General features: G+C 46.1%; 2 protein-coding genes across 2 annotated transcripts in view; one reads left to right on the top strand and one right to left on the bottom strand.

Moving 5' to 3' along the window:
* The window catches only part of dmrt1 (doublesex and mab-3 related transcription factor 1), a 60348-nt gene extending 59874 nt beyond the window's left edge, over positions 1 to 474 (bottom strand). The window contains exon 1 of the mRNA XM_029718118.1: positions 42 to 474. Coding sequence (XP_029573978.1) covers positions 42 to 257 — 216 coding nt within the window. The 5' untranslated portion in view covers positions 258 to 474. The remainder of the gene's footprint in view (positions 1 to 41) is intronic.
* A 29740-nt stretch (positions 475 to 30214) lies between these two features.
* Positions 30215 to 56474, top strand: LOC115165078 (fructose-1,6-bisphosphatase isozyme 2). Its single transcript, XM_029718117.1, has 8 exons — positions 30215 to 30546; positions 38878 to 39040; positions 40433 to 40525; positions 41379 to 41387; positions 44268 to 44408; positions 44924 to 45061; positions 53532 to 53651; positions 56238 to 56474. Exons 1-8 carry the CDS (start codon positions 30371 to 30373, stop codon positions 56421 to 56423), a joined length of 1026 nt encoding a protein of 341 aa, XP_029573977.1. The 5' UTR covers positions 30215 to 30370; the 3' UTR covers positions 56424 to 56474.
* Positions 56475 to 61461: the final 4987 nt, after the last annotated feature.

The raw sequence follows: 61461 nt of genomic DNA, 5'->3' as shown, positions 1-61461 counted from the left end.
TTTCCACAATGCACTATTGCAAACTGTAGTATTTTCCCTACCTGGGCCGCCATAACTCTCTGCCGCTCGGCGATCAGTTTGCATTTCTGGCACTGACAGTCTCTCCAGTTGCAGAAGCGCTTGTGTCCCTTCAGCGGCGACACGTAGCCGTGGTTCCTGCACCGGGAACACTTGGGCATCCGCGGGGGTTTCTTCCCGGGCGACGCGGACATGGGACCGGCACACTCCAGCAGTTTGGTCTGCTCGTCGTCGCTCATTGTTGAGGTGGTGGTAGCTAGTGATGATGGTGACAGTGGTTTCTGACCAGCTGCAGGAAAATCTTCAGCTACAAAAAAACAACACTGATGCTCGGCGACCAACGGCTCTTCTCTCGCGACACAAGTGACATCTAGTACGGTGAGTTTATAGTATTGAAGTTTTTAATGTCGCGAGAAGTTGAAGCAAGATTGAGAACCTACAAGGTTACTGTCCCACGTGTAGTCTCACCCATCAACGTCACCGTGGACCGTTTGGCCCAGATCAACCTCAACATTCCGGTCCGTGGGGGGGATGGTTAGGCCGACCCAGCCCGGTCCTGGCGGGTCCTCCTCTCCTCTACCCACTCGCTGACCAGATGAATCCTGGCATTGTACTATGAAGATCTAAGTTGTTTTAACATAATGCTTTCCCTCAGAGTTAATGTAGGCAACAGGGCCCCAGGTCTATCAAATGTGGCCTTGCGAAGCCCTCTGAACGCTACCCAGTGGACATAAGACAGTATTTTTCAGAAGACATATTTTTCTGGTTGAAATTTGATCGGGACATCTAACCAGATCACAACCAGATTAACATATATTTTTCATGACGTCTTTCTGGCATCTTATTTTGGTTAATATATGGGTTTTGGTTGAAATCTGATTATATAAATGATCTAAATGCTACTCAATAGACACCAATCTACAGTATACAAACATGTGCATAGTGTTTATGGGCCATGCACCCATTGCATATAATACACTACAACTATTCCAATTGGAGTAATGTTATTTTTCAGGAGGGTGATTCAGTTTAGCACATTTGGCAAACAAACAGTTGGCAGAGCGCACCAAAGCGGGTTAAGGTCTGGTGGCATATTGTACCCAGTCAACACACTGGGCTCGGGCATATTCCATTTGAGACTCTGTGGGCTAATGCATTTCTTGCATTTTTCGTTGGACTGCATTTTTTGGACATGGTTCATTTAGGAGATCCATTTGTACTATCAATGACTGTGAAGAAAACAGTGAATTCAATCTAGAAACGGCCTTGTTTTGGTTAGTTGTGTCGATGAAGAACAGAGGTAACATGTATTGATCTGGCTGAATTCGTCCACGTCAGAAGTAACCTGTATTGATCTGGCTGAATTCGTCCACGTCAGAAGTAACCTGTATTGATCTGGCTGAATTCGTCCACGTCAGAGGTAACCTGTATTGATCTGGCTGAATTCGTCCACATCAGAAGTAACCTGTATTGATCTTGGAGCAGGGCGCCCGCCAAAGGAGTTACAGCTGGAGTGTCATTGGATATAGATGATGAGTCCCTCAGTCAGAAAATCCCAGGAGTAGTCAGTGCCCGTCACCTGACCCGTATGGTAAATGAAAGGAAGGAGAAAAGCCTGTTAATATTATTGTTGTAGGAGACTCTACCTGAACATTTATTTATTGAATTTAACCAGGCAAGTCAGTTAAGAACAAATTCTTATTTTTCAATGACAGCCTAGGAACAGTGGGTTAACTGCCTTGTTCAGGGGCAGAACGACAGATTTTTACCTTGTCAGCTCAGGGATTCAATCCAGCAACCTTTCGGTTACTGGCCCAATGCTCTAACCACTAGGCTACCTGCTGCCCCAACATTTGAAGCTTTGATTTGTGAGGTATGCGGTGAGAGCATTTGCGTCCAAACCACTACATTTTGGGAATTGTAAAAGATATGGCCATGTGCCCTGTTAGGGTGAAAGAGGTCAAGGTGTCAAGGATCAGGGCTGTACAGCAGATCTCCTAAGTGGCGGCGGTGAAGAAAGTCGAAGGGTCAAGAGGCTGAAGAAGATATGGAGGTGGATGCACCGCAACCAGATGCAAATGTTTTTAAGTCAATCGAGTGATCTGGAGACACTCGTTGTGAAGAAGGTGGATGTTTTTAGCCATTTATAGCCACAGTAATTAATTGTACAGCACAAGTGTTTAAGAAGTCCAAGAAGCTGGACATTGTTATATTTGTAGCTAAAAAGTTTTGGGGCCTCCAAGACTTCACTGCAGAAGCACTGCAAGGACTTCTGACGCCAGAAAATGACCCGATTTAGAATTTGAGAATTGAATATTAAAGCAGGTTTATTTTGTTTAGATAAAGTTAATTTTTTTGTTAGTTTGTATGATTTTTACCCCACATCCGTATTATCCACCGGCGCAGTAGGCGGCGGAATGCACATTCAACTGTTGCGAATGTCATTATTACCAGAGAAGATGAAGAAGTTCCAGTTGAAACTGGGATTCGAATCTGTAGCCCTACAGCGCCCCTTAAGGGTCATGGTGGAGAACAGAAATCAGCCATTCCTCAGATGTGTTATCCATCCCTCAGATGTGTTATCCAATCCCTCAGATGTGTTATCCATTCCTCAGATGTGTTATTCATCCCTCAGATGTGTTATCCATTCCTCAGATTTGTTATCCATTACCTCAGATTTGTTATCCATCCCTCAGATGTGTTATCCATCCCTCAGATGTGTTATCCATTCCTCAGATTTGTTATCCATCCCTCAGATTTGTTATCCATCCCTCAGATTTGTTATCCATTCCTCAGATGTTTTATCCATCCCTCAGATGTGTTATCCATCCCTCAGATGTGTTATCCATCCCTCAGATTTGTTATCAATGCCTCAGATTTGTTATCCATCCCTCAGATGTGTTATCCATTCCTCAGATTTGTTATCCATTCCTCAGATTTGTTATCAATCCCTCAGATTTGTTATCCATCCCTCAGATTTGTTATCCATTCCTCAGATTTGTTATCCATTCCTCAGATTTGTTATCCATTACTCAGATTTGTTATCAATCCCTCAGATTTGTTATCCATCCCTCAGATTTGTTATCCATACCTCAGATTTGTTATCCAGTACCTCAGATTTGTTATCCATTACTCAGATTTGTTATCCATTCCTCAGATGTGTTATCCATCCCTCAGATTTGTTATCCATACCTCAGATTTGTTATCCAGTACCTCAGATTTGTTATCCATTCCTCAGATTTGTTATCCATTCCTCAGATGTGTTATCATTCCCTCAGATGTGTTATCCATCCCTCAGATGTGTTATCCATTCCTCAGATGTGTTATCCATTCCTCAGATGTGTTATCATTCCCTCAGATGTGTTATCCATTCCTCAGATGTGTTATTCATCCCTCAGATGTGTTATCCATTCCTCAGATGTGTTATCCATTCCTCAGATGTGTTATCATTCCCTCAGATGTGTTATCCATTCCTCAGATGTGTTATCCATCCCTCAGATGTGTTATCCATCCCTCAGATGTGTTATCCATCCCTCAGATGTGTTATCCATCCCTCATATGTGTTATCCATCCCTCAGATGTGTTATCCATCCCTCAGATGTGTTATCCATCCCTCAGATGTGTTATCCAGTACCTCAGATGTGTTATCCAGTACCTCAGATGTGTTATCCATCCCTCAGATTTGTTATCCATTCGTCAGATGTGTTATCCATTCCTCAGATTTGTTATCCAATCCTCAGATTTTTAATCTATTCCATCATTTGTATTAGTTGTTCCCTATTCTTCTTATGTAGGCTCCCATGATGGCCCCTCTTGGCCATAACATATTGCAGCCTAAATGTCATTCTGTTTAGTTAATAAAAAATGTATTGTTGCCGTAGCCTTATGTTATTATGGACATGTTAAGTTCATTAAGTTGTAAGGTATCAAAGCTCTATCTCAATTGCCGATCATGTGTTAAAACGCATTAGATTGACAAGTCAATCTCACAAACGGGCCATTTATAACGGTTTATAGTCTTGAAATCTGGCACATAATAACAGCACAATTGCCAGATTTTTTTCATGTACCCTTTATTTAACTAGTCAAGAACACATTCTTATTTACAATGACGGTCTACCCCGGCCAAACCCTAACCCGGACGATGCTGGCCAATTGTGCGCTGCCCTATGGGACTCCCAATCACAGCCGGGTTGTGATACAGCCTGGAATTGAACCAGGGTCTGGTTCAACGATAAAAAGTATTTTTTTGGTCAAACCTGTGGTATATGGTCTGATATACCACGGCTTTCAGCCAATCTGCATTCATGGATCAAACCAGGTATATAATTGTAAATAAATCCCCTTTACGCATGTGCATAACTATAGATAAATCCGACAGGAGAGTTTGTTGCTCAGAGATTTCAGGGTCTGGTTCAACCAGACAGGGTCTGGTTCAACACCTACAGCACTGAGATGCAGTGCCTTAGACCACTGTGCCACTCGGGAGCTAGAAAATAATTCAACATTTGTTTTTTCATGTTCATCCAAGTGTTTCTTGCTCAGAGATTTCGAGATCTCTGAGCAACAAACTCTCCTGTCGGATTTATCTATAGTTATGCACATGCGTAAAGGGGATTTATTTACAATTATATACCTGGTTTGATCCATGAATGCAGATTGGCTGAAAGCCGTGGTATATCAGACCATATACCACAGGTTTGACAAAAAAAATACTTTTTATCGTTCTAATCAACGTCAACAAAACAAAGGAGCTGATCGTGGACTTCAGGAAACAGCAGAGGGAGCACCCCCCTATCCACATCGACGGGACAGCAGTGGAGAAGGTGGAAAGTTTTAAGTTCCTCTGCGTATACATCACAGACAAACTGAAATGGTCCACCCACACAGACAGTGTGGTGAAGAAGGCGAAACAGCGCCTCTTCAACCTCAGGAGGCTGAAGAAATTTGGCTTGTCACCCAAAACCCTCACAAACTTTTACAAATGCACAATTGAGAGCATCCTGTCGGGCTGTATCACCGCCTGGTACGGCAACTGCTCCGCCCATAACCGGAAGGCTCTCCAGAGGGTGGTGAGGTCTGCACAACGCATCACCGGGTGCAAACTACCTGCCCTCCATGACACCTACAACACCTGATGTCACAGGAAGGCCAAAAAGATAATCAAGGACAACAACTATCCGAGCCACTGCCTGTTCACCCCGCCATCATCCAGAAGGTGAGGTCAGTACTGGTGCATCAAAGCTGGGACCGAGAGACTGAAAAACAGCTTCTATCTCAAGGCCATCAGACTGCTAAACAGCAATCACTAACTCAGAGAGGCTGCTGCCTACATTGAGACCCGATCACTGGACACTTTAATAAATGGATCACTAGTCACTTTAAACAATGCCACTTTAATATTGTTGACATATCTTACATTACTCATATCATATGTATATTCTGTACTCTATACCATCTACTGAACCTTGCCTATGCTGCTCGGCCATCGCTCATCCATATATTTATATGTACATATTCTCATTCACCCCTTTAGATGTGTGTATTAGGTAGTTGTTGGGGAATTGTTAGATTACTTGTTAGATATTACTGCACTAAAAAAACATGAGCTGGCGCACACCCAGAATAATAGTTTGTGTGGAGGTGCTGATTAACGGCGAATAAACTATAAACTATCAAAATAAAGAAAGTCGCACACTCCATGTATACTCCAGATATTACTGTCGGAACTAGAAGCACCAGCATTTCTCTACACTCGCATTAACATCTGATAACCATGTGTATGTGACCAATACAATTTCATTTGATTTGATTTGTTAACCAGTTTATAATAGAAATAAGACACACCGGGGGTTTGTGGTATATGGCCAATATACCACGGCTAACATCTGTATCCAGGTACTCCGTGTTGCGTCATGCTTAATAACTTAGCCGTGGTATATTGGCCATATACCACACCCCCTTGGGCCTTATTGCTTAATCATAGCAGTCACATATTTAACAGATGTTATTGGTCCATATTTAACAGATGTTATTGGTCCATATTTAACAGATGTTATTGGTCCATACACATATTTAACAGATGTTATTGGTCCATATTTAACAGATGTTATTGGTCCATATTTAACAGATGTTATTGGTCCATACACATATTTAACAGATGTTATTGGTCCATATTTAACAGATGTTATTGGTCCATACACATATTTAACAGATGTTATTGGTCCATATTTAACAGATGTTATTGGTCCATATTTAACAGATGTTATTGGTCCATATTTAACAGATTTTATTGGTCCATATTTAACAGATGTTATTGGTCCATATTTAACAGATGTTATTGGTCCATATTTAACAGATGTTATTGGTCCATATTTAACAGATGTTATTGGTCCATATTTAACAGATGTTATTGGTCCATACACATATTTAACAGATGTTATTGGTCCATATTTAACAGATTTTATTGGTCCATATTTAACAGATGTTATTGGTCCATATTTAACAGATGTTATTGGTCCATATTTAACAGATGTTATTGGTCCATATTTAACAGATGTTATTGGTCCATACACATATTTAACAGATGTTATTGGTCCATATTTAACAGATGTTATTGGTCCATATTTAACAGATGTTATTGGTCCATACACATATTTAACAGATGTTATTGGTCCATATTTAACAGATGTTATTGGTCCATATTTAACAGATGTTATTGGTCCATACACATATTTAACAGATGTTATTGGTCCATATTTAACAGATTTTATTGGTCCATATTTAACAGATGTTATTGGTCCATATTTAACAGATGTTATTGGTCCATATTTAACAGATGTTATTGGTCCATATTTAACAGATGTTATTGGTCCATACACATATTTAACAGATGTTATTGGTCCATATTTAACAGATTTTATTGGTCCATATTTAACAGATGTTATTGGTCCATATTTAACAGATGTTATTGGTCCATATTTAACAGATGTTATTGGTCCATATTTAACAGATGTTATTGGTCCATATTTAACAGATGTTATTGGTCCATATTTAACAGATATTATTGGTCCATACACATATTTAGCAGATGTTATTGCAGGTGTAGAGTCATTCTTGTGTTCCTAGCTCCAACAGTGCAGTTGTATCTAACAATTCACAACAATACACACATCTAAAAGTAAAATAATGGAATTAAGAAATATATAAATATTAGGACGAGTAATATCGGAGTGGCGTTGACTAAAATACAGTAGAATAGAATACAGTATATACATATGAGAGGAGTAAAGCAGTATGTAAACATGATTAAAATGACCAGTGTCATGACGTTGGCCTGTGGGTAAGGTTTATGACCCCCCCATAAATACCTTTCTCCCTTCCCCTCTCTCTCTGACCCTACTGAAGGACTTGAATAGCCTGTGTTAAATATAGAGAGTCTGGGAACATCAAACAAATGGGGAAAAGGAACCATATTTTGGTAATAAAACCAGTTGGAAATATGCTTGATAACGTAATGAGTATGGAGGTCAGTTCATTGTTATCTGGGACATTATGATTGATGACAGGACGACATAAACTGTACCTGAGAAAGTATACACCCTCTAGTTATCAGAGTCACATGGAATTGTTATGCAATTGAAATGTTTGATATTGAAATTGTTTGTTAGGAGATTAAATGTAATTTTAGCTTCCAAATGAGAGAATTGGGTTTTCATAAGGAAAGTGCCCTGCTCGATCAGTGGCCAACCCTGTGAAGAGACAGGGGGTTATAAACGATGAAACACCTCCTACCCCCCTCTCCACTATATAAGCCTTTGACGAAAAGACATTCAGGAGTTCCAGTACGGGAGGTCTGCAGCCTCTACGTCAGAAGGACACACATGTTAACTAAACCATATCAAGGACAGAACTAAGCCAACCTTGGCGTGAGCTATGGTATGAACTGGTATGAACTTTGAGCTTATTCACTACAGAAGTGATACTTCCTAGCCGTTGAGTTAGCCGCTGCTAACGTGGGCTAGGAAAGGACGGACGACGGATCCAGTCTAACAACCAGACGAAGATACCACCTCGTATCCAATTTACCACCATTGACATTCTTCCACTACAGGAAGATCTGTTGGCCAACCCGGCCAGCATCTACGACCAATCTACCGAAGCGCAGCTCAGAGTAAATATTTATTGCATTTTCCTTTTCCAAATGGGCGGTAATTTAGAATGCATAAGATAATGTATTTACGATAGCATAGCTGCTGTTTCTTTGTTCCTAAGTCTTCCCGCTATTTCATTCAAGCCCAACCCCCTTTCCTGTGTGTAACCAGGTTCCGTCCACCGGGACGTTTTCTGTATGACATCATTGGTGTTCTGTGTATTTGCAATTCTGTGTGATTAGTTAGGTATTTAGTAAATAAATAATTAAACCCAATTTTGTATTGCTGATTCAACTTGTTAGCCAGGGTTCGTGAAGATAACCAAGAATTTACAACTTTCATTATGAGACTGCAAATAAGATAAGGGTTAATATTGACTGCTATCGATGTAAAATATTACTAAGTATTTTAAGAGTTTATTCGGAAGATAACGGCTCTATAAACGTTCTTCCGTGGTGCCCCGACTTTCTAGTTAATTACATTTACATGATTAGCTTAATCAGGTAATATTAATTACAGAGAAAGAATTTTATAGGTTAGCATGTCATATCACTTAATCCGGCATAGCCAAAGACACGACACCAGTGATTCCATTATTAAAGTGACCAGTGATTCCATGTGTCTGTATATAGGGCAGCAGCCTCTAAGGTGCAGGGTTAAGTAACCGGGTGCTAGCCAGCTAGTGATGGCTATTTAACAGTCTGATGGCCTTGAGATAGAAGCTGTTTTTCAGTCTCTTGGTCCCAGCTTTGATGCACCTGTACTGACCTCACCTTCTGGATGATAGCGGGGTGAACAGGCAGTGGCTCGGATGGTTGTTGTCCTTGATTATCTTTTTGGCCTTCCTGTGACATCGGGTGCTGTAGGTGTCCTGGAGGGCAGGTAGTTTGCACAACGCAAACAGGAAAACGCTCATCCAGAGGCGGCACTCCTAGTGGCCGGGGACTTTAATGCAGGGAAACTTAAATCTGTTTTTCCAAATTTCTATCAGCATGTTAAATATGCAACCAGAGGAAAAAAACATTCTACATCACCTTCACCTTTACTTTTAGTACCAGCGACACGGTCAATAAAAAAGTGGTCAGATGAAGCAGATGCTAAGCTACATGACTGTTTTGCTAGCACAGACTGGAATATGTTCCAGGATTCCTCCGATGGCATTGAGGAGTACACCACATCAGTCATTGGCTTCATCAATTTATTTTTTATTTTATTTATTTATTTATTTAACCAGGCAAGTCAGTTAAGAACAAATTCTTATTGACAATGACATCCTAGGAACAGTGGGTTAACTGCCTTGTTCAGGGGCAGAACGACAGATTTTTACCTTGTCAGCTCAGGGATTCAATCCAGCAACCTTTCGGTTACTGGCCCAACACTCTAACCACAAGGCTACCTGTCGCCCCATCAATAAGTACATCGATGACGTCGTCCCATCCGCAGCCGATGTGAGTAAGACCTTTAAACAGGTCAACATTCACAAGGCCGCAGGGCCAGACGGATTACCAGGACGTGTACTGCGAGCATGCACTGACCAACTGGCAAGTGTCTTCACTGACATTTTCAACCTCTCCCTGTCCAAGTCTGTAATACCAACATGTTTCAAGCAGACCACCATAGTCCCTGAGCCCAAGACCACAAAGGCAACCTGCCAAAATGACTACAGACCCGTAGCACTCATGTCAGTAGCCATGAAGTGCTTTGAAAGGCTGGTCATGGCTCACATCAACACCATTATCCCAGAAACCCTAGACCCACTCCAATTTGCATACCGCCCCAATAGATCCACAGATGATGCAATCTCTATTGCACTCCACACTGCCCTTTCCCACCTGGACAAAGGAACACCTATGTGAGAATGCTATTCATTGACTACAGCTCAGCGTTCAGCACCATAGTACCCTCAAGCTCATCAATAAGCTAAGGACCCTGGGACTAAACACCTCCCTCTGCAACTGGATCCTGGACTTCCTGACGGGCCGCCCCCAGGTGGTGAAGGTAGGTAACAACCCATCCGCCACGCTGATCATCAACACAGGGGCCCCTCAGGGGTGCGTGCTCAGTCCCCTCCTGTACTCCCTGTTCACTCATGACTGCAGGGCCAAGCACGACTCCAACACCATCATTAAGTTTGCCGATGACACAACAGTGGTAGGTTTGATCACCGACAACAACGAGACAGCCTATAGGGAGGAGGTCAGAGACCTTGCTGTGTGGATCCAGGAAAACAACCTCTCCATCAACATGATCAAGACAAAGGAGATGGTTGTGGACTACAGGAAAAGGAGAACCGAGCACGCCCCCATTCTCATCGACGGGGCTGTAGTGGAGCAGGTTGAGAGCTTCAAGTTCCTTGGCGTCCATATCACCAACAAACTAACATGGTCCAAGCATGCTAAGGCAGTTGTGAAGAGGGCACAACAAAACCTATTCCCCCTCAGGAGACTGAAAAGATTTGGTATGGGTCCTCAGATCCTCAAAAGGTTCGACAGCTGGACCATCGAGAGCATCCTTACTGGTTGCATCACTGCCTGGTACGGCAACTGTTTGGTCTCCGACCACAAGGCACTACAGAGGGTAGTGCATACGGCCCAGTACATCACTGGGGCCAAGCTTCCTGCCATCCAGGACCTCACCACCAGGTGGTGTCAGAGGAAGGCCCTAAAAATTGTAAAAGACTCCAACCACCCTAATCATAGACTGTTCTCTCTGCTACCGCACGGCAAGTGGTATAAGTACTGCAGTGCATCTCCTCCTCATGGACTGCAACAGATTTGCCAGTTCTTGCTGTGAGATGTTACTCCACTCTTCCACCAAGGCACCTGCAAGTTCCCGGACATTTCTGGGCGGAATGGCCCTAGCCCTCACCCTTCGATCCAACAGGTCCCAGTCGTGCTCAATGGGATTGAGATCCGGGCTCTTCGCTGGTCATGGCAGAACACTGACATTCCAGTCTTGCAGGAAATCACGCACAGAACGAGCAGTATGGCTGGTGGCATTGTCATGCTGGAGAGTCATGTCAGGATGAGCCTGCCGGAAGGGTACCACATGAGGGTGGAGGATGTTCTCCCTGTAACGCACAGCGTTGAGATTGTCTGCAATGACAACAAGCTCAGTCCGATGATGCTGTGACACACCGCCCCAGACCATGACAGACCCTCCACCTCCAAATCGATCCCGCTCCAGAGTACAGGCCTCGGTGTAACGCTCATTCCTTCGACGATAAACACGAATTCGACCATCACCTCTGGTGACACAAAACCGCGACTCGCCAGTGAAGAGCACTTTTTGACATTCCTGTCTGGTCCAGCGACAGTGGGTTTGTGCCCATAGGCGACGTTGTTGCCGGTGATGTCTGGTGAGGACCTGCCTTACAACAGGCCTACAAGCCCCCAGTCCAGCCTCTCTCAGCCTTTTGCGGACAGTTTGAGCACTGATGGAGAGATTGTGCGTTCCTGGTGTAACTCGGGCAGTTGTTGTTGCCATCCTGTACCTGTCCCGCAGGTGTGATGTTCGGATGTACCGATCCTGTGCAGGTGTTGTTACACGTGGTCTGCCACTGCGAGGACGATCATCTGTCCATCCTGTCTCGCTGTAGCGCTGTCTTAGGCGTCTCACAGTACGGATATTGCAATTTATTGCCCTGGCTACATCTGCTGTCCTCATGCCTCCTTGCAGCATACCTAAGGCACGTTCACGCAGATAAGCAGGGACCCTGGGCATCTTTACTTCGGTGTTTTTCAGAATCAGTAGAAGGCCTCTTTAGTGTCCTAAGTTTTCATAACTGTGACCTTAATTGCCTACCGTCTGTAAGCTGTTAATGTCTTAACGACCGTTCAACAGGTGCATGTTTATTAAATGTTTATGGTTCATTGAACAAGCATGGGAAACAGTGTTTAACCCTTTACAATGAAGATCTGTGAAGTAGTTGGATTTTTACGAATTATCTTTGAATGACAGGGTCATGAAAAAGGGATGTTACTTTTTTTGCTGAGTTCATATATATATATTTTTACTTCTCTATTTTTTACTTAACACTTTTTTTCTTAACTTCTTAAAGCATTGTTGGTTAAGAGCTTGTAAGTCAGCATTTTACTGTAAGGTCTACACCTGTTGTATTTGACGCATGTGACAAATACAATTTAATTTAATTTGATTTAAAGACCATCAACCACTGGACTGAAGACCAAAGACACACACTCACCCTCACCACCCAGACCAAGCCCCACCACCCAGACCAAGCATTACCACCCAGACCAAGCATTACCACCCAGACCAAGCCTCACCACCCAGACCAAGCCTCACCACCCAGACCAAGCATTACCACCCAGATCAACCACTGGACTGAAGACCAAAGACACACACTCACCCTCACCACCCAGACCAAGCATTACCACCCAGACAAAGCATTACCACCCAGACCTAGTCTCCCTACCCAGACCTAGCCTCACCACCCAGACCAAGCATTACCACCCAGACCTAGCCTCACCACCCAGACCAAGCATTACCACCCAGAACTAGCCTCACCACCCAGACCAAGCCTCACCACGCAGACCTAGCCACCCTACCCAGACCTAGCCTCACAACCCAGACCTAGCCTCACAACCCAGACCTAGCCTCACCACCCAGACCTAGCCTCACCACCCAGACCTAGCCTCCCTACCCAGACCTAGCCTCACCACGCAGACCAAGCATTACCACCCAGACCTAGCCTCACCACCCAGACCAAGCCTCACCACCCAGACATATTCCCACCACCCAGACCTAGCCTCACCACCCAGACCAAGCATTACCACCCAGAACTAGCCTCACCAACCAGAACTAGCCTCACCACCCAGACCAAGCATTACCACCCAGACCAAGCATTACCACCCAGACCAAGCCTCACCACTCAGAACTAGCCTCACCACCCAGAACTAGCCTCACCAACCAGAACTCGCCTCACCACCTAGACCAATAATTACCACCCAGAACTAGCCTCACCACCCAGACCTAGCCTATCCACCCAGACAAAGCCTCACCACCCAGACCAAGTATTACCACCCAGACCTAGCCTCACCACTCAGACCAAGCCTCACCACCCAGACCAAGCATTACCACCCAGACCTAGCCTCACCACCCAGACCAAGCCTCACCACCCAGACCAAGCCTCACCACCCAGACATATTCCCACCACCCAGACCTAGCCTCACCACCCAGACCAAGTATTACCACCCAGAACTAGCCTCACCAACCAGAACTAGCCTCACCACCCAGACCAAGCCTCACCACCCAGACCAAGCATTACCACCCAGACCAAGCATTACCACCCAGAACTAGCCTCACCAACCAGAACTAGCCTCACCACCCAGACCAAGCATTACCACTCAGAACTAGCCTCACCACCCAGACCAAGCATTACCACCCAGACCAAGCCTCACTACCCAGAACTAGCCTCACCACCCAGAACTAGCCTCACCACCCAGACCAAGCATTACCACCCAGATCTAGCCTCACCACCCAGACCTAGCCTCTCCACCCAGACCAAGCGTCACCACCCAGACCAAGTATTACCACCCAGAACTAGTCTCACCAACCAGAACTAGCCTCACCACCCAGAACTAGCCTCACCACGCAGAACAAGCCTCACCACCCAGACCAAGCCTCACCACCCAGACATATTCCCACCACCCAGACCTAGCCTCACCACCCAGACCAAGTATTACCACCCAGAACTAGCCTCACCAACCAGAACTAGACTCACCACCCAGACCAAGCCTCACCACCCAGACCAAGCATTACCACCCAGACCAATTATTACCACCCAGAACTAGCCTTACCAACCAGAACTAGCCTCACCACCCAGACCAAGCCTCACCACCCAGACCAAGCATTACCACCCAGACCAAGCATTACCACCCAGAACTAGCCTCACCAACCAGAACTAGCCTCACCACCCAGACCAAGCATTACCACCCAGACCAAGCCTCACCACTCAGAACTAGCCTCACCACCCAGAACTAGCCTCACCATCCAGACCTAGCATCTCCACCCAGACCAAGCATCACCACCCAGACCAAGTATTACCACCCAGACCTAGCCTCACCACCCAGACCAAGCCTCACCACCCATACCAAGCATTACCACCCAGACCTAGCCTCACCACCCAGACCTAACCTCACCACCCAGAACTAGCCTCACCACCCAGAACTAGCCTCACCACCCAGACCAAGCCTCACCACCCAGACATATACACCCAGACATATTCCCACCACCCAGACCTAGCCTCACCACCCAGAACTAGCCTCACCATCCAGAACTAGCCTCACCACCCAGACCAAGCCTCACCAGCCAGGCCAAGCCTCACCACCCAGAACTAGCCTCACCACCCAGAACTAGCCTCACCTCCCAGAACTAGCCTCACCACCCAGACCTAGCCTCTCCACCCAGACCAAGCCTCACCACCCAGACCAAGTATTACCACCCAGACCTAGCCTCACCACCCAGACCAAGCCTCACCACCCAGACCAAGCATTACCACCCAGACCAAGCATTACCACCCAGAACTAGTGTCACCAACCAGAACTAGCCTCACCAACAAGACCAAGCATTACCACCCAGACCAAGCATTACCACCCAGACCAAGCCTCACCACTCAGAACTAGCCTCACTACCCAGACCAAGCATTACCACCCAGAACTAGACTCACCACCCAGACCTAACCTCACCACCCAGACCAAGCCTCACCACCCAGACCTAGCATTACCACCCAGAACTAGCCTCACCAACCAGAACTAGCCTCACCACCCAGACCAAGCATTACCACTCAGAACTAGCCTCACCACCCAGACCAAGCATTACCACCCAGAACTAGCCTCACCACCCAGAACTAGTCTCACCAACCAGAACTAGCCTCACCACCCAGACCAAGCCTCACCACCCAGACCAAGCCTCACCACCCAGACCAAGCCTCACCACCCAGAACTAGCCTCACCACCCAGAACTAGCCTCACCACCCAGAACTAGCCTTACCACCCAGAACTAGCCTCACCACCCAGACCAATTATTACCACCCAGAACTAGCCTCACCAACCAGAACTAGCCTCACCACCCAGACCAAGCATTACCACCCAGAACTAGCCTCACCAACCAGAACTAGCCAGACCAAGCATTACCACCCAGAACTAGCCTCACCAACCAGAACTAGCCTCACCACCCAGACCAAGCCTCACCACCCAGACCAAGCCTCACCACCCAGACATATTCCCACCACCCAGACCTAGCCTCACCACCCAGACCAAGTATTACCACCCAGAACTAGCCCCACCAACCAGAACTAGCCTCACCACCCAGACCAAGCCTCACCACCCAGACCAAGCATTACCACCCAGACCAAGCATTACCACCCAGAACTAGCCTCACCAACCAGAACTATCCTCACCACCCAGACCAAGCATTACCACCCAGACCAAGCATTACCACCCAGACCAAGCCTCACCACCCAGAACTAGCCTCACCACACAGACCAAGCATTACCACCCAGACCAAGCCTCACCACCCAGAACTAGCCTCACCACCCAGACCAAGCCTCACCACCCAGACATAATCCCACCACCCAGACCTAGTCTCACCACCCAGACCTAGCCTCACCACCCAGACCAAGTATTACCACCCAGAACTAGCCTCACCAACCAGAACTAGCCTCACCATCCAGACCAAGCCTCACCACCCAGACCAAGCATGACCACCCAGACCAAGCATTACCACCCAGAACTAGCCTCACCAACCAGAACTAGCCTCCCCACCCAGACCAAGCATTACCACCCAGACCAAGCCTCACCACTCAGAACTAGCCTCACTACCCAGACCAAGCATTACCACCCAGAACTAGCCTCACCACCCAGACCAAACCTCACCACCCAGACCTAGCCTCACCACCCAGACCAAGCCTCACCACCCAGACCAAGCATTACCACCCAGAACTAGCCTCACCAACCAGAACTAGCCTCACCACCCAGACCAAGCATTACCACTCAGAACTAGCCTCACCACCCAGACCAAGCATTACCACCCAGAACTAGCCTCACCACCCAGAACTAGTCTCACCAAACAGAACTAGCCTCACCACCCAGACCAAGCCTCACCACCCAGACCAAGCCTCACCACCCAGAACTAGCCTCACCACCCAGAACTAGCCTTACCACCCAGAACTAGCCTCACCACCCAGACCAAGCATTACCACCCAGATCTAGCCTCACCAACCAGAACTAGCCTCACCTCCCAGACCTAGCCTTTCCACCCAGACCAAGCCTCACCACCCAGACCAAGCATTACCACCCAGAACTAGCCTCACCACCCAGACCTAGCCTCACCACCCAGACCAAGCATTACCACCCAGAACTAGCCTCACCAACCAGAACTAGCCAGACCAAGTATTACCACCCAGAACTAGCCTCACCACGCAGAACAAGCCTCACCACCCAGACCAAGCCTCACCACCCAGACATATTCCCACCACCCAGACCTAGCCTCACCACCCAGACCAAGTATTACCACCCAGAACTAGCCTCACCAACCAGAACTAGCCTCGCCACCCAGACCAAGCATTACCACCCAGAACTAGCCTCACCAACCAGAACTAGCCTCACCACCCAGACCAAGCATTACCACCCAGACCAAGCATTACCACCCAGACCAAGCCTCACCACTCAGAACTAGCCTCACCACCCAGAACTAGCCTCACCATCCAGAACTAGCCTCACCACCCAGATCTAGCCTCACCACCCAGAACTAGCCTCACCACCCAGAACTAGCCTCACCACCCAGACCAAGCATTACCACCCAGAACTAGCCTCACCACCCAGACCTAGCCTCTCCACCCAGACCAAGCCTCACCACCCAGACCAAGTATTACCACCCAGACCTAGCCTCACCACCCAGACCAAGGCTCACCACCCAGACCAAGCATTACCACCCAGACCTAGCCTCACCACACAGACCTAACCTCACCACCCAGAAGTAGCCTCACCACCCAGAACTAGCCTCACTACCCAGACCAAGCCTCACCACCCAGACATATTCCCACCACCCAGACCTAGCCTCACCACCCAGACCTAGCCTCACCACCCAGACCAAGTATTACCACCCAGAACTAGCCTCACCAACCAGAACTAGCCTCACCACCCAGACCAAGCCTCACCACCCAGACCAAGCATTACCACCCAGACCAAGCATTACCACCCAGAACTAGCCTCACCAACCAGAACTAGCCTCACCACCCAGACCAAGCATTACCACCCAGACCAAGCATAACACCCAGACCAAGCCTCACCACTCAGAACTAGCCTCACCACCCAGACCAAGCATTACCACCCAGAACTAGACTCACCAACCAGAACTAGCCTCACCACCCAGACCAAGCCTCACCACCCAGACCAAGCCTCACCACCCAGACATATTCCCACCACCCAGACCTAGCCTCACCACCCAGACCAAGTATTACCACCCAGAACTAGCCCCACCAACCAGAACTAGCCTCACCACCCAGACCAAGCATTACCACCCAGACCAAGCTCTACCACCCAGACCAAGCCTCACCACTCAGAACTAGCCTCACCACCCAGAACTAGCCTCACCATCCAGAACTAGCCTCACCACCCAGAACTAGCCTCACCACCCAGAACTAGCCTCACCACCCAGAACTAGCCTCACCACCCAGAACTAGCCTCACCACCCAGAACTAGCCTCACCACCCAGAACTAGCCTCACCACCCAGACCAAGCATTACCACCCAGAACTAGCCTCACCACCCAGACCTAGCCTCTCCACCCAGACCTAGCCTCACCACCCAGACCAAGGTTTACCACCCAGACCAAGCATTACCACCCAGACCTAGCCTCACCACCCAGACCTAACCTCACCACCCAGAACTAGCCTCACCACCCAGACCAAGCCTCACCACCCAGACATATTCCCACCACCCAGACCTAGCCTCACCACCCAGACCTAGCCTCACCACGCAGACCAAGTATTACCACCCAGAACTAGCCTCACCAACCAGAACTAGCCTCACCACCCAGACCAAGCCTCACCACCCAGACCAAGCATTATCACCCAGACCAAGCATTACCACCCAGAACTAGCCTCACCAACCAGAACTAGCCTCACCACCCAGACCAAGCATTACCACCCAGACCAAGCATTACCACCCAGACCAAGCCTCACCACTCAGAACTAGCCTCACCACCCAGACCAAGCATTACCACCCAGAACTAGCCTCACCAACCAGAACTAGCCTCACCACCCAGACCAAGCCTCACCACCCAGACCAAGCCTCACCACCCAGACATATTCCCACCACCCAGACCTAGCCTCACCACCCAGACCAAGTATTACCACACAGAACTAGCCCCACCAACCAGAACTAGCCTCACCATCCAGACCAAGCCTCACCACCCAGACCAAGCATTACCACCCAGATCAAGCATTACCATCCAGAACTAGCCTCACCAACCAGAACTAGCCTCACCACCCAGACCAAGCATTACCACCCAGACCAAGCATTACCACCCAGACCAAGCCTCACCACTCAGAACTATCCTCACCACCCAGACCTAGCCTCACCAACCAGAACTAGCCTCACCACCCAGACCAAGCCTCACCACCCAGACCAAGCCTCACCACCCAGAACTAGCCTCACCACCCAGAACTAGCCTCACCACCCAGAACTAGCCTTACCACCCAGAACTAGCCTCACCACCTAGACTAAGCATTACCACCCAGAACTAGCCTCACCACCCAGACCTAGCCTCTCCACCCAGACCAAGCCTCACCACCCAGACCAAGTATTACCACCCAGACCTAGCCTCACCACCCAGACCAAGCCTCACCACCCAGACCAAGCATTACCACCCAGACCTAGCCTCACCACCCAGACCAAGCCTCACCACCCAGACCAAGCCACACCACCCAGACATATTCCCACCACCCAGACCTAGCCTCACCACCCAGACCAAGTTTTACCACCCAGAATTAGCCTCACCAACCAGAACTAGCCTCACCACCGAGAGCAAGCCTCACCACCCCGACCAAGCATTACCACCCAGACCAAGTCTCCCCACCCAGACATATTCCCACCACCCAGACCTAGCCTCACCACCCAGACCAAGTTTTACCACCCAGAACTAGCCTCACCAACCTGAACTAGCCTCACCACCCAGAACTAGCCTCACCACCCAGAACTAGCCTCACCACCCAGAACTAGCCTCACCACCCAGAACTAGCCTCACCACCCAGACCAAGCATTGCCACCCAGAACTAGCCTCACCACCCAGACCTAGCCTCTCCACCCAGACCAAGCCTCACCACCCAGACCAAGTATTACCACCCAGACCTAGCCTCACCACCCAGACCAAGGCTCACCACCCAGACCAAGCATTACCACCCAGACCAAGCATTACCACCCAGACCAAGCCTCACCACTCAGAACTAGCCTCACCACCCAGAACTAGCCTCACCATCCAGAACTAGCCTCACCACCCAGATCTAGCCTCACCACCCAGAACTAGCCTCACCACCCAGAACTAGCCTCACCACCCAGACCAAGCATTACCACCCAGAACTAGCCTCACCACCCAGACCTAGCCTCTCCACCCAGACCAAGCCTCACCACCCAGACCAAGTATTACCACCCAGACCTAGCCTCACCACCCAGACCAAGGCTCACCACCCAGACCAAGCATTACCACCCAGACCTAGCCTCACCACACAGACCTAACCTCACCACCCAGAAGTAGCCTCACCACCCAGAACTAGCCTCACTACCCAGACCAAGCCTCACCACCCAGACATATTCCCACCACCCAGACCTAGCCTCACCACCCAGACCTAGCCTCACCACCCAGACCAAGTATTACCACCCAGAACTAGCCTCACCAACCAGAACTAGCCTCACCACCCAGACCAAGCCTCACCACCCAGACCAAGCATTACCACCCAGACCAAGCATTACCACCCAGAACTAGCCTCACCAACCAGAACTAGCCTCACCACCCAGACCAAGCATTACCACCCAGACCAAGCATAACACCCAGACCAAGCCTCACCACTCAGAACTAGCCTCACCACCCAGACCAAGCATTACCACCCAGAACTAGACTCACCAACCAGAACTAGCCTCACCACCCAGACCAAGCCTCACCACCCAGACCAAGCCTCACCACCCAGACATATTCCCACCACCCAGACCTAGCCTCACCACCCAGACCAAGTATTACCACCCAGAACTAGCCCCACCAACCAGAACTAGCCTCACCACCCAGACCAAGCATTACCACCCAGACCAAGCATTACCACCCAGACCAAGCCTCACCACTCAGAACTAGCCTCACCACCCAGAACTAGCCTCACCATCCAGAACTAGCCTCACCACCCAGAACTAGCCTCACCACCCAGAACTAGCCTCACCACCCAGAACTAGCCTCACCACCCAGAACTAGCCTCACCACCCAGAACTAGCCTCACCACCCAGAACTAGCCTCACCACCCAGACCAAGCATTACCACCCAGAACTAGCCTCACCACCCAGACCTAGCCTCTCCACCCAGACCTAGCCTCACCACCCAGACCAAGCATTACCACCCAGACCTAGCCTCACCACCCAGACCTAACCTCACCACCCAGAACTAGCCTCACCACCCAGACCAAGCCTCACCACCCAGACATATTCCCACCACCCAGACCTAGCCTCACCACCCAGACCTAGCCTCACCACGCAGACCAAGTATTACCACCCAGAACTAGCCTCACCAACCAGAACTAGCCTCACCACCCAGACCAAGCCTCACCACCCAGACCAAGCATTATCACCCAGACCAAGCATTACCACCCAGAACTAGCCTCACCAACCAGAACTAGCCTCACCACCCAGACCAAGCATTACCACCCAGACCAAGCATTACCACCCAGACCAAGCCTCACCACTCAGAACTAGCCTCACCACCCAGACCAAGCATTACCACCCAGAACTAGCCTCACCAACCAGAACTAGCCTCACCACCCAGACCAAGCCTCACCACCCAGACCAAGCCTCACCACCCAGACATATTCCCACCACCCAGACCTAGCCTCACCACCCAGACCAAGTATTACCACACAGAACTAGCCCCACCAACCAGAACTAGCCTCACCATCCAGACCAAGCCTCACCACCCAGACCAAGCATTACCACCCAGACCAAGCATTACCACCCAGAACTAGCCTCACCAACCAGAACTAGCCTCACCACCCAGACCAAGCATTACCACCCAGACCAAGCATTACCACCCAGACCAAGCCTCACCACTCAGAACTATCCTCACCACCCAGACCTAGCCTCACCAACCAGAACTAGCCTCACCACCCAGACCAAGCCTCACCACCCAGACCAAGCCTCACCACCCAGAACTAGCCTCACCACCCAGAACTAGCCTCACCACCCAGAACTAGCCTTACCACCCAGAACTAGCCTCACCACCTAGACTAAGCATTACCACCCAGAACTAGCCTCACCACCCAGACCTAGCCTCTCCACCCAGACCAAGCCTCACCACCCAGACCAAGTATTACCACCCAGACCTAGCCTCACCACCCAGACCAAGCCTCACCACCCAGACCAAGCATTACCACCCAGACCTAGCCTCACCACCCAGACCAAGCCTCACCACCCAGACCAAGCCACACCACCCAGACATATTCCCACCACCCAGACCTAGCCTCACCACCCAGACCAAGTTTTACCACCCAGAATTAGCCTCACCAACCAGAACTAGCCTCACCACCGAGAGCAAGCCTCACCACCCCGACCAAGCATTACCACCCAGACCAAGTCTCCCCACCCAGACATATTCCCACCACCCAGACCTAGCCTCACCACCCAGACCAAGTTTTACCACCCAGAACTAGCCTCACCAACCTGAACTAGCCTCACCACCCAGAACTAGCCTCACCACCCAGAACTAGCCTCACCACCCAGAACTAGCCTCACCACCCAGAACTAGCCTCACCACCCAGACCAAGCATTGCCACCCAGAACTAGCCTCACCACCCAGACCTAGCCTCTCCACCCAGACCAAGCCTCACCACCCAGACCAAGTATTACCACCCAGACCTAGCCTCACCACCCAGACCAAGGCTCACCACCCAGACCAAGCATTACCACCCAGACCTAGCCTCACCACCCAGACCTAACCTCACCACCCAGAACTAGCCTCACCACCCAGAACTAGCCTCACCACCCAGACCAAGCCTCACCACCCAGACATATTCCACCACCCAGACCTAGCCTCACCACCCAGACCTAGCCTCACCACCCAGACCAAGTATTACCACCCAGAACTAGCCTCACCAACCAGAACTAGCCTCACCACCCAGACAAAGCCTCACCACCCAGACCAAGCATTACCACCCAGACCAAGCATTACCACCCAGAACTAGCCTCACCAACCAGAACTAGCCTCACCACCCAGACCAAGCATTACCACCCAGACCAAGCATTACCACCCAGACCAAGCCTCACCACTCAGAACTAGCCTCACCACCCAGACCAAGCATTACCACCCAGAACTAGCCTCACCAACCAGAACTAGCCTCACCACCCAGTCCAAGCCTCACCACCCAGACCAAGCCTCACCACCCAGACCTATTCCCACCACCCAGACCTAGCCTCACCACCCAGACCAAGTATTACCACCCAGAACTAGCCCCACCAACCAGAACTAGCCCCACCACCCAGACCAAGCCTCACCACCCAGACCAAGCATTACCACCCAGACCAAGCATTACCACCCAGAACTAGCCTCACCAACCAGAACTAGCCTCACCACCCAGACCAAGCATTACCACCCAGACCAAGCATTACCACCCAGACCAAGCCTCACCACTCAGAACTAGCCTCACCACCCAGACCTAGCCTCACCAACCAGACCAAGCATTACCACCCAGACCAAGCATTACCACCCAGACCAAGCATTACCACCCAGACCAAGTCTCACCACCCAGACATATTCCCACCACCCAGACCTAGCCTCACCACCCAGACCAAGTTTTACCACCCAGAACTAGCCTCGCCACCCAGAACTAGCCTCACCAACCAGAACTAGCCTCACCACCCAGACCAAGCATTACCACCCAGACCAAGCCTCACCACTCAGAACTAGCCTCACCACCCAGACCAAGCATTACCACCCAGAACTAGCCTCACCACCCAGAACTAGCCTCACCACCCAGAAGTAGCCTCACCAACCAGAACTAGCCTCACCACCCAGACCAAGCCTCACCACCCAGACCAAGCCTCACCACCCAGAACTAGCCTCACCACCCAGAACTAGCCTCACCAGCCAGAACTAGCCTCACCACCCAGAACTAGCCTCACCACCCAGAACTAGCCTCACCACCCAGACCAAGCATTACCACCCAGAACTAGCCTCACCACCCAGACCAAGCCCCACCACCCAGATCTAGCCTCACCACCCAGAACTAGCCTCACCACCCAGAACTAGCCTCACCACCCAGACCTAGCCTCTCCACCCAGACCAAGTTTCACCACCCAGACCAAGTATTACCACCCAGACCTAGCCTCACCACCCAGACCAAGCCTCACCACCCAGACCAAGCATTACCACCCAGACCTAGCCTCACCACCCAGACCAAGCCGCACCACCCAGACCAAGCCTCACCACCCAGACATATTCCCACCACCCAGACCTAGCCTCACCACCCAGACCAAGTATTACCACCCAGAACTAGCCTCACCAACCAGAACTAGCCTCACCACCCAGACCAAGCTTCACCACCAGACCAAGCATTACCACCCAGACCAAGCATTACCACCCAGAACTAGCCTCACCAACCAGAACTAGCCTCACCACCCAGACCAAGCATTACCACCCAGACCAAGCATTACCACCCAGACCAAGCCTCACCACTCAGAACTAGCCTCACCACCCAGACCAAGCATTACCACACAGAACTAGCCTCACCACCCAGAACTAGACTCACCAACCACAACTAGCCCCACCACCCAGACCAAGCCTCACCACCCAGACCAAGCATTACCACCCAGACCAAGCATTACCACCCAGACCAAGCCTCACCACTCAGAACTAGCCTCACCACCCAGAACTAGCCTCACCACCCAGAACTAGCCCCACCACCCAGAACTAGCCTCACCACCCAGACCAAGCCTCACCACCCAGACCAAGCATTACCACCCAGACCAAGCATTACCACCCAGAACTAGCCTCGCCAACCAGAACTAGCCTCACCACCCAGACCAAGCATTACCACCCAGACCAAGCATTACCACCCAGACCAAGCCTCACCACTCAGAACTAGCCTCACCACCCAGACCAAGCATTACCACCCAGAACTAGCCTCACCAACCAGAACTAGCCTCACCACCCAGAACTAGCCTCACCACCCAGACCAAGTATTACCACCCAGAACTAGCCTCACCAACCAGAACTAGCCTCACCACCCAGACCTAGCCTCTCCACCCAGACCAAGCCTCACCACCCAGACCAAGCATTACCACCCAGAACTAGCCTCACCAACCAGAACTAGCCTCACCACCCAGACCAAGTATTACCACCCAGAACTAGCCTCACCACCCAGAACTAGCCTCACCACCCAGACCAAGCCTCACCACCCAGACCAAGCGTCACCACTCAGAACTAGCCTCACCAACCAGAACTAGCCTCACCACCCAGACCAAGTATTACCACCCAGAACTAGCCTCACCACCCAGACCAAGCCACACCACCCAGACCAAGCCTCACCACCCAGAACTAGAGACCAAGCAGAAAACCAAGATGGCCACCTCCTATGACTTCCCATCCTGGACCAGGAACTGGAAGGGAAGAGACCATTTTCCCTCATTACATCATTGTCATTTATTTAAAAAGGAATTTGCAGACAACCTGCAGTACCCTCTTCGACCACTAGTGGCCCCTAGACCACAGGCCACTGCATTAAATATTACCATGATATTTATCAGTACTACTCAATATCAGACAGACCTAATGTCAGTGTAGGAAAAAGTAATCAATTGTCATACTTGAGTAAAAGTAAAGATCCCTTCATAGAAAATGACTCCAGTAAAAGTGAAAATCACCCTGTAAAATACTACTAGAGTAAAAGTCTAAAAGTATTTGGTTTTCAAGACTTAAGTATCAAAAATAAATGCAATTGCTAAAATATACTTAAATATCAAAAGTAAAAGTATAAATAATTTAAAATTCCTTATATTAAGCAAACAAGACGGCATCCTTGTATTGTTTTTTTTTTAAGTACGGATAGCCAGGGGCTTGCTCCAACATAATTTACAAACTAAGCATGTGTGTTTAGTGAGTCCACCAGATCAGAGGCAGTAGGGATGACCAGGGATGTTGTCTGTTTAGTGAGTCCTCCAGATCAGAGGCAGTAGGGATGACCAGGGATGTTGTCTGTTTAGTGAGTCCTCCAGATCAGAGGCAGTAGGGATGACCAGGGATGTTCTCTGTTTAGTGAGTCCTCCAGATCAGAGGCAGTAGGGATGACCAGGGATGTTGTCTGTTTAGTGAGTCCTCCAGATCAGAGGCAGTAGGGATGACCAGGGATGTTCTCTGTTTATTGAGTCCTCCAGATCAGAGGCAGTAGGGATGACCAGGGATGTTCTCTGTTTAGCGAGTCCTCCAGATCAGAGGCAGTAGGGATGACCAGGGATGTTCTCTGTTTAGTGAGTCCTCCAGATCAGAGGCAGTAGGGATGACCAGGGATGTTCTCTGTTTAGTGAGTCCTCCAGATCAGAGACAGTAGGGATGACCAGGGATGTTCTCTGTTTAGTGAGTCCTCCAGATCAGAGGCAGTAGGGATGACCAGGGATGTTCTCTGTTTAGCGAGTCCTCCAGATCAGAGGCAGTAGGGATGACCAGGGATGTTCTCTGTTTAGTGAGTCCTCCAGATCAGAGACAGTAGGGATGACCAGGGATGTTCTCTGTTTAGTGAGTCCTCCAGATCAGAGGCAGTAGGGATGACCAGGGATGTTCTCTGTTTAGTGAGTCCTCCAGATCAGAGGCAGTAGGGATGACCAGGGATATTCTCTGTTTAGTGAGTCCTCCAGATCAGAGACAGTAGGGATGACCAGGGATGTTCTCTTGATCAGTGCATAAATTGAACCATTTTCCTGTCCTGCTAAGCATTCAACATGTAACGAGTACTTTTGGGTGTCAGAGAAAATGTATGGAGTAAAAGGTACATTATTTTCTTTAAGAATGTAGTGAAGTAAAAGTAAAAGTTGTCATAAAATGTTAAGTACAGATACCCCCCCCCAAAAAAATGACTTCAGTAGTAGTTTAAAGTATTTCCACCACTGCCTAATGTTACCGCTCAGCAGTACAGAAACTACGTGCCTTGATTCAGTTTGCACTGATGATATTGTTTAGGAATAATAGACGCTGGTGATGATGTCATCGTGTTGTTGTGAGTCTCTTACTTTGCAATCCTGTTTTACCACCTATATACACAACACCAGTAGTAATCAGATGCTCTAAAATGAACAGCAAAGATACACCAGACTGATAGACAATCAATATACCAGTATCTTTGTATGCCTAACAACAACGCTATCGTGACTCAGGCCTGGATGTGGTCCCGTGTGGCTCAGTTGGTAGAGCATGGTATTTGCAATGCCAGGGTTGTGGGTTTGATTCCCATGGGGGACCAGTATGAAAAAAATAAAGAAGAAAAAAAAAAATTATGAAATGTATGAATTCACTACTGTAAGTTGCTCTGGATAAGAGCGTCTGCTAAATGACTAATATGTAAATGGTTTCAATCCGATAGCGGATTTGGACAGTGATCCATTTACAGGTCATTTCCTATTGAGACGACATATGCAGCGTTTACCGTGAATTTGGTTTTCCGCCATACGTGGGAGCATTGCCTTTTAAAACGTGCATTCTGCAAACCAATGATTTCCTCAACACGCTACTATACCAAACTTGACTTAAGGTCAAAGACACTGAGAGACACATCACAATAGTTCCCATTATGCTCCAGCTGCGGCCAGAGAACGGAGTGTACACCGACGGGGGAGGAGACGACCTTTACTCTACAGGTCAACTAAAGAGCAGGGGACATTTGAGTCACACTTGAACTTCCCTGAACTACTCTGGAACGAGCCTCAATGACAGGTCTTAGAGTGCGTCTCAAATGGCACACTATTTAGTGCATGAAGTTTGGCCAAGACCCATAGAGGTGGCACCCTAATTCCAATATAGTGGATACAGTTTGGCCAAGACCCATAGAGGTGGCACCCTAATTCCAATATAGTGGATACAGTTTGGCCAAGACCCATAGAGGTGGCACCCTAATTCCAATATAGTGGATACAGTTTGGCCAAGACCCATAGAGGTGGCACCCTAATTCCAATATAGTGGATACAGTTTGGCCAAGACCCATAGAGGTGGCACCCTAATTCCAATATAGTGGATACAGTTTGGCCAAGACCCATAGAGGTGGCACCCTAATTCCAATATAGTGGATACAGTTTGGCCAAGACCCATAGAGGTGGCACCCTATCTCCTATTTAGTGGATACAGTTTGGCCAAGGCCCATAGAGGTGGCACCCTATCTCCTATTTAGTGGATACAGTTTGGCCAAGGCCCATAGAGGTGGCAGGTAGCCTATCGGTATCTGTAAATATCTGAGCTGAAAAGATAATCTGTCATTGCCCTCGAGCAAAGCACTTAACACTAATTTGCTCCAGGCACTACTATGGCTGACCCTGTAAAACAACACAATTCACTACTACTATGGCTGACCCTGTAAAACAACACAATTCACTACTACTATGGCTGACCCTGTAAAACAACACAATTCTACTCACTATCTATCTATGATGAGTCTATTCACTATCTATGATGAGTCTATTCACTATCTGTGATGAGTCTATTCACTATCTATGATGAGTCTATTCACTATCTATCTATGATGAGTCTATTCACTATCTATCTATGATGAGTCTATTCACTATCTATCTATGATGAGTCTACTCACTATCTATGATGAGTCTATTCACTATCTATCTATGATGAGTCTATTCACTATCTATGATGAGTCTATTCACTATCTATCTATGATGAGTCTATTCACTATCTATGATGAGTCTATTCACTATCTATGATGAGTCTATTCACTATCTATCTATGATGAGTCTATTTACTATCTATCTATGATGAGTCTATTCACTATCTATCTATGATGAGTCTATTCACTATCTATCTATGATGAGTCTATTCACTATCTATCTATGATGAGTCTATTCACTATCTATGATGAGTCTATTCACTATCTATGATGAGTCTATTCACTATCTATCTATGATGAGTCTATTCACTATCTATCTATGATGAGTCTACTCACTATCTATGATGAGTCTATTCACTATCTATCTATGATGAGTCTATTCACTATCTATCTATGATGAGTCTATTCACTATCTATGATGAGTCTATTCACTATCTATCTATGATGAGTCTATTCACTATCTATCTATGATGAGTCTATTCACTATCTATCTATGATGAGTCTATTCACTATCTATGATGAGTCTATTCACTATCTATCTATGATGAGTCTATTCACTATCTATCTATGATGAGTCTATTCACTTTCGATCTATGATGAGTCTATTCACTATCTATCTATGATGAGTCTACTCACTATCTATGATGAGTCTATTCACTATCTATATATGATGAGTCTATTCACTATCTATCTATGATGAGTCTATTCACTATCTATCTATGATGAGTCTATTCACTATCTATGATGAGTCTATTCACTATCTATCTATGATGAGTCTACTCACTATCTATGATGAGTCTATTCACTATCTATGATGAGTCTATTCACTATCTATCTATGATGAGTCTATTCACTATCTATCTATGATGAGTCTATTCACTATCTATGATGAGTCTACTGACTCAACTCATTCAGTCACACTCTAATGAGGAAGAGTCATTTCACGCATGGTACAGTTACATACATTTGAAGCAATACTCGTGATGCTCCATGTTTGGGAGAGAGAGAGAGAGAGAGAGAGAGAGAGAGAGAGAGAGAGAGAGAGAGCGAGAGAGAGCGAGAGAGAGAGAGAGAGGGAGGGAGGGAGGGAGGGAGCAGAGATGTGTGAAAAACAGACATAACAAAGCAGTCATAGCCATGCTGTTTCAATGCTTTTGTGTTTAACTTTGATTTACATTACAGTCTCTGTAAATTACAGGTTAACTGTGTGGGGCTCTCCTCATTAATGAAGGGTTACTATGGTGGTGTAGGGAACAGGGAGGCTCTGCTCGTTAATGAAGGGTCACTAAGGTGGTGTAGGGAACAGGGAGGCTCTGCTCGTTAATGAAGGGTCACTAAGGTGGTGTAGGGAACAGGGAGGCTCTCCTCGTTAATGAAGGGTCACTATGGTGGTGTAGGGAACAGGGAGGCTCTCCTCATTAATGAAGGGTCACTATGGTGGTGTAGGGAACAGGGAGGCTCTCCTCGTTAATGAAGGGTCACTATGGTGGTGTAGGGAACAGGGAGGCTCTCCTCGTTAATGAAGGGTCACTATGGTGGTGTAGGGAACAGGGAGGCTCTCCTCGTTAATGAAGGGTCACTATGGTGGTGTAGGGAACAATAGCAGCCTGCTTTACATAGATGTCCTTCTAGCATGGACATGTCTTACTGCACCCTTCTAGCATGGACATGTCTTACTGCACCCTTCTAACATGGACATGTCTTACTGCACCCTTCTAGCATGGACATGTCTTAGACACACACATATCTGTCTGTGACCAAAGGTTTGCTGTCACTCTATACCCTTCTCTACTCTCCCCCTGTACTGCCATCACAAATATAACTTCGGCGTTCAGCCATGCTGCTGGAATGAGGTTGACCTTCTCTGTTAACAGCTGCTCTCACTCACTCTCTCTCTCTCTCTCTCTCTCTCTCTCTCTCTCTCTCTCTCTCTCTCTCACTCACTCACTCACTCACTCACTCACTCACTCACTCACTCACACTCACACACACACTGCCTGACCCTCTCACTCACTCACTCACTCACACACCTCTCACAGACACAGTCGTGCTTCTCTACCCAGGACTATCAGCCAAACCCGGACCCAACGAGGTAGGACCCCAAACACGGCTACAACATGTCGGATAGTGGCTCTGCGATCGACACGGACGTGTGGACCCTAACTCGGTTTGTGATGGAGAAGGGGCGCCAGGTCAAGGGGTCAACAGGAGAGCTGACCCAGCTGATCAACAGTCTGCTGACATCCATCAAAGCCATCTCCTGCGCCGTGCGCAAGGCCGGACTCGCACACCTGTAAGTACTACACTGTCTCTCTGACTGCAGCACACCTGTAAGTACTACACTGTCTCTCTGACTGCAGCACACCTGTAAGTACTACACTGTCTCTCTGACTGCAGCACACCTGTAAGTACTACACTGTCTCTCTGACTGCAGCACACCTGTAAGTCCTACACTGTCTCTCTGACTGCAGCACACCTGTAAGTCCTACACTGTCTCTCTGACTGCAGCACACCTGTAAGTACTACACTGTCTCTCTGACTGCAGCACACCTGTAAGTACTACACTGTCTCTCTGACTGCAGCACACCTGTAAGTACTGCACTGTCTCTCTGACTGCAGCACACCTGTAAGTACTACACTGTCTCTCTGACTGCAGCACACCTGTAAGTACTGCACTGTCTCTCTGACTGCAGCACACCTGTAAGTACTGCACTGTCTCTCTGACTGCAGCACACCTGTAAGTACTGCACTGTCTCTCTGACTGCAGCACACCTGTAAGTACTGCACTGTCTCTCTGACTGCAGCACACCTGTAAGTACTGCACTGTCTCTCTGACTGCAGCACACCTGTAAGTACTGCACTGTCTCTCTGACTGCAGCACACCTGTAAGTACTGCACTGTCTCTCTGACCGCAGCACACCTGTAAGTACTGCACTGTCTCTCTGACTGCAGCACACCTGTAAGTACTACACTGTCTCTCTGACTGCAGCACACCTGTAAGTACTGCACTGTCTCTCTGACTGCAGCACACCTGTATTTACTACACTGTCTCTCTGCACCTCCACCTGTACCTTTGAAACATAATTCATAAGTTATTGGAAAGTCCTGATTGAAAGTAATGAACCATTTTCAATTCATTCATGCAACATGGATGACAGTAGAGAGAGGGAGAGACAGATAGTTTGTGTGATAGAGACAGTATATAGTGTTAATTAAGGACTTTCCCCTCTCAGTTGAATCAGAGCAACAGGAGTCTATATGTTAAAGTCAGTTAGCTAACTACTGTTTGAGAGTAAGCTTTCAGGCAGCAGCATGGGAATGAAATGGCTGTGGTGAGTTAGATGGATGGGGACACATGCTTTTGCCATGACCTGTGACATTTAAGGCTGAATGTACTGTATGCTCTAGCATGATGGCTCTAGCATGTTACATTCAGCTGAAGCTAGCTAGCTAGCTGTTCTCTGGGACAGTACAGCATGTTACATTCAGCTGGAGCTAGCTAGCTGTTCTCTGGGACAGTACAGCATGTTACATTCAGCTGGAGCTAGCTGTTCTCTGGGACAGTACAGCATGTTGCATTCAGCTGGAGCTAGCTGTTCTCTGGGACAGTACAGCATGTTACATTCAGCTGGAGCTAGCTGTTCTCTGGGACAGTACAGCATGTTGCATTCAGCTGGAGCTAGCTGTTCTCTGGGACAGTACAGCATGTTACATTCAGCTGGAGCCAGGGACGGATTAGCAGCAGTTTGCCCCCCAGATAGCATATGATAGCAACAGTTTTAGGATAGCAGGAAATTAGCTTTCAAAAAGCAAAACTTTCTCTCAGTCTCATGGCATAATGTGTAGAATAGCAGGAAATTAGCTTTAAAACTGCAAAATGTTCTCTCAGAAGAGAGAAAGAGAGAGAAAGAGTTAGAGGGAGCATACTTAAACTCACACAGGACACCGGATAAGACAAGAGAAATACTCCAGATATAACAGGCTGATCTTAGCCCCCTGGCACATAGACTATTGCAGCATAAATACTGGAGGCTGAGACAGGAGGGGTCAGGAGACACTGTGGCCCTGTTCGGCGATACCCCCGGACAGGGCCAACCAGGAAGGATATAACCCCACCCACGTTGCCAAAGCACAGCCCCCACACCACTAGAGGGATATCTTCAAACCACCAACTTACTACCCTGAGACAAGGCTGAGTATAGCCCACAAAGATCTCCCCCACAGTAAGGACTCGAGGGGGCGCCAACCCGGACAGGAAGATCACATCATTGACTCAACCCACTCAAGTGACGCAACACCTCCGCCTTTGCGGGATGCGCGGGGGATATGGTCACTATTGTAACCAGGAGGAGAGGCCTCATTTAACAGTAAATAGACTTAAGCCATGTTTCAGTCAGGCCAATCACATCAAGATTATGATCAGTGATTATTTCATTGACTATAACTGCCTTGGAAGTGAGGGATCTAACATTAAGTAGCTCTATTTTGTGATGTGAAGTATCACAATCTCTTTCAATAATGGCAGGAATGGAGGAGGTCTTTATACTAGTGAGATTGCTAAGGCGATCACCGCCATGTTTAGTTTTGCCCAACCTAGATCGAGGCACAGACACGGTCTCAATGGGGATAGCTGAGCTGACTACACTGACTGTGCTAGTGGCAGACCCCACTAAGCTGGCAGGCTGGCTGACAGTCTGCTGCCTGGCCTGCACCCTATCTCATTGTGGAGCTAATGTGTAGAATAGCAGGAAATTAGCTTTAAAATAGCAAAACGTTCTCCCGGCCTCATGGCATAATGTGAAGAATAGCAGGAAATTAGCTTTAAAACAGAAAGAAAAGAATCTCTGCCCCATGGTAAAAAGTGTAAAATTGCATGAAAGGAGTTTCAAAATGGCAACATTTTCTCTTAGCAACAAAATGTGTAGAATAGCATTATAAAACTGAAAAATGTTCTCTCTTCACCATGGCAAAATGTGTTGAAATGCAGTAAGTTGAAATGCAGTAAGCCAATTACACTACATGACACACTACATTACCAAAAGTATGTGGACACCTGCTTGTCAAACATCTCATTCCAAAATCATGGTCATTAATATGGAGTTGGTCCCCCCCCTTTGCTGCTATAACAGCCTCCACTCTTCTGGGAAGGCTTTCCACTAGATGTTGGAACATTGTTGCTATAACAGCCTCCACTCTTCTGGGAAGGCTTTCCACTAGATGTTGGAACATTGCTGCGGAGACTTGCTTCCATTCAGCCACAAGAGCATTAGTGAGGTCGGTCACTGATGTTGGGCGATTAGGCCTGGCTCGCAGTCGGGGTTCCAATTCATCACAAAGGTGTTCGATGGGGTTGAGGTCAGGGGTCTGTGCAGGCCAGTCAAGTTCTTCCACACTGATCTCGACAAACCATTTCTCTATGGAGCTCGCTTTGTGCACGTGGGCATTGTCATTCTGAAACAGGAAAGGGCCTTCCCCAAACTGTTGCCACAAAGTTTGCAGAATCGTCTAGAATGTCATTGTATTCTGTAGTGTAAATATTTCCCTTTACTGGAACCAAGGGGCCCGAATCATGAAAAACAGACCCAGACCATTCTTCCTCTTCCACCAAACTTTACAGTTGGCACTATGCATTCGGGCAGGTAGAGTTCTCCTGGCATCCACTAAACCCAGATTCGTCCGTCGGACTGCCAGATGGTGAAGCGTGATTCATTACTCCAGAGTAAGCGTTTCCACTGCTCCAGAGTCCAATGGCTGCGAGCTTTACACAGATGCCTCACAAGTCCTCAACTGGCAGCTTCATTAAATAGAAACCGCAAAACACCAGTCTCAACGTCAACAGTGAAGAGGCGACTCCGGGATAATATTTGTATGAACAAGATTCAACAACTGAGACATAAACTGAACAAGTTCCACAGACATGTGACTAACAGAAATGGAATAATGTGTCCCTGAACAAAGGGGGGGTCAAAATCAAAAGTAACAGTCAGTTTCTGGTGTGGCCACCAGCTGCATTAAGTACTGCAGTGCATCTCTTCCTCATGGACTGCAACAGATTTGCCAGTTCTTGCTGTGAGATGTTACCCCACTCTTCCACCAAGACACCTGCAAGTTCCCTGACATTTCTGGGCGGAATGGCCCTAGCCCTCACCCTCCAATCAAACAGGTCCCAGTCGTGCTCAATGGGATTGAGATCCGGGCTCTTCGCTGGCCATGGCAGAACACTGACATTCCAGTCTTGCAGGAAATCACACACAGAACAAGCAGTATGGCTGGTGGCATTGTCATGCTGGAGGGTCATGTCAGGATGAGCCTGCAGGAAGGGTACCACATGAGGGAGGAGGATGTCTTCCCTGTAACGCACAGCATTGCAATTACTTTGCTACTATGGCCTATTTATTGCCATGCTATTTGCACACACTGTATATAGACTTTCTTTTTTTCTATCGTGTTATTGACTGTATGCTTGTTTATTCCATGTGTTGTTGTCACAAAACCGTGACTTGTCAGTGAAGAGCACTTTTTGCCAGTCCTGTCCGGTGCAGCAACAGTGGGTTTGTGCCCATAGGCATCGTTGTTGCCGGTGATGTCTGGTGAGGACCTGCCTTACAACAGGCCTACAAGCCCTCAGTCCAGCCTCTCTCAGCCTATTGTGGACAGTCTGAGCACTGATGGAGGGATTGTGCTTCCTGGTGTAACTCGGGCAGTTGTTGTTGCCATCCTGTACCTGTCCCGCAGGTGTGATGTTCGGATGTACCGATCCTGTGCAGGTGTTGTTACACGTGGTCTGCCACTGCGAGGACGATCAGCTGTCCATCCTGTCTCCCTGTAGCGCTGTCTTAGGCGTCTCACAGTACGAACATTGCAATTTATTGCCCTGGCCACATCTGCAGTCCTCATGCCTCCTTGCAGCATGCCTAAGGCATGCTCATGCAGATGAGCAGGGACCCTGGGCATCTTTATTTTGGTGTTTTTCAGAATCAGTAGAAGGCCTCTTTAGTGTCCTAAGTTTTCATAACTGCGACCTTAATTGCCTACCGTCTGTAAACTGTTAAAGTCTTAACGACCGTTCCACAGGTGCATGTTCATTAATTGTTTATGGTTCATTGAACAAGCATGGGAAACAGTGTTAAAACCCTTTACAATGAAGATCTGTGAAGTTATTTGGATTTTTACGAATGATCTTTGAAAGACATGGTCCTGAAAAAGGGATGTTTCTTTTTTTGCTGAGTTTATTTAATATTAGATGGGATGACTCACACCAGACAGTAAAATCATTCAGAGCCGGTACGTGCTCCGTCTCATCCCCTTCGAGAAGACTGACCAAAGCAGTATCGTCAGCGTATTTGATCAGGTGGTTCCCTGGGAACCCGGCTCTGGCAGCTGTCTATATACAGTATGTATAGTACTGGTGAAAGAACACTGCCCTGTGGGGTTCCTACTGAAGAAGTGCCCACCTCAGAGAGTGTGTTGCCAACTCTTACCTGCTGAGACATATCAGTTAGGAAGTTGGTGATCCATGTGATAAGCATCAAGTCCGAAGTCTCCTCTTAGTCTGTCCGCGAAGACCAACGGATTGATTGTGTTAGATACAGAGGAGAAATCTGCAAACATGATACACACATAGGTTTTACTGCCCTCCGAATACATGTTCACCAGATGTAAGAGCGAGAGGATGGCATCATCTGTCCCTCTCTCTGATCGGTATGCAGATTGGTGGGGGATCAAGAAGCTGGTGGTGTTGATGATGTATGCCTTGATGATCTTTTCAAGAGATTTAATCAAGAGAGAGGTCAGAGCGACAGGTCTGTAATCATTTGATGCAGACGGATGAGAGGTTTTTGGGACTGGTACAGCAATAGATATTTTCCATAGAGATGTAATTTCCAATGTATCCAGGGACCGCTGGAAGAGAGAGCTGAAGACACCTCTCAGCTGAACAGTGTTTCAAGACACGACCACTGATGTTATGAAGCCCCGGGCTCTTTCGTACTCCAGTGCTTTTGAACACTCGTTGTACGACTTCCTCAACGATGACAAGCGTGCTCTTGGTTGCCATGACATCCTCCTCCAGACAGGCCAGGGGAGCGGGGGCGACCCCTGTTTCAAAGCGGGTGAAGAACTTGTTTAGTTCATTGGCTGTAGAGAGGCACACCCTCTCGTCCAGGCAGGGATCGATACGTTGCCTCCCTCTGAAGGGGGCGTTTGCCATATTCTTAATACCCAACAAGGCAGACAGAGAGTCTCTCTGTAACATTATCTGTTGCAGCTTATCCTCATACTGGAGAGTCTCCCTGTAACATTATCTGTTACACCTTATCCTTGTTCTGTAGAGTCTCCCTGTAACATTATCTGTTACACCTTATCCTCATACTGGAGAGTCTCCCTGTAACATTATCTGTTACACCTTATCCTTGTTCTGTAGAGTCTCCCTGTAACATTATCTGTTGCAGCTTATCCTTGTACTGGTGTAGCGTGGTTCGGTCTGCGTTGTGTACTTTTAATTAGGACACGGCCACAACTGGAATTGTGATGGTTGAATCATGTTTATTCGACCTGCACACGAAGAGACAACACACAATATGTTAGCCCTCGGTGCAGTCACAGCTCTCGGGCACCTTGCTAGCTGAAGGTCCGGCAAAAGAGCGGGAACTGTGCCCAACAGCACACTATACAATACAATTAAAATGATATACAACATATTCGGAACAAAATAAAAGACATACCTGCACACGAAGAGACAACACACAATATGTTAGCCCTCGGTGCAGTCACAGCTCTCGGGCACCTGCGTGAGCACATAGCAACTCACTCAAACACGGTCCCAAATACTCCCGAGTTACAATAGGTACCCTAATTAGCGAGCTTGGTGAAAGTTGTTAACATAAATCTTTATAATTGTTCACATTGTAACAAAACCTATAATTGCGTAACAGCACTTTATGTAACTTTACCACAGTTTTATATTGCCAAATTACGGCGCCAAGGACAACATACCTTGCTAGCTGAAGGTCCGGCAAAAGAGAACGATAAAAGGGTCCGTAAGTACGGATAACCCGCGATGGACCAAACCAAAATATACAAACTTTTACAATTAGGTGTATTTACAATATAGATATCAAAAAATGTTTGCACACCGAAAAATAACATTAACTATGCTGCTGTAATTAAATAAAGAAAACACATTGAATTATTATTATTGTTATTAACATCCCCTCTTGCCCTGGCCTACTTGAACTGTCCTTGCGTGCAACTTGGTGCATAATCTAGGGGAACAACATCACTCTACTACACTGGCATCTTGCCCTTTTTATCTCTTTGTTCACCTCTCTCTCTACCTTTTTTCTTTCCAGTGGATTCCCGGAGGCAAACACTTGTTTCTTCTTGTTAAGCACCACTTTCAATTCTTTGGTCAGCCATGGTTTGTTGTTAGGAAATATCATACATGTTTTTTTGGGGGATCATCAAATCAACATAGCCAGATATTCCATTAGTCAAGTCGTTCAGATCAGCTGATGATTCTTCCAATACAGTCCAGGTGGAACAATCAAAGCATCCCTGCAATTGATCAGTACGGTCATTGTCCCACACCCCCAGGAAAAGTAATCCAAATAGGAGAATAATCCACTGTAGGCACTTCCTGTCACTGTACCGTAGCCGAATCGGTAATCCGATGCAACATAAAACACTATTAAACTACTAAAAGCAAAGCAACAAAAAAAACGGACGAGTTCAAACAACAAACAAGGAACAAACAAACGCTGCAGGGCACCACTGTGTAGCGCCACAATCACACGGAGAGAGGGAGAGAGAAAGAGACAGAGAGAGACAGAAAGACAGAGAGAGAGAGACAAAGAGAGAGAGAGACAGCGAGAGAGACAGAGAAAGAGACAGAGAGAGAGAAAGACAGAAAGACAGAGAGAGAGAGAAAGACAGAGAGAGAGAGACAGAAAGACAGAGAGAGAGACAGAGAGAGAGACAGAGAGAGAGACAGATTGAGAGACAGAGAGAAAGACAGAGAGAAAGACAGAGAGAGAGAGAGAGCGAGAGACAGAAAGACAGAGAGAGAGACAGAGAGAGAGAAAGACAGAGAGAGAGAGAGAGAGAGAGAGAGAGAGAGAGAGAGAAAGACAGAGAGAGAGAGAGAGAGAGAGAGAAAGACAGAGAGAGAGAGAGAGAGAGAGAGCTTGCGTGTGTGTAAGCTGCCACTATGTCACACTGTAAGCTAAGTATCGGCTGCTGAGCATGGCGTTCAGCCTGGCCGTGTCTACTGAAAACCAAAGACCTCTCATACAGACGCTGAGAAACTGGGATCAGGATGGATGACCTCAGTCATGGCTGAGAGACAGAGGTTTATAACATTACTCCTTCATGGATTTAAACCACATAATCTTTGACTGACTGACAGCTAATGTTGCATGTCGCTCTGCACTGACACCCACAGACACACACACACAAGGCATCTGCTACAGCAGGTAGACTTCTGACAGTACAGTGAAAGTGACAGGAGACTAGGTAACAAGGCATTTACATTTACATTTAAGTAATTTAGCAGACGCTCTTATCCAGAGCGACTTACAAAAAGGCTGTGTGTGTGTGTGTGTGTGTGTGTGTGTGTGTGTTCCAGCCAGGGCATTGCAGGGACAGTAAACACGACGGGTGATGACCAGAAGAAGCTGGACATCCTCTCCAATGACCTGGTCATTAATATGCTGAGGTCTTCGTACGGGACGTGCTGCATGGTGTCAGAGGAGAACGAACATGCCATCATCACACCCAAAGAAAAGAGGGTATGTTTTGATCTTCTCTCTAATTGTTTAGATTAAGAACGTTTTTGAAGACTATTGTCTCTTTCTCAGTTAATCGTTCATCTTTCATCGATTCCTCGCATCCACTCTCCTTGCCTCTTCAAAAGGCCATTGAGGTTCCTTGGACCTTCTCCTCCAATACGGTTGACGAGTAGGAAAAAAGACGGGATTTGAGGAGTCGCAGAAAAACAAATGTAGAAATGTGCTAGAAGCCTACAGTCCCTAACAGCCTTCGAACACGCATTTAATGGCCCTGGTGAGAAGTCATGTAATTTAATGGCCCTGGTGAGAAGTCATGTAATTTAATGGCCCTGGTGAGAAGTCATGTAATTTAATGGCCCTGGTGAGAAGTCATGTAATTTAATGGCCCTGGTGAGAAGTCATGTAATTGAATGGCCCTGGTGAGAAGTCATGTAATTGAATGGCCCTGGTGAGAAGTCATGTAATTGAATGGCCCTGGTGAGAAGTCATGTAATTGAATGGCCCTGGTGAGAAGTCATGTAATTGAATGGCCCTGGTGAGAAGTCATGTAATTGAATGACCCTGGTGAGAAGTCATGTAATTTAATGGCCCTGGTGAGAAGTCATGTAATTTAATGACCCTGGTGGGAAGGGTAAATACGTGGTGTGTTTTGACCCTCTGGTCTCTCCTCCAGGGTAAATACGTGGTGTGTTTTGATCCTCTGGTCTCCTCCAGGGTAAATACGTGGTGTGTTTTGATCCTCTGGTCTCCTCCAGGGTAAATACGTGGTGTGTTTTGATCCTCTGGTCTCCTCCAGGGTAAATACGTGGTGTGTTTTGATCCTCTGGTCTCTCCTCCAGGGTAAATACGTGGTGTGTTTTGATCCTCTGGTCTCTCCTCCAGGGTAAATACGTGGTGTGTTTTGATCCTCTGGTCTCTCCTCCAGGGTAAATACGTGGTGTGTTTTGATCCTCTGGTCTCTCCTCCAGGGTAAATACGTGGTGTGTTTTGACTCTCTGGTCTCTCCTCCAGGGTAAATATGTGGTGTGTTTTGACCCTCTGGTCTCTCCTCCAGGGTAAATACGTGGTGTGTTTTGACCCTCTGGTCTCTCCTCCAGGGTAAATACGTGGTGTGTTTTGATCCTCTGGTCTCCTCCAGGGTAAATACGTGGTGTGTTTTGATCCTCTGGTCTCTCCTCCAGGGTAAATACGTGGTGTGTTTTGATCCTCTGGTCTCCTCCAGGGTAAATACGTGGTGTGTTTTGATCCTCTGGTCTCTCCTCCAGGGTAAATACGTGGTGTGTTTTGATTCTCTGGTCTCTCCTCCAGGGTAAATACGTGGTGTGTTTTGATCCTCTGGTCTCCTCCAGGGTAAATACGTGGTGTGTTTTGATCCTCTGGTCTCTCCTCCAGGGTAAATACGTGGTGTGTTTTGATCCTCTGGATGGCTCCTCTAACATCGACTGCTTGGCTTCCATCGGCACCATCTTCGCAATCTACAAAAGGGTGAGTATGTCTGTAGTACAAATACACAGCATGTCAACACGTGAAATCATTTTTAGACATTTGTGTGTTCAACTATACAGTATGGAAAGACTTTTGAAGAAACAGATATACCTGACAGAAGTGTAGAAACAGATATGCCTGACAGAAGTGTAGAAACAGATATAACTGACAGAAGTGTAGAAACAGATATACCTGACAGAAGTGTAGAAACAGATCAAATCAAATTTTATAGGTTACATACACAGTCTGATGGCCTTGAGATAGAAGCTGTTTTTCAGTCTCTCAGTCCCAGCTTTGACGCACCTGTACTGACCTCGCCTTCTGGATGATAGTGGGGTGAACAGGCAGTGGCTAGGGAGGTTGTTGTCCTTGATGATCTTTTTGGCCTTCCTGTGACATCGGGGGGTGTAGGTGTCCTGGAGGGCAGGTAGTTTTCCTCCGGTGATGCGTTGTGCAGACCTCACCACCCTCTGGAGAGCCTTGCAGTTGTGGGCGGTGCAGTTGCCGTACCAGGCGGTGATACAGCCCGACAAGATGCTCTCAATTGTGCATCTGTAGAAGTTTGTGAGGGTTTTAGGTGACAAGCCAAATTTTTTCAGCCTCCTGAGGTTGAAGAGGCGCTGTTGCACCTTCTTCACCACACAGTCTGTGTGGGTGGACCATTTCAGTTTGTCTGTGATGTGTACGCCAAGTAGCAGAAGTGTAGAAACAGATAAGCCTAACAGAAGTGTAGTGTAATTGTGACTTTCAATACATATTGAGTGGCAATTTAGTGGCAATCTGTTGCTGTTCATATGCACTCTGTCTGTTCTCTGACGTGTGTCCTTCTGCCTTTCTCCATGTGCCTCCCCAGATTGACGAGGTAACTGCCCCACTGATCGCCAGCCTGATCATATGCACCAGCTAAGCTATGGAATTCATTTATGGAACTGTTAAAGCTAGGATTGACACATTCCTTAGACATTAGACACTAGCATGGACACATTCTTTAGACATTAGTGTTGCCACATTCCTCAGACGTATCAGGACTCAGGAACAGACAAACAGAAAACGTTGGTATAAATACACAGGAGATAATGGGGACAAATGGGAGACACCTGGTGGGGGGGTGGAGACAAGCACAACAGAGGTGAAATAGATCAGGGTGTGACAAGACATTAGACACGAGGATTGACTCCATTCTTTAGACATTAGACACTAACAACATGATTCTCAGTATCATATAGGACACAGAGAAGTAAGACATGCATAATTGGCAGAGAAATTCAGCCCAAGCTGTGGTTGAGATGAAGGATCCATCCATGCTCCAGCACCAGCAGGCTCTGAAGACTGCAGTTACAATAACCAACAATAGAGGGTGGTGTTGTCCCACAGATCTGACATGCAACAATCATATTACGCTCAACATTTACCTAAATACTTTATTTTATGATAGGGCACTGTAGTAGATTTTATTTCACCTACTCAAGTTAGCATGTTATATCCAGTGTCTATAGCTCTATTAGGGGGATATTCAGCTGAACCATGTTAGCAAGTTAGCATGTTATATCCAGTGTGTATAGCTCTATCATGGAGAATATTCAGCTGACCCATGTTAGCATGTTAGCATGTTATATCCAGTGTGTATAGCTCTATCATGGAGAATATTCAGCTGACCCATGTTAGCATGTTAGCATGTTATATCCAGTGTGTATAGCTTGATCAGGGGGGAATATCCAGCTGACCCATGTTAGCATATTAGCATGTTATATCCAGTGTGATTAGCTCTATCAGGGGGGAATATTCAGCTGACCTATGTTAGCATATTAGCATGTTATATTCAGTGTGTAAAGCTCTATTAGGGGAATATTCAGCTGAATCATGTTAGCATGTTAGCATGTTATATCCAGTGTGTATAGGTCTATTAGGGGGATATTCAGCTGAACCATGTTAGCATGTTAGCATGTTATATCCAGTGTGTATAGCTTGATCAAGAGGGAATATCCAGCTGACCCATGTTAGCATATTAGCATGTTATATCCAGTGTGTATAGCTCTATCAGGGAGGAATATTCAGCTGACCCATGTTAGCATATTAGCATGTTATATCCAGTGTGTATAGCACTATCAGTGAGGAATATTCAGCTGACCCATGTTAGCATATTAGCATGTTATATCCAGTGTGTATAGCACTATCAGTGAGGAATATTCAGCTGACCCATGTTAGCATATTAGCATGTTATATCCAGTGTGTATAGCACTATCAGTGAGGAATATTCAGCTGACCCATGTTAGCATGTTAGCATGTTATATCCAGTGTGTATAGCACTATCAGTGAGGAATATTCAGCTGACCCATGTTAGCATGTTAGCATGTTATATCCAGTGTGTATAGCTCTATCAGGGAGGAATATTCAGATGATTTAGACTGTTCTCAGGGTAGGCCTGATTGTAGCTAGATATGTTCGAGTCGTGTCGGGGGCAATTTTAGCTAACCCTAACTGTTTTCCTACCTAATTCTCCTAACCTGCCATGTTAATTCTCCTAACCTGGCATGTTAATTCTCCTAAACTTAACCTAATTCTCCTAACCTTAACCTAATTCTCCTAACCTAACCTTTTTTTCAATGACATACCCAAATCTAACTGGCTGTAGCTCAGGCCCTGAAGCAAGGATTTTTTATTTATTTATTTATTTCACCTTTATTTAACCTGGTAGGCAAGTTGAGAACAAGTTCTCATTTACAATTGCGACCTGGCCAAGATAAAGCAAAGCAGTTCGACAACATACAACAACACAGAGTTACACATGGAGTAAAACAACATACAATCAAAGATGCAGTAGAAAAAAATAAGACTATATACAATGTGAGCAAATGATGTGAGATAAGGGAGGTAAAGGCAAAAATGCCATGGTGGCAAAGTAAATAAAGTATAGCAAGAAAAACACTGGAATGGTAGATTTGTAGTTTGAAGAAAGTTCAAAGTTAAAATATAAATAATATGGTGCAAAGGAGCAAAATAAATAAAATGAATAAATACAGTAGGTTCTTGGTGCATGTTCTTGGTACCATTTGAAAGGAAACACTTTGAAGTTTGTGGAAATGTGAAAGAAATGTAGGAGAATATAACACATTAGATCTGGTAAACCAACCGTTTTTTTGTATTATTTTTGTACCGTCATCTTTGAAATGCAAGAGAAAGGCCACAATGTATGATTCCAGCCTAGGTGCAATTTAGATTTTGGCCACTAGATGGCAGCAGTGTATGTGGAAAGTTTTAGACTGATCCAATGAACCATTGCATTTCTGTTCAAAATGTTGTATCAAGACTGCCCAAATGTGCCTAATTTGTTTATTAATAACTTTTCAAGTTCAAAACTGTGCACATACCAATAGCCAATAGCATGGTATTATTTCACAGTAATAGCTACTGTAAATTGCACAGTGCAGTTAGATTAACAAGAATTGAAGCTTTCTGCCCATATCAGATATGTCTATGTCCTGGGAAATGTTCTTGTTACTAACAACCTCATGCTAATCGCATTAGCCTACGTTAGCTCAACCGTCCCGCAGGGGACCCACCAATCCTGAAGAAGTTTCTCCTAACCTTAACCTAATTCTCCTAACCTGACACATTCATTCTCCTAACCTTAAACTTATTCTCCTAACCTGCTACTAAAAGTCAGTGATCATCAAAACCGGCAGACTTGCCCTGAGAGTAGTGTGAATATCCACTAATATGATACAATGTCTATTTTTGTCAGACATCAACTAACGACGCCACAGAGAAGGATGCGCTGCAGCCTGGCAACAAGATTGTTGCCGCGGGATACGCCCTCTATGGTAGCGCCACCTTGGTGGCCCTCTCCACCGGACAGGGCGTCGACTTCTTTATGCTGGACCCTGTGAGTTGTGGAAGTGATAGCCCCATATTCAAAGTTCATTCACAGGAGTTTACTTAGCACAGGGCAATCCACCACCCACCCTGAGCAACAGTGCTTACTCAGACTGGATGACAGACATAGAGGACAGAGACAGAGGCAGAGACAGAGGACAAGGACAGAGACAGAGGACATAGAGAGGACAGAGACAGACAGAGGTCAGAGACAGACAAAGGACATAGAGAGGACAGAGACAGAGGACATAGAGAGGTCAGAGACAGACAGAGGTCAGACAGAAGAAAGAGGACAGACAGAGGTCAGAGACAGACAGAGGACATAGAGAGGTCAGAGACAGAGGACATAGAGAGGACAGAGACAGACAGAGGTCAGACAGAAGAAAGAGGACAGAGACAGAAGAGAAACAGAGTAAAAAGACAGACAGAGGACAGTGACAGTGACAGAGGCCAGAGACAGGAGACAGAGGCCAGTGTCGGTAAAATAACAAGTGAATGTCCTTAACTGTGTTGTTTGGTTTTCAGGCAATTGGAGAGTTTATCCTAACAGAGAAAAATGTGAAGATCAAGCCCAAAGGAAAGATCTACAGTCTGAACGAGGGATACGCCAAATACATGCACAAATCCATCAACGAGTACCTGAAGCACAAGAAATACCCAGAGGTACACACACACACACACACACACACACACACACACACACACACACACACACACACACACACACACACACACACACACACACACACACACACACACACACACACACACACACACACACACACACCACACAACACACACCACAAACACACACACACACCACACACACACACCACACACACACACACCACACAACACACACACAACACACACACACCACACAACACAACACACACCACACACACACACACACACAAACACACACACACACACTCATCACCTGACACCTTGAGTTTTGGAACCACAAATATCTTTTAGCTATCTTCCATTTGCCCATTAAACACACTAGCCTTATGGAACCCATTAAACACACTAGCCTTATGGAACCCATTAAACACACTAGCCTTATGGAACCCATTAAACACACTAGCCTTATGGAACCCATTAAACACACTAGCCTTATGGAACCCATTAAACACACTAGCCTTACGGAACCCATTATATACCAACAAACTATCATGGTTCAAACTCACCAAGAAAGTTGTGAAGATGGCACGACAACACCTTTTCTGACTCAGGAGACTGAAAAGATTTGGCATGGGTCCCCAGATCCTCAAAAATGTTTACAGCTGCACCATCGAGAGCATCCTGACCAGTTGTATGGCAACTGCTCGCTACAGAGGGTAGTGCGTACGGCCCAGTACCTCACTGGGCCAAGCTTCCTGCCATCCCGGGCCTATATACCAGGCAGTGTCAGAGGAAGGCCCAAAAAACTGTCACCCAATACTCTAGTCACCCAAGTCATAGACTGTCTTCTCTGCTACCGCACAGCAAGCAGTACCGGAGCGTCAAGTCTAGGTCCAAAAGGCTCCTTAACAGCATCTACCCCCAAGCCATAAGACTACTGAATAATTAATCAAATGGCTACCCAGACTATTTACATTGACCCCCCCCCCTCCGCTGCTACTCTCTGTTTATTATCTGTGAATAGTTACTTTACCCCTACCTACATATGCAAATTACCTCGACTGACCTGTACCCCCACACATTGACTCGGTACCGGAACCCCCTGTATATAGCCTCATTACTAACCTGTACTCCCACACATTGACTCGGTACCGGCACCCCCTGTATATAGCCTCATTACTAACCTGTACCCCCACACATTGACTCGGTACCGGCACCCCCTGTATATAGCCTCATTACTAACCTGTACCCCCACACATTGACTCGGTACCGGTACCCCCTGTATATAGCCTCATTACTAACCTGTACCCCCACACATTGACTCGGTACCGGCACCCCCTGTATATAGCCTCATTACTAACCTGTACCCCCACACATTGACTCGGTACCGGCACCCCCTGTATATAGCCTCATTACTAACCTGTACCCCCACACATTGACTCGGTACCGGCACCCCCTGTATATAGCCTCATTACTAACCTGTACCCCCACACATTGACTCGGTATCGGCACCCCCTGTATATAGCCTCATTACTAACCTGTACCCCCACACATTGACTCGGTACCGGCACCCCCTGTATATAGCCTCATTACTAACCTGTACCCCCACACATTGACTCGGCACCGGTACCCCCTGTATATAGCCTCATTACTAACCTGTACCCCCACACATTGACTCGGCACCGGTACCCCCTGTATATAGCCTCATTTATATAGCCTCATTATTGTTATTTTATTGTGTTACTTTTTATTTAATTTTTTACTTTATTTTAACTCTATTTTCCTAAAACTGCATTGTTGGTTAAGGGTTTGTAAGTAAGAATTTCACGGTAAGGTCTACACCTGTTGTATTCGGCGCATGTGACAAATAACATGTGATTTGATTTGATTATATTTTATTTATCTGTGTGACTGTGGGAGGATGCATCAATCAAATGTATTTTTAAAGCCCTTTTTACATCAGCCGATGTCACAAAGTGCTATACAGAAACCCAGCCTAAAACCCCAAACAGCAAGCAATGCAGATGTAGAAGCACGGTGGCTAGTAAAAACTCCCTAGAAAAGCCAAGACCTAGGAAGACACCTAGAGAGGAACCAGGCTATGAGGGGTGGCCAGTCCTCTTCTGGCTGTGCCGGGTGGAGATTATAACAGAACATGGCCAAGATGTTCAAACGTTCATAGATGACCAGCAGGATCAAATAATAATAATCACAGTAGTTGTCGAGGGTGCAACAGGTCAGCACCTCAGGAGTAAATGTCAGTTGGCTTTTCATAGCCGATCATTGAGAGTATCTCTACCGCTCCTGCTGTCTCTAGAGAGTTGAAAACAGCAGGTCTGGGACAGGTAGCACGTCCGGTGAACAGGTCAGGGTTCCATAGCCGCAGGCAGAACAGTTGAAACTGGAGCAGCAGCACGGCCAGGTGGACTGGGGACAGCAAGGAGTCATCATGCCAGGTAGTCCTGAGGCATGGTTGTAGGGCTCAGGTCCACTGGGAGGGAGAAGGAGAGAGAGAGAATTAGAGGGATCATACTTAAACTCACACAGGACACCGGATAAGACAGGAGAAATACTCCAGATATAACAGACTGACCCTAGCCCCCCGACACATAAACTACTGCAGCATAAATACTGGAGGCTGAGACAGGAGGGGTCGGGAGACACTGTGGCCCCGTCCGACGATACCCCCAGACAGGGCCAACCAGGCAGGATATAACCCCACCCGCTTTGCCAAAGCACAGCCCCCACACCACTACAGGGGTATCTTCAACCACCAACATACTACACTGAGACAAGGCTGAGTATAGCCCACAAAGATCTCCTCCACGGCACAAACCAGAAGGGGGCGCCAAACCCGGACAGGAAGATCACATCAGTGACTCAACCCACTCAAGTGACGCACCCCTCCTTGGGTCGGGATGTAAGAGCACCAGTAGGTCAGTGACTCAGCCCCTATAATAGGGTTAGAGGCAGAGAATCCCGGTGGAGAGAGGGGAACCGGCCAGGCAGAGACAGCATAGGCTACACTCAATCATAGGACTACCTGAAGATATGAGTCTTCAATAAAGACTTAAAGGTGGAGGCCGAGTCTGTCTCTCTCACATGGGTAGGCAGACCATTCCATAAAAATGGAGCTCTATTGGAGAAAGTCCCGCCTCCAGCTGTTTGCTTAGAAATTCTAGGGACAATAAGGAGGCCTGCGTCTTGTGACCGTAGCGTACGTGTAGGTATGTACGGCAGGACCAAATCAGAAAGATAGGTAGGAGCAAGCCCATGTAATGCTTTGTAGGTTAGCAGTAACCTCCTTGAAATCAGCCCTTGCCTTAACAGGAAGCCAGTGTAGGGAGGCTAGCACTGGAGTAATATGATAATTTTTTGGGCTCTAGTCAAGATACTAGCAGCCATGTTTAGCACTAACTGAAGTTTATTTAGTGCTTTATCCAGTAGCCGGAAAGTAGAGCATTGCAGTAGTCTAACCTAGAAGTGACAAAAGCATGGATTAACTTTTCTGCATCATTCTTGGACAGAAAGTTTCAGATTTTTGCAATGTTACGAAATTGGAAAAAAGCTGTCCTTGAAACAGTCTTGATATGTCCGTCAAAAGAGAGATCAGTGTCCAGAGTAATGCCGAGGTCCTTCACAGTTTTATTTGAGATGACTGTACAACCATCAAGATTAATTGTCAGATCCAACAGAATATCTCTTTGTTTCTTGGGACCTAGAACAAGCATCTCTGTTTTGTCCGAGTTTAAAAGTAAAACATTTGCCACCATTCACTTCCTTTTGTCTGAAACACAGGCTTCCAGCTTCCAGGGAGGGCAATTTTGGGCTCCACCATGTTTCATTGAAATGTACAGCTGTGTATTGTCCGCATAGCAGTGAAAGTTAACATTATGTTTCCAAATGACATCACCAAGAGATTAAATATATAGTGAAAATAATAGTGGTCCTAAAACAGAACCTTGAGGAACACCGAAACTTGCAGTTGATTTGTCAGAGGACAAACCACCCACAGAGACAAACTGAAATCTTTCCAACAGATAAGATCTAAACCAGGCCAGAACTTGTCCATGTAGACCAATTTGGGTTTCCAATCTCTCCAAAATAATGTTGTGATAGATGGGGTCAAAAGCAACACTAAGGTCTAGGAGCATGAGGACAGATGCAGAACCTTGGTCTGATGCCATTAAAAGGTAATTTACCAACTTCACGAGTGCAGTCTCAGTGCTATGATGGGGTCTAAAACCAGACTGAAGCGTTGGGTATACATTGTCTTCAGGAAGGCAGTGAGTTGCTGTGCAACACATTTTTCTAAACATTATGAGAGGCCGATAGTGTTTTATATTTTCTGGGTCAAGGTTTGGCTTTTTCAAGAGAGGCTTTATTACTGCCACTTTAAGTGAGTTTGGTACACATCCGGTGGATTGAGAGCCGTTTATTATGTTCAACATAGGAGGGCCAAGCACAGGAAGCAGCTCTTTCAGTAGTTTAGTTGGAATAGGGTCCAGTATGCAGCTTGAAGGTTTAGAGGCCATGACTATTTCCATCAATGTGTCAAGAGATATAGTATTAAAAAACAATGTTGTCTCAATGTTGAAATGAAAGCCGTCCTCTCTTGAGGAATGCTGCTTTTTAGTTAGCTTTGCGACAGTATCAAAAATACATTTTGGATTGCTCTTATTCTCCTCAATTAAGTTGGAAAAATAGGATGAACAGCAGTGAGGGCTCTTCAATACTGCACGGTACTGTCTTTCCAAGCTAGTCGGAAGACTTCCAGTTTGGTGGAGTGGATTTCCGTTCCAATTTTCTTGAAGCTTGCTTCAGGGCTCAGGTATTTTCTGTATACCAGGGAGCTAGTTTCTTATGACAAATGCTTTTTGTTTTTAGGGGTGCGACTGCATCTAGAGTATTATGCAAGTTTACATTTTGTTCCAGGTACAACCCTAAATCCATAAACATGGGCACCCTCATAGATGTCATCCTGACCAACTTGCCCTCTAAATACACCTCTGCTGTCTTCAACCAGGATCTCAGCGATCACTGCCTCATTGCCTGCATCCGTAATGGGTGTGCGGTCAAACGACCACCGCTCATCACTGTCAGACGCTCCCTAAAACACTTCAGCGAGCAGGCCTTTCTAATCGACCTGGCCCGGGTATCCTGGAAGGATATTGACCTCATCCCGTCAGTAGAGGATGCTGGTTATTCTTTAAAAGTGCTTTCCTCGCCATCTTAAATAAGCCCCATTCACAAAATGTAGAACCAGGAACAGATATAGCCCTTGTTTCACTCCAGACCTGACTGCCCTTAACCAACACAAAAACATCCTGTGGCGTTCTGCATTAGCATCGAACAGCCCCCGTGATATGCAACTTTTCAGGGAAGTTAGGAACCAATATACACAGGCAGTTAGGAAAGCAAAGGCTAGCTTTTTCAGAAATTTGCATCCAGTAGCACAAATTCCAAAAGGTTCTGGGACACTGTAAAGTCCATGGAGAATAAGAGCACCTCCTCCCATCTGCCCACTGCACTGAAGCTAGGAAACACTGTCTCCACTGATAAACTCCACGCGGCACAACGCCTCTCCCCTATTGGACCTAGATAGTTTGTGTTTATGTATTGATATGTAGGCTACGAGTACCTTTTTAAAAATGTATGTAGTTCTGTTTTTGAGCTGTTCTTGTCTAATGATGTTCTGTATTATGTCATTCTGTATTATTTTTCATGTTTTGTGTGGACCCCAGGAAGAGTAGCTGCTGCAAATACCAAAATTGCATATTTCCCAGCATGCTTTTCAGGTCAATGTGAGAGATATGCACCCATGACCATGTTTTACTAGTGACAGAGACATAGTTGTTACATTAATACATCTTCAGCACTGGATCCTTTGGCAAGTAACTGCTTAAGTGAATGTATTTCAATTGAAATTTAACCCTTTGTGACATGCACATTATACATTTCAGAAGGCTTTTAGTTATGGCCTAGTTAACCTCAACATCGTGTTCTGAAAATCCTGTCTCATGGGCCCCATCAGACCTGCAAAGTCACAATACGCTGGTTTGTGAAGTGATTAGTTATTCCTGTCGGAATCCAGCCAGAGGGAAGATATACAACAATTGGAATATTTTATCCCCCACCACCTGCATTCAGCCTGACTGCTATCGTGAAGGACTTGACAACCAATACTGCCTAAACCATGTAAACTGGAACATCTCAGTAACAGGTGCAATAAATCCAACCACTTACAGATTGGATTAGTTTAGAAACATTTAAGTTATTTATCTTTGTATAGTATAAGATTCATGAATCAATGTGTATGCAAAAACATAGATATTAAAATAAACAATTCTAAAAATCAACCTGCAACAAAGCATCCTGGGAAATATGATAAAGAGGCCCTTCATATTTTTTATTTTTTCATTTTTTTTCACTCCGAGAGTTAACGGAAATTAACTCAACACAGTCGATTAACAACAACACCACGCAGTGTTGATCCCACTGTAATTCAAATAACACTTCATTTATTCACCGCAGGTGGTATCAATTTTAATCCCACTGGTGTTAACTCCATTAGAATCAACACTCAGATATAACACTGGTGTTAACCCCATTAGAATCAACACTCAGATATAACACTGGTGTTAACCCCATTAGAATCAACACTCAGATATAACACTGGTGTTAACCCCATTAGAATCAACACTTAGATATAACACTGTATTTATTTATTTATCTTGCTCCTTTACACCCCAGTATCTCTACTTGCACATTCATCTTCTGCATATCTACCTTTCCAGTGTTTAATTGCTATATTTGCAGTCACTGTATATAGACTTTTTGTCTTCTTTTGTTCTACTGTATTGTTGACTGTATGTTTTTTTACTTCATGTGTAACTCTGTGTTGTTCTATGTGTCGAACTGCTTTGCTTTATCTTGGCCAGGTCGCAGTTGTAAATGAGAACTTGTTCTCAACTAGCCTACCTGGCTAAATAAAGGTGAAATAAAAAATACATTTAAAAAACGGGTGTTAACCCAATTAGAATCAACACTCAGATATAACACTGGTGTTATCCCAATTAGAATCAACACTCAGATATAACACTGGTGTTAACCCCATTAGAATCAACACTCAAATATAACACTGGTGTTAACCCCATTAGAATCAACACTCAGATATAACACTGGTGTTAACCCCATTAGAATCAACACTCAGATATAACACTGGTGTTAACCCCATTAGAATCAACACTCAGATATAACACTGGTGTTAACCCATTTAGAATCAACACTCAGATATAACACTGGTGTTAACCCCATTAGAATCAACACTCAGATATAACACTGGTGTTAATTAGAATCAACACTCAGATATAACACTGGTGTTAACCCCATTAGAATCAACACTCAGATATAACACTGGTGTTAACCCCATTAGAATCAACACTCAGATATAACACTGGTGTTAACCCCATTAGAATCAACACTCAGATATAACACTGTATTTATTTATTTATCTTGCTCCTTTACACCCCAGTATCTCTACTTGCACATTCATCTTCTGCATATCTACCTTTCCAGTGTTTAATTGCTATATTTGCAGTCACTGTATATAGACTTTTTGTCTTCTTTTGTTCTACTGTATTGTTGACTGTATGTTTTTTTACTTCATGTGTAACTCTGTGTTGTTCTATGTGTCGAACTGCTTTGCTTTATCTTGGCCAGGTCGCAGTTGTAAATGAGAACTTGTTCTCAACTAGCCTACCTGGCTAAATAAAGGTGAAATAAAAAATACATTTAAAAAACGGGTGTTAACCCAATTAGAATCAACACTCAGATATAACACTGGTGTTATCCCAATTAGAATCAACACTCAGATATAACACTGGTGTTAACCCCATTAGAATCAACACTCAAATATAACACTGGTGTTAACCCCATTAGAATCAACACTCAGATATAACACTGGTGTTAACCCCATTAGAATCAACACTCAGATATAACACTGGTGTTAACCCCATTAGAATCAACACTCAGATATAACACTGGTGTTAACCCATTTAGAATCAACACTCAGATATAACACTGGTGTTAACCCCATTAGAATCAACACTCAGATATAACACTGGTGTTAATTAGAATCAACACTCAGATATAACACTGGTGTTAACCCATTTAGAATCAACACTCAGATATAACACTGGTGTTAACCCATTTAGAATCAACACTCAGATATAACACTGGTGTTAACCCCATTAGAATCAACACTCAGATATAACACTCACAACACTTTTTACTTTAACACTGAGATTTTAACACTGCTGTGTAGCTGTGCATAGCCTTCTGTTGCTTGCTACTGTAGATTAATCTATGGCTCTGGCAAACGAATATGGTTGTGATGGTATCAATCAAAACTGAACATCAATCAATCAAAGTTATTTTGATAACAGTGTATGGTGATGAGAGTGAGTTCAATGTCTTTCTGATGATGTTGTCTCTGCCTCTATAGGACGGTAGCGCCCCCTATGGAGCAAGGTATGTGGGATCTATGGTGGCAGACGTCCATCGCACCATCGCATATGGAGGAATCTTCATGTACCCAGCCAATGAAAAGAGCCCTAAGGGAAAGGTAGGTTTAGCCTTAACTCTTGACCTTTAACCCCTAACCCCTGACCTTTAGCCATAACCACTATCAACAAGAAGAGCCCCAAGGGCTAGGTAGGCAGGCCCTGACCCTAAAACTAACCCCTGACCTGTAACCACTAACCCCTGACCTTTAGCCCTAACACTATCAACAAGAAGAGCCCCAAGGGCTAGGTAGGCAGGCCCTGACCCTAAAACTAACCCCTGACCTGTAACCACTAACCCCTGACCTTTAGCCCTAACACTATCAACAAGAAGAGCCCCAAGGGCTAGGTAGGCAGGCCCTGACCCTAAAACTAACCCCTGACCTGTAACCCCGCCAGTGAAAAGATGAATTGAATTATAGACTCTATAGATTTAACTCATCCACAGACCACAGAAAACATCTGAATTGAATTATAGACTCTATAGATTTAACTCATCCACAGACCACAGAAAACATCTGAATTGAATTATAGACTCTATAGATTTAACTCATCCACAGACCACAGAAAACATCTGAATTGAATTATAGACTCTATAGATGTAACTCATTACATGTTAATCATTTAGCTGACTCTCTTATCCAGCCACTACAGTAGTGAGTCATTTAGTAGACTCTCTGATCCAGAGCCACTACAGTAGTGAATCATTTAGCAGACTCTCTGATCCAGAGTCATTTAGCAGACTCTCTCATCCAGAGTAATTTAGCAGACTCTCTGATCCAGAGACACTACAGTAGTGAGTCATTTAACAGACTCTCTGATCCAGAGTAATTTAGCAGACTCTCTCATCCAGAGTAATTTAGCAGACTCTCTGATCCAGAGACACTACAGTAGTGAGTCATTTAGCAGACTCTCTGATCCAGAGTCATTTAGCAGACTCTCTCATCCAGAGTAATTTAGCAGACTCTCTGATCCAGAGACACTACAGTAGTGAGTCATTTAACAGACTCTCTGATCCACTACAGTAGAGAGTCATTTAACAGACTCTCTGATCCAGTGCCACTACAGTAGTGAGTCATTTAGCAGACTCTGTGATCCAGAGACACTACAGTAGTGAGTCATTTAGCAGACTCTCTGATCCAGAGACACTACAGTAGTGAGTCATTTAGCAGACTCTCTCATCCAGAGCCACTACAGTAGTGAGTCATTTAGCAGACTCTCTCATCCAGAGTCATTTAGCAGACTCTCTCATCCAGAGTCATTTAGCTGACTCTCTCATCCAGAGTCATTTAGCAGACTCTCTCATCCAGAGTCATTTAGCTGACTCTCTCATCCAGAGTCATTTAGCAGACTCTCTCATCCAGAGTCATTTAGCAGACTCTCTGATCCAGAGTCATTTAGCAGACTCTCTGATCCAGAGACACTACAGTAGTGAGTCATTTAGCAGACTCTCTGATCCAGAGCCACTACAGTAGTGAGTCATTTAGCAGACTCTCTGATCCAGAGACACTACAGTAGAGTCATTTAGCAGACTCTCTGATCCAGAGCCACTACAGTAGTGAGTCATTTAGCAGACTCTCTGATCCAGAGACACTACAGTAGTGAGTCATTTAGCAGACTCTCTGATCCAGAGCCACTACAGTAGTGAGTCATTTAGCAGACTCTCTCATCCAGAGCCACTACAGTAGTGAGTCATTTAGCAGACTCTCTCATCCAGAGTCATTTAGCAGACTCTCTCATCCAGAGTCATTTAGCAGACTCTCTCATCCAGAGTCATTTAGCAGACTCTCTGACCCAGAGCCACTACAGTAGTGAGTCATTTAGCAGACTCTCTCATCCAGTCATTTAGCAGACTCTCTCATCCAGAGTCATTTAGCAGACTCTCTCATCCAGTCATTTAGCAGACTCTCTCATCCAGAGTCATTTAGCAGACTCTCTGACCTAGAGCCACTACAGTAGTGAGTCATTTAGCAGACTCTCTCATCCAGAGTCATTTAGCTGACTCTCTCATCCAGAGTCATTTAGCAGACTCTCTCATCCAGAGTCATTTAGCTGACTCTCTCATCCAGAGTCATTTAACTGACTCTCTCATCCAGAGTCATTTAGCAGACTCTCTCATCCAGAGTAATTTAGCAGACTCTCTGACCCAGAGTCATTTAGCAGACTCTCTGACCCAGAGTCATTTAGCAGACTCTCTGACCCAGAGTAATTTAGCAGACTCTCTGACCCAGAGTAATTTAGCAGACTCTCTGACCCAGAGTAATTTAGCAGACTCTCTGACCCAGAGTCATTTAGCAGACTCTCTGATCCAGAGTAATTTAGCGGACTCTCTGACCCAGAGTCATTTAGCAGACTCTCTGACCCAGAGTAATTTAGCAGACTCTCTGATCCAGAGTCATTTAGCAGACTCTCTGACCCAGAGTCATTTAGCTGACTCTCTGACCCAGAGTCATTTAGCAGACTCTCTGATCCAGAGTCATTTAGCAGACTCTCTGACCCAGAGTCATTTAGCAGACTCTCTCATAAGACAAGGAAAGTAAAGAAAGGTATAAACAACAGCTAATCCAGTTAAATAGGTTGAAGCGGTGCATCACTCCTTCCCATTCCCTCCCCTAATCTTGGTGTCCGTATTCCTCTCCCTTCCCTAGCTGCGTTTGCTGTACGAGTGCAACCCCATCGCCTTCCTGATCGAGCAGTGTGGAGGCGTGGCAACTACGGGAGAAGGGCGTGTCCTAGACGTGGTTCCAACCAACATCCACCAGAGAGTTCCGTTTATTGTGGGTTCTCCTGATGACGTCAACGAGTTCCTCGACTTTGTCAAGAAGCACAAGTAGAACGACAACAAAACTTGAATAAAAGATAAATACCAACAACAACAAAAAACATGAGTAACTACATATCTGTCCATCAGCAAGAAGAGCAAATTCCTTATATAGTGCACTGCTTTGGCTCCCTCTTCCTTATATAGTGCACTGCTTTGGCTCCCTCTTCCTTATATAGTGCACTGCTTTGGCTCCCTCTTCCTTATATAGTGCACTGCTTTGGCTCCCTCTTCCCTAAATAGTGCACTGCTTTGGCTCCCTCTTCCCTATATAGTGCACTGCTTTGGCTCCCTCTTCCTTATATAGTGCACTGCTTTGGCACCCTCTTCCCTATATAGTGCACTGCTTTGGCTCCCTCTTCCTTATATAGTGCACTGCTTTGGCTCCCTCTTCCCTATATAGTGCACTGCTTTGGCTCCCTCTTCCTTATATAGTGCACTGCTTTGGCACCCTCTTCCCTATATAGTGCACTGCTTTGGCACCCTCTTCCCTATATAGTGCACTGCTTTTGACCAGGGCCCATATTTCAGGATTCAGATATTCCATTCTTCCTGTCCATGGAACTCTATCTTCAACTCTACTAGAACCAGAACTCTGACAGCTGTTTGTCTCATGCAGTTTCCTTTCTCCTTATTTAGGCTCACTTTATACTCTAGAGAGCAGCCTGCCGGTAGTGAGACACAGTATCGATAATATCACCCTAAAGCCAAACTAAACTGAAGTATTGAAAGACATCTTCAATGCTCAACAGTGCTCCATGAGGCCGGGCTGGCTTCTTTGTGTTTTGTGACATGTGCTAAAGATTAGCCTGCGCCACCAACGGTCCACCCAGGCCATCAGAGTTTTGATCAGAGAGAGAAGGAAAGCAGGGGGAGAAGAAAATAGAGACAACGCTAAGTCGGCATAAAGCAGAGATAAGGTCCAGACAAAGTAGCAGTTACTTTCATAGCAGCTACACCATAACACTGATGTAGGTCTGATAAACAACAAGCTCCTCTCCAACTAGGAACTACATCATAACACTGATCTAGGTCTGATAAACAACAAGCTCCTCTCCAACTAGGAACTACACCATAACACTGATGTAGGTCTGATAAACAACAAGCTCCTCTCCTATCCAACTAGGAACTACACCATAACACTGATGTAGGTCTGATAAACAACAAGCTCCTCTCCAACTAGGAACTACACCATAACACTGATGTAGGTCTGATAAACAACAAGCTCCTCTCCAACTAGGAACTACACCATAACACTGATCTAGGTCTGATAAACAACAAGCTCCTCTCCAACTAGGAACTACACCATAACACTGATCTAGGCCTGATAAACAACAAGCTCCTCTCCTATCCAACTAGGAACTACACCATAACACTGATGTAGGTCTGATAAACAACAAGCTCCTCTCCAACTAGGAACTACACCATAACACTGATCTAGGCCTGATAAACAACAAGCTCCTCTCCAACTAGGAACTACACCATAACACTGATGTAGGTCTGATAAACAACAAGCTCCTCTCCAACTAGGAACTACACCATAACACTGATCTAGGTCTGATAAACAACAAGCTCCTCTCCAACTAGGAACTACACCATAACACTGATCTAGGCCTGATAAACAACAAGCTCCTCTCCTATCCAACTAGGAACTACACCATAACACTGATGTAGGTCTGATAAACAACAAGCTCCTCTCCAACTAGGAACTACACCATAACACTGATCTAGGCCTGATAAACAACAAGCTCCTCTCCAACTAGGAACTACACCATAACACTGATGTAGGTCTGATAAACAACAAGCTCCTCTCCAACTAGGAACTACACCATAACACTGATGTAGGTCTGATAAACAACAAGCTCCTATCCAACTAGGAACTACACCATAACACTGATCTAGGTCTGATAAACAACAAGCTCCTCTCCAACTAGGAACTACACCATAACACTGATCTAGGCCTGATAAACAACAAGCTCCTCTCCTATCCAACTAGGAACTACACCATAACACTGATGTAGGTCTGATAAACAACAAGCTCCTCTCCAACTAGGAACTACACCATAACACTGATCTAGGCCTGATAAACAACAAGCTCCTCTCCAACTAGGAACTACACCATAACACTGATCTAGGCCTGATAAACAACAAGCTCCTCTCCTATCCAACTAGGAACTACACCATAACACTGATGTAGGTCTGATAAACAACAAGCTCCTCTCCAACTAGGAACTACACCATAACACTGATGTAGGTCTGATAAACAACAAGCTCCTCTCCAACTAGGAACTACACCATAACACTGATGTAGGTCTGATAAACAACAAGCTCCTCTCCCACTAGGAACTACACCATAACACTGATGTAGGTCTGATAAACAACAAGCTCCTCTCCAACTAGGAATTACACCATAACACTGATCTAGGCCTGCTAAACAACAAGCTCCTCTCCAACTAGGAACTACACCATAACACTGATGTAGGTCTGATAAACAACAAGCTCCTCTCCAACTAGGAACTACACCATAACACTGATGTAGGTCTGATAAACAACAAGCTCCTATCCAGCTAGGAACTACACCATAACACTGATGTAGGTCTGATAAATAAGATGAAAGATAACCTTTCAGAGTGTGCCATGACTTCTGACCTTCTCTACCATAACAGACTTTCATCCTGTCAGCTGGCTCGGAGCTCAGCGGTAAGGGAAAACACAAACTCATCATATGACCACGACAGGGTCATGAAGACACGAGGGCATGCCAGAGATATCCCACTTACATCTTCAACACTCCACAGCGTGAGAGGGTCTGGACAAGGAAAACCACTGCTTGTATATATACTGTATACATAGACACACAATACACACACCCAGTTCTGTTGTTATAACACACACCCAGTTCTGTTGTTATAACACCCACCCAGTTCTGTTATAACACACCCAGTTCTGTTATAACACACACCCAGTTCTGTTGTTATAACACACACCCAGTTCTGTTGTTATAACACACACCCAGTTCTGTTGTTATAACACACACCCAGTTCTGTTGTTATAACACCCACCCAGTTCTGTTATAACACACCCACCCAGTTCTGTTATAACACACACCCAGTTCTGTTATAACACACACCCAGTTCTGTTATAACACACACCCAGTTCTGTTATAACACCCACCCAGTTCTGTTATAATACAAACCCAGTTCTGTTATAACACACACCCAGTTCTGTTATAACACACACCCAGTTCTGTTATAACACCCACCCAGTTCTGTTATAACACCCACCCAGTTCTGTTATAACACACACCCAGTTCTGTTATAACACACACCCAGTTCTGTTATAACACCCACCCAGTTCTGTTATAATACAAACCCAGTTCTGTTATAACACACACCCAGTTCTGTTATAACACACACCCAGTTCTGTTATAACACCCACCCAGTTCTGTTATAACACCCACCCAGTTCTGTTATAACACACACCCAGTTCTGTTATAACACACCCAGCTCTGTTATGACACACCCAGCTCTGTTATAACACCCACCCAGTTCTGTTATAACACACACCCAGCTCTGTTATAACACACACCCAGTTCTGTTATAACACACACCCAGTTCTGTTATAACACCCACCCAGTTCTGTTATAACACACCCAGTTCTGTTATAACACACACCCAGCTCTGTTATAACACCCACCCAGTTCTGTTATAACACACACTCAGTTCTGTTAAAACACACACCCAGTTCTGTTATAACACACCCAGCTCTGTTATAACACCCACCCAGTTCTGTTATAACACACACCCAGTTCTGTTATAACACACCCAGTTCTGTTATAATACACATCCAGTTCTGTTATAATACACACCCAGTTCTGTTATAATACACACCCAGTTCTGTTGTTATAACACACACCCAGTTCTGTTGTTATAACACACACCCAGTTCTGTTATAACACACACACCCAGTTCTGTTATAACACACACACCCAGTTCTGTTATAACACACACCCAGTTCTGTTATAACACACACCCAGTTCTGTTATAACACACACCCAGTTCTGTTATAACACACACCCAGTTCTGTTATAACACACACCCAGTTCTGTTATAATACACACCCAGTTCTGTTATAATACACACCCAGTTCTGTTGTTATAACACACACCCAGTTCTGTTATAACACACACCCAGTTCTGTTATAACACACCCAGTTCTGTTATAATACACACCCAGTTCTGTTATAACACACACCCAGTTCTGTTATAACACACACCCAGTTCTGTTATAACACACACCCAGTTCTGTTATAATACACACCCAGTTCTGTTATAACACCCACCCAGTTCTGTTATAACACCCACCCAGTTCTGTTATAACACACGCCCAGTTCTGTTATAACACATGCCCAGTTCTGTTATAACACACACCCAGTTCTGTTATAACACACACCCAGTTCTGTTGTTATAACACACACCCAGTTCTGTTGTTATAACACACACCCAGTTCTGTTGTTATAACACACACCCAGTTCTGTTGTTATAACACCCACCCAGTTCTGTTGTTATAACACCCACCCAGTTCTGTTATAACACACCCACCCAGTTCTGTTATAACACACCCACCCAGTTCTGTTATAACACACACCCAGTTCTGTTATAACACACACCCAGTTCTGTTATAACACACACCCAGATCTGTTATAATACACACCCAGTTCTGTTATAACACACACCCAATTCTGTTATAACACACACCCAGTTCTGTTATAACACACACCCAGTTCTGTTATAACACCCACCCAGTTCTGTTATAACACACACCCAGTTCTGTTATAACACACACCCAGTTCTGTTATAACACACCCAGCTCTGTTATAACACACCCAGCTCTGTTATAACACCCACCCAGTTCTGTTATAACACACACCCAGCTCTGTTATAACACACACCCAGTTCTGTTATAACACACACCCAGTTCTGTTATAACACCCACCCAGTTCTGTTATAACACACCCAGTTCTGTTATAACACACACCCAGTTCTGTTATAA

This window comes from Salmo trutta, chromosome 27 (assembly GCF_901001165.1).
Source record: "Salmo trutta chromosome 27, fSalTru1.1, whole genome shotgun sequence".
Classification (NCBI taxonomy): Eukaryota; Metazoa; Chordata; class Actinopteri; order Salmoniformes; family Salmonidae; genus Salmo; species Salmo trutta.
This window is presented reverse-complemented; position numbering and strand designations above follow the sequence as displayed.

Coding starts and splice junctions, on each gene's coding strand:
- LOC115165078 (XM_029718117.1), top strand. CDS start 30,371: ATGTCGGATAGTGGCTCTGCGATCGACACGGACGTGTGGACCCTAACT. Junction 39,041..40,432: donor TCACACCCAAAGAAAAGAGG/GTATGTTTTGAT, acceptor TCTCTCCTCCAG/GGTAAATACGTGGTGTGTTT. Junction 53,652..56,237: donor AAAAGAGCCCTAAGGGAAAG/GTAGGTTTAGCC, acceptor TCCCTTCCCTAG/CTGCGTTTGCTGTACGAGTG.